We start from the raw sequence: 72089 nt of genomic DNA on the forward strand, positions 1-72089 counted from the left end.
TCGTCCTCGACCTCGACTTAGTTCAATAACAAGAAGGGTGCTTGGCAAGAGCAGATAAGTAGATCCCGGCAAGGGAAAGATAAGGCGAGTGAAGTTTGGCAAGAGTAGATGTCCGAACTCGGCAATCATTCAGGGAGTCTGGGGTTAACTAACAAGATAAGGGAGCGATAAGGTAACCAGGAGAGAAGAAAACATCGCTCTACCATAATTGGGAATTACAAGGGCGTCAAGCAGGGAATTTCGCCAGATATGTTGTTTTGATCAGCTTCAAATGGCTCTAATGGAAGGCATAAGTGAGAAATTTACAGTCGTGATCTAATTTGAGAGCATTGAAATCTCCTAACACCATCAGTGTCGTTAACGACAAACATTTGTAATCGAATTTCACTTCGGTTAATCATTAGCAGCTTAAAACATTCCGGTTGTCAATTTTTAAGCATTTAAGGTGTTTTCAGAGTCTTTTGCTTTATGTTTTGCATCTAGTCTCTCGCACCTCGCATAGCCAGAGGCCCGGCACCTGCCCGGCTCACATTTCGGACACATATCCCCCGATGCTGGATACTTTCAAATACGGATAGCCTTGGAAGATCAGCTGAAAACCACTTTTATCACGCCATGGGGTTGTAAAGCATACAGGGTTATGCCCTTTGGTCTCACAAATGCACCTACCACATTCCAAAGATATGTCACATATGTTTTTCAACCGTTCTTTGGAACATCCATAAGAGTGTTCCTTGATGATTTTTGTATATTTAGCTCCCGCATTTCACACTTAGAAAAGGTAAATGAAGGTGTGGCGAGGTTGCAAAGCCTAGGCGGGCAATTAAATGTGGATAAATGCCACATTGGGGAGAGTAAAGTCATTCTACTAGGCCATCAAATTTCATCAAAAGGTATCAATGCCGACCCAAGTAAGGTGTCTGCACTCATAGCCCTACCTTCACCAGCAACCGCGTATCAACTGGTCTCTTTTCTACAAAAAAGTGAGGTGCTTGAGTAGATTCATACATCTACTATCACAACTTGTTCTACCACTTCAACAACTCACTCAAAAATCAACTTTCACTTGGGACGAGGAAAGCTAACATCACTACAACAAGGTAAAGGAGGTCTTAGCCACCCTGCCAACTATCTCACCACCTAAGTGGGATGAAAAATTCTATGTCACCTCAAGTGTGGGTGATGACTCATTGGGGGCTATGCTACTCCAAAAGGATACGGCGACATCTTTCATGAGGCCAATCTACTTCTCTAGTCGAATGATGACAGCAGAGCAGAGAAAGGTTTCACCCATGTGGAACACTTAGTCCTAGTCCTTAGGTTTGAAACTACAAAGTTTAGGTCATATTTGTTGCCTAAGCAATTTGTGATTCTAACCACGGATGAGATATTTTCCTATGTCGTACAACACATGGATGTGTCTTCTAGGATTACTAAATGGCTAGTTCATCTACAAGAATTTGACTACATAGTACATGTGAAAAGCACGACAAGGGGAAGCTTGGGGGGACTCATGACCTACCAAGTCTTTGAAAGGAAGGAGAAGCAATCTAAAGGGGAAGAAGTTTGATTACCTCCAGTACCCCTGATGGTAGAAGGAGCACACTCTCTCTACTTTGATGGATCCTACAAGCGAGCGTCCGACAAAGCAGCTGCATGCATAGTGGTCTTTGATGACAAAGGGGCAAAGGTATTTTCGTTGGGCCAATTGTTAGATTCACATTCTAACAATGAAGCTGAGTATGCAGCACTAACCAAGGGTCTACAATGGTGCGTCTCGCAAGGTGTACAACGCGTTAATGTATTTGGGGATGCTCTACTTCTGGTAAGGCAAGTAAATGGAGTATGGACATGCAAGAATCCTAGCTTGAGGACTCACTTAAGCGGTGTAAAAACCTTGTTGGGTAAGTTTGAAGAAGTTCAAATACACCATATCCCAAGGGCTCAAAACCATGAAGTAGATGCCCTAGCAAGTGAAAGACTGCAGGAAGTGGTGGTTGGGGCTATAAAGCTAAAGCTCCCTCTATTTCAAGATAGTGACACCTTACCTGACATCATGCATTTTTTGGAAATAGGGGAATGCCCATCAAATTTAACAAAGGGACAGAAGCAATGGCTGACGCGGAAGGCCACAAGGTATCGGCTCATCAATGACAGTTTTTATTGTAAGGGTAAGGACCAAATACTCAGGAAGGTCCCTCTCTCTCATGAAATCACGGGAGTAATTGCTAGTTGTCACGACGGGGTTTGTGGTGGTCACTTTTCCCTAGACATAACAAGTAGGAAAATCTTGCAGGCGGGCTTCATATGGCCTAGCCTCAACCGTAAGGTACCCCACTGGTGCAAAACGTGTAAGTTATGTCAAAAGGTTGGCACTAGGTCACTTATGCCTAAACCATAGACACATATTCTCTCATATGGACCATTTGAAAAGTGGGGTATCGATGCCATAGGACCATTACCATTAGGTGAAATTTGAACTCACAAAGGGGCCCTTTAAGGAGTTTGCCTTTACCTCTCTCTACCAAAACGGGTGCATGGATATTTTTTTCCAAAAAAACTCCAAAGTTGGCGGAGGTTTGATAGTTAGAATGTCCTCTTCAAGCTCTATCTACTGATATATAGCATGCCATGAGATTCCTCATATTTTAGAAAAATTCTTTTTTTGATTTACCTATGATGTGACAACTCTGTCAAAATCTAAGTGAATCCAAAACATAATCTTCTAAAATATGAGGAATCTCATGGCGTGCTATATATCAGTAGATAGAGCTTGAAGATGACATTCTAACTGTCAAAACTCCACCAACTTTGGAGTTTGTTTGTAAAAATTTATCCATGCGCCTGTTTTGGTAGAGAGAGGTAAAGTCAAACTCGTTAAAGGGCCCCTTTGTGAGTCCAAATTTCACCTAATGCTAGAGCCAACTTAGGAAAATTCTACATCATCATGGGGGTCGACTATATGACCAGATGGGTAGAAGCTACAGCCACTACAAGAATCACAGCGGTAGAGGTAGCTAAGTTTATCTATGAGCACATATGTTGTAGGTTTGGCACACCATTAGAGATCATCTCTGATAGAGGGCCAGGTTTCAGAGCAGACTTGGTAGGAGAATTAATGCAAAAACTGGGCATTACAAGGAGGCACTCTTCACCATATTACCCTCAATGTAATGGCCTAGTTTAAAAGGTGAATGGAATGGTTTCTAAAATTATTACCAAGCAGGTAAAAAATCATCCTGGAGACTGGGATAAGTACCTACTACCATCTTTGTGGGCCTACAGAACCTCATTCCATACATCCTTGGGATTCACACCATATCAACTGGTATTTGGTAAGGAAGCAATCTTGCCCATTGAAGTGCAACTACAAAGTCTCAGAGTAATCTCAAGCCAACTTCAATGGCCCAACATGCATTTGAGTGATCACATCATCGACTTGGAGAGACTACAGATGGACAGAGAAGAAGCAATTAATTATTATGCGGCACAAGCAGAGCATAGACGGCTTAGCTTTAACCAGCATCTTCGGCAAAAAGAAATGAAGAAAGGAATGTTGGTGCTCCGCTACGATAATCGCTTTGACACGCGCAAAGATAAGAAACTCCTACTCCGATGGAAAGCCCCTTTCATCATTAGGAAAAAGTATGCCAATGGAAGCTACGAGCTTATGGAAGCTGATGGAAAACTTCATAAAACCAAGGTAAATGGTTGGTGGCTCAAACCTTATTTTCTTCAATTTGAGCAGGCTCCACCTATCGACATTCTAGATGAGGATACACCATCAACTGCCACCTCCGACGACAATGATCAAACAGATGAGCTAGAGACATGAATGCCTCTAGCCAAAAGGGGAGAACTAATGATAGCCGATTTTCAAAAAAAAAAATAATTTATTTTTTCCTCTGCCGGAGCTTTGGCAAACACTGTAGGAAGACTCGGCAATGCTCGGGTCCACCTCACGGCCCTAGCTCGTCCATACTCTCTGTTTCACCTCACCCCACCCTCTCTCTCTCCATCTTGTTTTACACCCCTAGCCGGCCGCCAGTTTCATAATATCCCCTCTCTCTCTCTCTCTCTCTCTCTCTCTCTCTCTCTCTCTCTCTCTCTCTCTCTCTCTCTCTCTCTCTCTCTCTCTCTTTCAAATAGTCTCCCCTCTCTCCCTTTGCTCATCCACACCCTAACCACGACGGGCTGCCCTAATATATTCCTTTCCCTCTCTCGTCCACACTCCCTTCGGCCTTATACCCCCCTCCTCTATTTCTTCCCCAACCCTGGCGGACCATCTCTCCCCCCCCCCCCCCCCTAACTTCACCTAGCCCTAGCTCTAGCTCTCTCTCACCCTCTCTTAGGAGCATACCCGCAGACCTTTAAAAAACTCTCTCTCTCTCTCTCTCTCTCTCTCTCTCTGTCTCTCTCTCTCTCTCTCTATCCTCTACACACCCACCCCCTATCATCTCACCTCCCCCTCACAATCTCACAGCCCCTCTCACTCCTTTTTTCTCTATGGTGGAAACCCGCTTTAGCTCTCTCTCTCTCTCTCTCTCTCTCTCTCTCTCTCTCTCTCTCTCTCTCTCTCTCTCTCTCTCTCTCTCTCTCTCTCTCTCTCTCTCTCTCTCTCTCTCTCTCTCTCTCTCTCTCTCTCTCTCTCTATACCTCCCCCTTTTTTTTTCGTTGATTGAGCATCTCCCGTCCCTATTTTGCGCCCGTTGTCGACACCGTCTGCTCGCCATCCCCGGACCTAGCCCGTGCGGGCGCTTGAAGCCACACACGAACCTCCTATCCTCTCACCCCCCCCCCCAACCAGCTCACTGTTCACACCCTCTCTCCCTCGCGCTCGCGCGCGCAGCAGGCCACGCACACTCGCGCTCTCTCCCTTCGCAGCCTGTGCAGGTGTCGCAGCACCACACGCTCAAAACCAGCACCACATACACACACACACACACACACACACACACACTCACACCCAATACATACACACACACACACATGCTGCACATAGATCCTTTCCTCCGCCTCTGCGTCGCTGCAGGTCCGAGAAACAACAAAAAAATATAAATATTTACATATATTTACGCCCCCCGCTCCCATGCCACCACTCGCGTACATACATACACATATATTTACGCCCCCCGTTCCCATGCCACCACTCGCGTACACACATACATATATGTATACACATACACATATTTACGCCCCCGGTTCCCATGCCACCACTCGCGTACACACATACACATATGTATACACATACACATATATACACATATACACATATATACACACACACACACTTATATAGACATAAATAAAAACACCTACTCACCCACACTCACCCATACATACACACGCACGCGTATACGCACACAACACAAGAACAACATAAAAAAGAAATCCCGAACGACATCAATACCATTGACAAAAGGAGGCACCCAGATCGCGCGTCACCAACACCAAAACAAGCAAAGGCGCCAAAGGCATGCCTCAGCCAACAGCAAAAGGGGGTAACTCAAACTGCATCTCGGCTTCTCACAACAAAAACAGACTTCAGCAGCACTAAAACCTCACACCGACCACCCGAATCATTGACAAAACCCGCATCATGTGAAATCTCTTCCGCAAGTCAGTGTGCCTTGTTACGAGCTTTTCACATATCTCTCTCATGCAAATACTAATGATTTGTGATGAGGCATTTCTCTACATATGAACAATTGTCACACCACCATTTCGTGTTGACTACCTAGAGAGCATTTCACGTTTTCTACTCTAGGTCATGTATGTTTGCGTCTACCGCATTTATGCTAGGTGGTGCCCCTTCCTACCCATAGGATCACTCCTATCTCGAGATGATGATTTGGGATGTTTAGGCTATGTGTGGTGTAGAGCACACCCCATATGGCATGTCATTTCCGTCCATCAGTGTCAACAAAGGCTAAAATTACCTAGCATTGGCAATAGTCTATCCCTAAGGACTTTTAGCACTAACCTTTGGTGGATTTAAAGAATCTTAAAGTAACGTCCTTTAAAGCTCTATTAAGTGTATGTTTCTCTTTGGTAGACCTCTCTCCATTTGGACCCATAATGTGTGGCCCATATTTCTTATGTAAAAAGATGAATCTTGGTGTGTGTGTGTGTGTGTGTGTGTGTGTGTGTGTGTGTGTGTATTCTCTGTCTCACCCCCTACAAGAAGGTCTTGCCCCTTGCAAGTGGGGGATCCACTTGGCCACTTGCACCCACTAGGTGTCAACAAAGGCTAAAATTACCTAGCATTGGCAATAGTCTAGCCCTAAGGACTTTTAGCACTAACCTTTGGTGGAATTAATGACTCTTAAAGTAATGTCCTTTAAATCTCTATTAAGACTTGTATGTTTCTCTTTGGTAGACCTCTCTCCATTTGGACCCTTATTGAGTACCTCCGCATATTAAATGATCAATTTAGTATGAGAAAATCATTTGGGAGAGGTAGATATTAGATTTTATGACATTACCTCTCTCTTGAAATCATAGTCTTCCTTTAGGTAGACAAGGTAAAGCCTAGTTAGTAGTCCATGGTTTCCTAGGAGTAAAGGATCCCTTTTTACCCACCATAATTTTAGAATGGATGACTAAACCATTTGGTTCTTGAGGAATTCAATTGCCGTAAGCATGTCTTCTCTTTTTTCCATGTTTGACTTCCAAAGTAGAGTGACAAGATCTACTTGGTGTTTTGGAGACATCGTCGCCACAAACATGATTTTAAGCATGCCTACTTCTTAAATTTGAGCACAATAAAAGAAAGAGATAAGTATTATAAGATAAAAACATTGTTTATTTAAAAGGGCATTTACATTTTCTTACTCTATTGTAGCATTGTAATCGTTGATAAGCTTCATATTATCCTTAATCTATGTTCCTTGCATCCATCTATCATCTTCAAAAGGATAATTCTTGAATTTAATAAGATATGGTTGGATAATATTACTATGTCTTAACACCTTGTCTTCATGTTGAAGGAAGAATTCGGGTTGGAGTAACTCTTCTTAATCCTCGATATCAAGAGGGCCCTCAATTAGCGGTTCTCTTGGTGGCTCTCCTTTGTAAGGCTTAAGTAGGCTCACATGAAAATCATTGTGTATGAGAAGTGATTGGGAAACTTTAATTGATAGTCCATCTTGTTGATTGTGTTTGTAGTTTCAAAATCCCATAGTTTCCCTTAGACAAGCCTTGTGGAACTTGCGCAAGACACAATTATTTTCCTTAAAGGCTAAGGCTCTTTTGTGCTTGTTAGCATCAGCCTTTTGTCTTTGTTGTGAGATGTATATAGCCTCTTTAATCTTTCATAATGTTTTTGTAAATCTTGGCTATACTCATCGACAACAAAGATGTTTCCATGTACATTAGAGACTTTTAGATCTTCCCTCTAAGACCTGAAAGGTTCCTTTCCTGTAGAAGTATGTACAATGCTATTGTGCATACTCTAGAAGGGGTAAGTAGTTCTCCCATTGTGATCCTTGATCTACTTTTGTAACATATATTTTTATTATATCTAGAGTTGTAAGGTTAGCTTTCACCTTGTATCTAGATTCTCAAAGAGACCCTTCCAATAATTACTGGTCATTCTAGGATTTCTATTCGACACAATGGATATTGGCAAGCCATGGTACTTGAAAATTTGAGATATGAAGAGGGTTGCCATTTGATGTGCCTTAATAGTCCTTTTGACATGTATAAAGTGTGCATGTTTGCTAAACCTGTCGACTATTGTCCATATTCCTGCATTCCCATGGATGGAATTGGAAAATCCATGGATATGCTCTCCCATGGTGAATAAAAAATTGGAAATGGCTGGAGTAATGCAGGTTACTTCCCTCTACTGTAATTTGTCTTTTGGCATACGACGCATTTTGAAACATAGTCTTGTATGTCTACTTTCATGATAGGCCAATAGACTTTTGGCTCTACTCCTCAAAGAGTAAGTTGAACCCCTCTATGCCCCATATCACAAGGAGCATGGGATTCACACATTACTTTCTCACAGACTAGTGTTAAATAACAATTCCTCAACGCCACATTACTCTCTCTTGTTTTCGAACTATGGCTACTTCTCTCTCACGAGTACAATCATATTTTTCTAATAAGTTAACGGAATTACTAACGGGATAAAAATGTGTATTTCCATATGATTTTCCACCAAGAATTCCACCGCCATATACTCTGGAAGTGGTTATAGGAAGCAAGTTTGTATGTTAACCACACTACATAATGATTTCTTTTGAGTTGCTAAGGTGGAACATGATCTTGTTGATTATCTAAATTTTTCACCATGGGCCTCTCCCATCTTGTTTAGTGAAGAAAAATTACGCTAGTATATGCATACACATAGATTATAGTGGAGTGAATGTGACTATTCTTAAGAATAAGTACCCACTCTATAAAGTGTGGATTAGTCATGATGTATGTATTTATCATCATGTACATTGATAAGCATGAGTCAAGTGGAAAGACAAACCTGAAGAAATTTTCATTTGGGAAAATATTACTACTCTTAAGAAGAGATTTCCCACTTTTGTTTTTGAGGACAAAAATGTTTCTCCAAGGGGGAATCAATGTTAGGTCAAGAGCTAATCTAAAGGAAACTTGAGGGTGCCTATATAAAGGACAGTTGTTAGGCAGAGAGTTAATGTTCATGCTCCCTCTCGTCTCAAAGATCATGTGATAGATACAAGGTGGGAGAAACATGAAACGGTTGAGAAACTAGTGAAAGGAGTCAAGAGGAATCTACACTTTGAAGGATTATCCTATGATGGGATTTGGGAGGATAAGAGTGACAATAATTCATGTTAATGGCATGCTTATTGACACTTAAACACAATATAATTACACCATGGAATTGGAGTAGAGTATAGACACAAAATGCTTATTTGATTGCTTAGAAAATGACTACAAGAAGGATGGTTATATAGAGGTAGTCAAGGCTCAGTTTGCATTATTTATGACATCACATACATGCCCAAATAATCCCAAGCCACTTGCAAAAATTGTGGGTGAAGTTTGAAGGCACTTTAAGAGCCTCTTAAATATCTCTAGCTGTACGCACATGACCTAGAAACTCCCCCCATCAATCCATGTATCCCTAGGGCATCATTTCCAATTCTATCACATACTTTTTGCTCCCTAGACTGCCTAGTAGAAAAGAGGTACATCATATGGATGAAAATAATCATGCTCCTAAGGAGAGGTTCACCAAGATGGTCATGATCATATGATGAAGCCCATTTCCAACATCTTGTTTGAGTGTAAACTGCTATTTTACAAGTGCCCATACTTTCTTGAATATGGACATACTTGGAGGAGATACTAGGCAATTTGAAGCACCATGTTATATGATTTGAGATCCAAAACCAAGATTCCATGCATGCGCATATAATCCTATGGATTTTTAAGGCTGACATAGACCATGCATCTAATGACATAACATTGTATGTCATTAAATCATAGTAGAATGAAGCATACTTTTCAGAGGACATGGAATACCTTGTGTGGCAAAGAAAATCCACAGATGTAGGACACTTGTAGATTTGCTAAAAGGCATTCATCTGGCGAATATGCATTTCCATTTAGCATGCAAACACATCTAGAATTGGTACTCGACCCGTGCTCATTGAGCTGGTTGTACTATTGTCTTGTCTATACGAGTATCACAACATGGATCTATATCATCCAACCGTTTTGTTGCTTTAGAAATCACACATGAAAATATCTAGTGGGTGAGTAACTCATCTATATCTATTTGCCTTAAAGTTTGTGGTGAACAATAGGTATATTCAACTTCTTAGCTGGGGTTGCATCCAAGCTTGTCCCATGTTGCATGGACAAGATAAAACTTTGTGTGGTTGCAACATCAATAATGTCCAAGAAAGTATCATCAACAAAGACCACATTGAATTGCTTGAATATTCTATTGATCTTGAGATGTAAAGCCATCAAATACATTGACTCTTCTCCACCTTTCCTTAGGTATAGATCGGTCTTACTTAGCCAAACTATTTTGATGGACCCAATTGACTTATATTGTGTAGGGCCACAACAACTAGTGAAATACACATTTTTAAATTAGAATAAATGTTTCAAGTTTCTCACGGAAAAATCAAAGGGAAAACATGCTACCTTGCATGATGCTTCGAGCAATGCAGCCATTGAAAAACATCAGGTTGTACACTTCACAAAATACCATTGTGTGAATAAAACTGAGGCTTTCTTCTCTGACTTGATGCTATAAAACCTAATAGTAAAAAAAAAATCCAAGATAATGTCTATACACAATTCAACCACGTCATACTTTGTAGTGTGAGTTATGGAAATTTATTACCAATGAGGATGACAACAAGATGTACATTATTGAGTACACACACAAGAACATGCTTCTGATCAAACATGCAAGTCACATCATGAACTTGGTCTGATAGATACTAGCACTAAATTTTAAGGGTATGCATGTTGTTCAACATCGAGAAAGGAAGATTGTAGACTCTACTCAGGGAGTTCACCGTTCACTACCCCCTATAAAACGTGCATCCGTGGGGTATTATAAAACCCCCTCTTTTAACATGTATGAATGAATAAAATGACCCCTTATTTTATTTTTTTTCCAAAATTGAATATAAAAACCCCTTATTTTAATGTATCTCTATTAAATAGTCTAAATTTTTTACATTTTAAATCCCCTCCTTTCAAACTCACCCCCTGATAAATTCTATAAATTTCTTAGAAGTCTTTTGTGATCAAGAATGCCATTCTCATTGAATATCAACATAAGGTATTAGACATGGTATTCACCAAAAAAATGACCTACACATCATCACTAGGTCCTAGGGAGTGGAAAAACCTTTTCAATAAAATACTGCATAATGAGCTATATAAATGACAACAAAAAAATAATTCTCTTTGCATTGCCCATAGTAGCTACAAAAAGAATAAGCATATTCATCATATCCAATCATCAACACTAGCCAGAATCTCCAATAATCAAATAATTTCATCTATTGGATGAGTATCTCATCTAATGGATGAAAGATTCATTGGAGTCATGTGATTTGATATTTTCATAATTCATGATATATTAATGCTCACAAGCACAATATTTGACATTATTGTAAGACAGATACATTAGGGAAATTTTGGACTCTCAAATGGGCCCTATAAGGACTTTGACTTTCTCCCTCTTGTCTAAAATGGACACATGGTAAAAATTTTACAAATGAAATCAAAACTTGTTGGAACTTTTGGATTTCAAATGTACTCATCAATATCTATCCATTGATATATAGCATGCAATCAAATTCCTTATATTCTAGAAGATTCCATTTTTTGATGTGACAACTACGTCTTATAAATGGAATCTCTCCCCACGTTTCAGCTTCAGTGGGGAGGCCATGGCATCTACAAATCAACTCCAAATTTGTCAAAATTTGGGAATTTAGAGCCTTCTTTCTAGGATCTTTTCAATGATAAGTTGGTTGATAGGGTTTTGACAAAGCGTTTATATAATTCACCAGGTTGCCCACTTTGGACAAGAAAGGAAAAGTCAAACCTCCTTAAAGGGCCCCTTTAAGAGTTCAAATTTTGTGCTCAATCGTGGGGACCTTTCATAGCTACCCACAATTTGCAAACATCTCTTGAAAAACATTTTTAGACATGTAGTACCATTTAGTTTTCACACATCAAGCATGCACGGGTCCACAACATGCAATTTTCAGTCCATCATGCAGCTTATCCAACAGTCCTTGAATTTCTCCATGTCATACAATAAAGACAACCCACAATGTTTGAGATCCAAATCACCCTTTCTAAATGCCTCGTTGACAAAGAGGCTATTATAAAATATTGATAGCATAATAACAATAATTTATACGCATAAAGAGATGTGCACAAATTTAAAAACCTCATCTTGCAAAAGCTTTTCCCAAACACTGCAATATTGCCTATCATGCTTAAAACAACAACCAATCTTGTAATATCGGTTGAGTGATGTCTACTTCAATGAGAGAGACAAGATAAAAAATGGGGCAAAGTGCATGATCACAACACATATTAACCTCACAAGAGGTGCAACAAATAGACACACTTGTAGAGTGGAAATCATATCACATGATAATAATGGATAGGTTGTATCCATTGTAGAGGATAGGTTGCATGCACGTAAATCCCTGAATGAATTCTAGTACCACAAGATCACATTTTGGATGGCATTGGTGTATGCAATAACATGCGTACGCCACAAGGTGCACCTATTGTAGAAAAAATTGTGCTCAACATTTAGACATCATTCATGCCAGAGCTAGCTTATGAAATGATTTTCCAAATAACCAAAAGAAAAAAATTGGGATTATTATAACTACCTATACCTGAAATATTCATTCCCATGATTGATCCATCGTCTAAATGCTGACTCTATTTGTCTCTCTCCTCTTTGTAAAACAAGAATCACATAGTCATTTCTTGTCACCTAAAAGGTGGGATGTGAGAGATTGTATTTTTCCTTCTTGGACTTCATTTTCTTTGAAGAGGACTCAATATCACTTAAAGAAATTCTTTCAAATCGAATTGAATCAAATACTAGATTTCAAAGTATGCTAAAGAGGTCTCTTGTGTAGATCTTTTAGAATTAGGGGACACTTGATGCATGTTTAGCATTGATTAACATTCAAAAGTATGTTAAATAGATTTCCATAGCTTGAGTCCAAGAGTTTTCTTATAATATTTGATAAAATAAGAGAAAATTAAGCAATAATGGAGGAAACCCTATAAGAATTTATGTGTGTGGAGCTGGATAACCATGACTTCTTCCCATGTGAGAAGATAGGCTCCAACAGTTTGGCCATATCCCAAACCATAGCTTTAAAGATCATTAAAAAAGAGGGCAAAAAGATCAGATCAATTAATGCCTACAACTTTGCTGTTGAATCTGTCTTTTCCCTTCCAAAAGTCTTGCAGGTGGTCCCCTCTTGACTCCATGTGCATGCCTTGTGTCCACAAGTGAATTATGCTTCAATTTGATGACATTTTTTTGACTTCAACTCAATAATGCATAAGATTCTTCTCCCTTTTACTATTGACTTTCACTCCACGTGTAGTGACCATCGGGTAGAATCAGCATCCAATGAAAATTTATTTTTCATAGGGTTTGTTCAAACCTCTCCTTATTTCCAAGTTCCAAATGTGTCAAAATGATAGCTATGTACAAAATAAATACATAGAATTTCTGTGGTTTTCATGCATCAAGTCCTTTCTCCTACATGAAGCCTTGCCATCAAGTGCATACCAAGAGAGAGGTGGAGTAAAATTTGAAAAGCGGCCCTCAATTGCAAATGGTAAAGGTTACAATTATTTATGAGAATGTGCCTCTATATAGGCTTATACAAATAGACACCTTGCAATCAAGTGCATACCAAGAGAGAGATGGAGCAAAATTCGAAAAGTGGCCCTCAATTGCAAATGATAAAGGTTACAATTATTTAGGAGAATGTGCCTCTATATAAGCTTATACAAATAGATAGTCTTTTGACACAAAAGCACAAGACGTGGCTACCCATGTACAAATACAAGTGGTTTCTCTTACACAAATGTTGTAAGAGGTTCTTCACATGGCTTGACACATGAGGTTTAAAGGGTTGTTCACACAAAAGATGAAACAAAACATCGCATTTCGACAAGCTCAGGACTCTTCACCATTGCAATTGCTGACTATTTGTCACACTGTAGAATGAATAGAGGAGTGGCACATGGAATGGATAATTCTTCTAGGATATGGTGAAGCCATAATGCTTCACAAGAGGTAAGGGATGCTTCTATATACTCTGCCTTGGTAGATGATAGAGCAAGAGAGGTCTGGCACTTGGTTTACCAAGATATAGCACCACCTGCAAGAAGATAAACATGTCAAAAAATTCTATGTATATTTGGGTCTTTCTCGGCCCAGTCGGCATCAACAAAACCTTGGATTTGTAGTGGTGATGAGTGATGCTGATGATAGTAGGTGAGAGAGTAATGGCAATGTGATGTAAGTAGCCATTAGGAAAAGTTTGCACTCAAATTTGGGCCTTGTAAGAAATGCCATGTTAGCATAGAGAGAGATAATAGAAAATTCATTTAAACCCTTTTTCATACATGTTTTATAAAATCCGGATATCTTATTCATCCAAGGTACGTTTATTAAAAAACCCAAAAAGTATTCCAGTCATGATAACACTTCACTGTGCGCGGCGGCTACTAAATTCAATGACAAATATCTCAATCTTTTGCATTTTTGAAAACTAAGCTCTGTTTCCTTGCCTCCTTCTTCCCCCCCATTCCCTCCCGTGTTCTCTCACGTGTGCACGATATTCAAATTGCCATTATTCTATCGCCCCCACTTCCTTCTGCACACAGTTTTGATTAGTCATGTCGGACTCGACACTTGTAGCTTTTCCACAAAAAACTTCTACGAGCAATAGGAGAGATGTGTATCACATGCACATAGACCTCTCATTAGAGTATGAACCCCTCTACAAGAAAAACAAATAGCAGACGCTTTCTGAAGCTTGAAAGGACAACTTAAGTTCACAGGGCATGAAAAATGTGGACCTTTGGCTAGACGATAGAATGTATCCAAAGCATCCCATCACAAACTCCACTCCATCTTTTACGGATATTACATCCTTAGTGAACTATGTCGGAGATGGCCACCATGGCTTGTATGGATACACTAAGTAGTTGACTGCAAGAAATGACATTCTGCCAATAAGAGAGAGATATTGTGTATAGTAAGAATGTCCGCTTACACCAGAAAGTCATGCAATGTGCTCAACAAGTCCATGACAGAATACTTTTCATTAGCAGGGTCAATTATACTCTCATCCTGTTGTAGATTTTGAGCAACTATAGCACGGTAGTAGTCCTCTCTCAAGTCAAACAATTCTATGATGTCATTAAGCATTACATAATGATGATCACCGATGGGGATGGTAGGGAGCACATTTATTGGCAAAGATCCCTTTGGCAACTGAACACCTTCTGAAACACACAAAGCACCACTTGGTGGTTGCACCAACTCATCAACAGTGAGAGTATGAACCCAGCATAGTATTCTACAACTCGACACTTTTGATTATGTACGGGACATCTGATGTCATTCCTATGAGACTACAGTGGCAACTTGAGGCTTCTCGTGTAGAAAATATATTTCTTTAAACGATCAAAGCTGATATCCTTCATATGAACATGTCGACAACCCTCAAACTCAAATGTGTCACTGATCGCCTGTTGCTCATATGTTTGATGAAACTTTTCAAGCAAATGTGATGCACAAGACAAATTCTTGCAATGAGAAGACAAGGTTGAAAATAGGCTTGAATTCCTGCTCCCGCTCTGCTACTAAAGCCCAATTCGATATAGAAAATGGTACAGCTTGTCTTTGGGTGCCTCGCTAGAGCAAGGAGGATCCTCCTCTATCTTGATCTGAAAGGGATCCATTTGTGGATAGAGGTAACAAAACTTGGGTTGTTGTCTAGGGTAAAGGTAGGAAGGAGCTGGCTAGCACTAGGGAGTACGAAGGGGGGACTAACGGTCCTTCTATATATAGACACCTTAGGAACTCAACCAGGTCATTACAACCACCCTTGTGATTGTATTAGTAATGGTGCAATGAATGCGACACAAAGACTGAGGCAAGATCAACCATCCCTATGACACGTGTCCTGGTTGGGTGAGGACCATAGCTATATAAATCACCTTGCTTGCACACTCCAGAACTCGCTCACATCTACACAACACATGTATGGAGGACAAGAAGAGAGGAACGGTGAAGCTTTCCCAAAAGATGATGGTGGAAATGAAGGAAGTTGAGAAAATGCCAACTGAGGCAAAAGCTCTTTCAAAGCAACTGAAGAAGAAAAACAAAAAAGAATAGAAGGAAAAGGCATATCTCCCTAGCTATTCCTAAGTTATCCTTCCAAGAGTAGTTTGCCAGATTAGTAAGAGCACGAATTTGGATTTTTTGTGGGCCAGAAGTGTGATGAGTTGCCTCCACGAGGATGCCAAGGACTTTCTGATTGAGCTCTTCCAAGAGAGCTATGTCCTCACAGCTCATGCTCACATAGTGACAATGATGCCTTGGGATATCAATTCTCTTATATTGTTACGCTTCAAGTACGACAAGACACTTGAACTAGTCCATTTATCTGTTAAGAGAATGGAAAACATTTTGACAATCCCTCTAGTCACCAAAGTTAAGGTGTACGATGTAAGCACCACATGACACACATATGCTACATGTTTGAATGTGAAGCAGACCCAAGAGCTACTTGTGGAAGAGCATTCAGCCGAGTCAAATGAACGGGAGATGTTAGTAGCAATTGACCAAGCTAGCACTAAGAACCTAGGTTTCCTTGACCCAACTTTCAACGTAGCACTTTTTGTATGGGGCCAAAATTTGTATTTTTGTTTCGGTCCTCACGAGATAGCTGTTTTTCGAAATAGTGAGAGGGAGCTTACGAACCAAAGTATAAATTTCGATCTGTGGTATGTTATATTATTTTTACAAAGGTATTTATTTGATTTTGGATTATCAGAGATCCTCATCAATTAATTTTCTCAATTCGCAGCATGTTGGTCTCCAACCTTGGAGGAGACGCCAAGAAGGATATACTTCCTTGTGCAGCCCAATGCAAGGCAGTTCTTATTGTGGGAAGCAACTCATTTTAATGTCTTCATTTGGAGCTCAGCCATGGAACATGATCTTGTAAAGTGTTTCCGTGAATGCTTTCCAGGACTCGTAGCAGGGTTCATTGCACAGACTTCCTGTGATGTGCTTCATAATCACAAAATCAAGGGCAAAAAACCCATTTTTTTCAAGCACCTCAATGATTTCTGGAACAAGTGTAACAGTCAGTTTGGTCCACACAATACTCTATTGGTTGATGACAGTTTGTACAAGTGTATATTCAATTGTTATGGCAATTGTGGCATTGTGCCAGCGTTTGGCTCGCCTAACGATACAACTCACAGGCCATTCCTTACACATAAGCTTGCCCCATGCATGGCTGTACAAGAACCTGAAGGCAGGGGATAGAATGCAGATTGTTACCGGAGGAGGAGATGTGTTTGGAACCTGGGACAGTGAAGAGGACTTGATTGTTAAGGATCTTATAGAGTTGCATGGACAGAGAAGCCTAGAGTGCTGCCATCGTGTTAGATGGAGCAGAATTGAAAAGAAGACCTCTGAGGAGATTTTGCGGGAGGGTTCACATAGTTTTCAAATAAGCCCATCAAGATAAACACATACCCATTTGGGTTTTCTTGGATTTCCACATCACCACTTATCGGATTTTTTGTAATCACATTAATTGTGATTATGTGAATGTGATAATAAACATTGTGATCACAAGAAATTTGAAGTGATTGCATGAATATTAAATCCTTGTCAATTAGAATTTCTCCCTTTATCAAGGCTCACCTACATAAGTCTTGGTCTGGTTTCATAGGAGGCAGGTCCATAATTGATAACATCCTCACTAAAATTCTTGGTAGAGATGATTTTTACAAAATAAATCAAAAAGTAGTTATGTTGCAACTTGACTTTGCTAAAGCTTTTGATTCTATGCTATGGGATTTTGTTGTTAAAACTCTCAAAAAAGTAGCCTTTGGAAATAAAACTACATCATGTGTTTTGCTACTAGCGTCATGGACTTTGTCTAGGATTTTGATTAATGGTAGTCTGTCTGATGGAGTGCAAATTTGTAGGTCAGCGAGGCAAGGGTGTCCCTTGAGACCAGTGTTGTTCTTTGTTGCTACACATCCTTTGTTTTTCTTTATTGTCCCCAAGTGAATGGGGGGGATTCAAAAGGAATTTAGATTGGGAAAGAGCATGTGGTTGACTTGGGCTTTGCTCATGATACCTTGATCTTTCTTCAATCTAATAATGCAGACATTGGAAAATGTATGAACTATATGAGTGTATACTCACTTACTTCATGACTAGAGATAAATCAGGGCAAGTCAAAATTAATAGATGTATTTTCTGAGAAATTTGAGGACCTCATATGGAGGGGTAGAAGAATCTACAGAGGCACTCTTTTTAGGCATTTGGGTTATCCATTAGGGGTGGATGTCACCTCTAGGCAGGTGAGTGAGTGGGTGGAAGAGAGGGTCTACCCCACAATGGCCTCATGAATGGCCATTCCATGTCAGGGTCACGATTTTGCAGGCCAATCTCGTACCTTATCTACTTTATTTCTTTTCATTGCCTGACTATTCTGACACTGTACTGAATTGGCTTAGATCTAGATACCTGAAATTTTTATGGGGATCAACCCACAAGGCTTGGATTTCTTGGAAACATGTTGTTATGCATATTCATCGTGGTGGTTTTGGAATCCTACATCTGGAATCTCACATGTTCTTTCGAGGGCTACACTTTTGAAACATAAGTTGGTCTCTGATAAATGCTGGTCTAAATTGCTATGATTCTTAATTGATAAAGCTATTGTATACTTCATGGTATTTGGAATATGTCATCGTGGGATAAATTTTTCTCTACTACTCCAAAATTTGTGTGGAAACACTGGTAATATGCCAATGCAATCTTGGAAATATGTATGTTCTAAACTGGTATGGGTTGGAAGGGTTAGATACACTAGTAATTCTATTGGACTAGAATCATGCTTTCAGGATTTGTTTTTAAGAAACATCCGGCATTGGTGATAGGGAAAAAAATAATAATGTTTAAAAGAGGGCTTACTACCATTGTGCAAGTGGTGGATTCTAGCATCTAGGTTAAGGCTTTTTTGACAACTAGGAGAATCTTGAGGACTCTCTCTCTCTCACATGTTCTATGAGAAATAAGAGAAAATTGACTATGCTTGATTTAAAATAATAAATACACACGCATTTCTCTACAAACTCTTGGCCAAAGACATATCCATTGACTTCTCCCTTTATCAAGGCTCACCTAATGAGGCTCGGTCCGGTTTCATAGGGGGCAGGTCCATACTTGATAACATCCTCACTGACATGCTTGGTATAGAGGATTTTTAGAAACAAATCAAAAAGTAGTTATGTTGTAGCTTGAGTTTGCTAAAGCTTTTGATTCTATACTGTGGGATTTTGTGGTTAAAATTCTCAAAAAACTAGCCTTTGGAAATAAAACTGCATCATCTATTCTTCTGCTAGGGCAAGGGGCTTCTTATAGGATCACAAATACGTAAACACGTTAATAACTTTTAGCGATCACATTTCAAAATATGTGATCTCAGTAAATATTCACATGAATCCCCTTTCTCCTATAGAAATCTTCCAATTTGTTATGCCCTTTGGAGTTTTCCATTTCTTGGCCCGGGCATAGTTTAGGGTTCACATAGTTTATGAATAAGCCCGTCAAGAAAAACACATACCCAATTGGTTTTTTATGGATTTCCATGTCACCACTTATCGGATTATTTGTGATCACAATAATTGTAATTATGTGAGTGTGCTAATAAACATTGTGATCACAAGAAATTTTGAGTAATCACGTGAATATTAAATTTCTCATGGAAGTCTGTTTGACGCAGTTTAAATTTGTAGGTGAGTGAGGCAGGGGTGTCCCTTCACACGACTGCTGTTTGTTGTTGCTACATATCCTTTGTTTTTCTTTATTGTTGCCCAAGTAACTGGGGGGAATTTCAAAGGAATGTAGATTATGGAAGAGCACGTAGTTGACTTGGGCTTTGTCGATGATACCTTGAGCTTTCTTCGAGCTAATAATGCCACCATTGGGAAATGTATGAACTATCTGAGTGTATACTCACTTACTGCAGGACTAGAGATATATCAAGGCAAGTCAAATTTAATAGATGTATCTTCTAAGAAATTTGAGGTCCTCATATGGAGGGGAAGAAGAATCTGCAGAGGCACTTTTTTCAAGCATTTGGGTTACCCATTAGAGGTGGATGTCACCTCTCGACAGGTGACTGGGTGGGTGGAAGAGAGGGTCTACCCCACAATGGCCTCATGGGACTCTGATGAATGTCCATTCCATGTCAAGGTCAAGCTTTTGCAAGCCCATCTTGTACCTTTTCTGCTTTATATCTTGTCGTTGCTTGACTGGTCTAACACTGCATTGAATTGGCTTAAATCTAGGTACCTAAATTTTAATGGGGATCAAGCCAAAAGGCTTGGATTTCTTGGGAACATGTTGTTATGCAATCTCACATGTTGGCTCGAGGGATACAGTTTTAAAACATAAGCTGGCCTCTGATAAATTCTGGTTTAAACTGCTATGATTCTTAATTCATATATCTATTTATACTTTCATGGTATTTGGAATATGTTACCTTGGGATAAGTTTTTCTCTACTTCTGCAAAAGTTGTGTGGAAACACTTGGTAATATGCCTATGCAATCATGGAAATATGTATGTTCTAAACTGGTAAGGGCTGGAAGGGTTAGATACACTAGTAATTCTATTGGATTGGAATCATGCTTTCAAGCTTTGTTTTAAGAAACATCTGCCATTGCTGATAGGGGAAAAAGAAATAATAATATTTAAAAGAGGTCTTACTGCCATTGTGCAAGTGGTGGACTCTAACATCTAGGTTGTGGCTTTTTCGACAGCTAGGAGAATCTTGAGGAACGGTGATGGATTCAGAGTCCAATGGTCTTTGTTGTTTGTTATTGTATTCAATCTCCACATACCATGCAATCATAACTCATCTCAAAGATTTACGGACTCCCAAACACTTCGGCCAATTTGTGGACATCCTCAACAAAGATATTTTATTAGTTACCTTTCCTAGAACGCCAAATCCATGAGAGATGCAACAAGATACGGGAATTGAATCACTCTGATCAATGGTGGTTACACAGAATCCAGATTATTTAGAATTCCCACTATGCATACATGCATAAAACTTTGCAGAGTATTAACAGGCGCCATGCCTATTGGGGAGTTGCTAACTACTAAGAATGTAGCACAAGGGAAATTTATCAGATGTAATAAATAGAATCCATGAAGCACTTATTTATGGATTGTATGCAAGTCAATAAATAGTGGTATCTCTCCAATGGTAGATTATGATGGCAGATCAAACTTTCGAGTTAGTACACGATCCTTTTTGGGTTGATGCATTTTGAAGATGAGGGTTTACTGCATCTATGCTTGTTTTCACTCAAACCGTGGATGCTTACCTAATTTGGGAAGCTATGAATGCTTCTAGACTCTCTCTCTCTCTCTCTCTCTCTCTCTCTCTCTCTCTCTCTCTCTCTATGAGAAATAAGAGAAAATTGACTAAAGCTTGATTTAAAATAATAAACACACATGCATTTCTTTTTTTAAAGTTTGCCAATGCCATGAAATTGGACCATTTTATAGATAGCCATATAAGTAATTAATCATCATAGACACAATCCTTTTTAAAAAATTTGCGAATGTGCCTTGTATTCTGTTTATTTCAGTGTGAGATGATTGTCGATGTCAATCTGCGTATGTCTTGTTATGCTCTATAGATGTTCTATAGCAACGCTCACCAAGCAAGACTACTTAATCAGTTAAGGGCTACGACTCGCATGACCGAAACTAATAAAGCATACAATTTGAACCCCAATGGACCATTTGGACCACACAATTTTGTGTGGCTCAACTGAGTATCTTTATTTTTGAAAAGCCCTATAGCGACAGGATATACGATAACTTACATGATAATAGTGGCTAATATATATCCACACCTATTACCACGTATATTGTTGTTTGTGATGATTACCGTGCCCTTTGCCGCAGCTATTATCGCTCACATAATTTTTTATTTTTCTATTTTCCTTTGTTAATGCGCAACAATGCAACGATTTTGGATTTGAAGGGGGCGGGGAGGGGGGGGGGGGGGGGGGGGGGGGGGGGGGGGGGGTGGGTTAAATGACTTGGGGATAGAGGCTCAAGCTCTTTTAAACAGCATGTAAATATGTAAGAAAAGAAAAATGCAGAGAGAGAGAGAGAGAGAGAGAGAGAGAGAGAGAGAAAACATATATGTAATCAATAAAAGAAGACATCGCATGACCGGTAAAAAAAGATATCCCGTCAAAAACGCAGTGGTTTGCCAGCCTGACTCACAGGCTAATACCGCAGTAAGGGCCTGCCGGACGACGTTGCACGCGGGTGCCATTCAGGCCGGTCAGGTGCTGCCGGCTTGATTGCGGGCTGGGTCGTGATTGCTGGCAGTTGTTCCTGAACAGGAGGGGTATCCCACATATCAGGGATCACCACGTTGGCGGCCGACGAAAAGTCTTGGACGTTAAGCTGCCCGGCAGAGTCAAGTTGGCCGGACCCACTTAAGGCCGTTGGCTTTGATCGCCTGCTTGCCTGCATTGTCCAACTTCACTGCCCATAACGCTACTAGCACTAGTACAGCAACATGAAGCAAGCTACCGACCGTCATCTCTACTCTTCTTCTCAAACGGCGCCGTTCGCAGTTCGGTTTCTTGGGAGTGTACGATTGGCAGGTTCAGCGTCCCGTGTTTTAGAAAGCGTTTTTTCCCGGTCGGCCAATTTCCTCCCGAGTATTGCCCAAAGATCTATCAGAATTTCCAATTGTTTTTTGTGATCTTCATCGGTTTTCCCCACAAATTCAAAACAATTCAGAGACTTTTGAGAATTTCAAAAGCGTATGTTGACATTCTTTCACAATAAAAAGTGACATAAAAAGAAAGCTTGCACTAGAATGGCAATTTCAAACGTTCAAAGTCAACATTAACGATTGTTTACGGCTTGGCCGTACTGAATTAGCAAGGCTAATTAACTTCAGTATGTGACTTTCTTTCTTAGGTACATCTTCTCTCTCGCTAGCACATCATGTTACGCCATGGATTTAGATATTGGCATGCAACATACGTATGATTTTCAAAATTGTGGACTAGTTTTGCCTTCTACTACCCCATGGCTGGCTATTCTCACGATCTCGCGATAAATAGGTACAATTGTTGAGTCGGGATAAACCCGAGTAGTTTGCTGTGGAACAAGATGTGGAGGATACAGCACAAAGCCAGTAGGTGCAAAGAACATTTAACATCATTCGTAACAAGTTCAAAAAGTGTGTAACAAGATTCCTTTAGAGAAAAGAAAAATAATTCGATCCTTTTTTACAAAGAGAGCACAGAAGAGTCCTAATTCCTCATTTGCCTCGCTCTTCCCTTTGTCTCCTCTAGAAATTAATTCCTCCCTTCTGCTCTGTACTTCAGTGAGGTTTAATGCGTGATCGACACGCCTAGCCTCTTGCGATGGCTCCTCCTCTTGATCTCAGCCCTCTCCACGGGTCCTTGTATGTCAAATCCGGCCTCTCTTGCTTAGTAGTCTCTGAATCTAAAAGAGCGCAAGCCTTCAATTTGTTTTGATTATTGTTGTGTTGGGACCCCTTTTTCCCTTTAAATTGAAAAATTAAATAAGCCTATTTTTTAAAAACAAATGTCATAATAATCAATATCTAATTCTCCTAAATGATTTTCTCATATTAAACTGATCATTTAATGTGGGGAAGTGCCAAGGAGAAAAAGCTAGAATATTGGTTAAGCTAGCAGACCAGGCCACAGTAGGGATCCAAAGGAGGGAAAATAGGGATCCAAAGGGGGGGCCATCTGCAAAAGAGCCATGTGAAACAATGGGCCAAAAAGACCCTAAGGTTCAGCCCATTAAGACTTCCAAAATGCTAAGGTTCCAAAAATTCAAAGGTTGTGTCCAAAGGTCAACCCTAGGGAAAATTGGATGCTTAGTGTGTGCCCTAAAAGTCTTTGCACATCCCTACATGGGAGGGGGCGAGCCCCAAAGGTAGGAGATGAGAGAGAAAGCCACACACACACACACAGGCTCCCTTTACACAAAGGGAATGAGGGACACATGTCAGCTCCCTAGGCCAGATGCCCACAAGGTGTGCCCAATTCCTATTGGAAGACCCTTGAAGTGGACCAATGAGAATTAAGCTAGAGTAAATCTAGTTTAATTAATTTAAAAACATTTAATAAAAGAAACCAATGAGAATTAAGTCTCCTAGAAGTCTATTGGGCAGTCTCCCAAGGGGTCCAATGAGCATTCAGGAGCCCCATGGCTTGCCTGATTCCTATTGGCCAGGAGGCAAAGGGGTCCAATGAGAGTTTAGTTTAATTATTTAATTACCTGAAGCTCTCACAAAAGGGGAAAGGGGGACACATGTCAGAAGGCTATCACTTATGCTGCTTAATTCCTATTGGCTTGACCTGGGGAGGTCCAATGAGGCAAAAGCCAAACCTATTTAGCAGCTAGGGCTCGCCCAAGAGAGAGGGGGGGCTGATTTTTGCTTGGCATTGACACACACACACTCACACTTGACCATGTGTGAAGGAAGAATACTCTATCTCCTCCCAAGCTTTAATGGAGAGCTCATCACCTACTCCAAGCTTGTGAGATAGAAGCCTACATCAACACTCTCTTGGCATGTGGATACAAATCCAACCAAGAGCCAAGCTTCAATGCATGCTCATCTTCTCTACCAAGCTAAGCTATGCTAATATGAGTGATTATGTGAGGAGATGTACATCTTTCTCGTAAGATACTTCTTTTTCCTCTCAATCTACTCTCATACCCTGCTAGCTCTCACCATCTTCGAAGGTGTGTGAGGTCTTGGGTCTGAGAACGGGGATAATTCAAGTTGTGTTTGATTAAGTGTTTTGCTTGGTGTATGAAGCTTCCATCTTCATTGCACTAGCTAGTCTTGAAGGAACACAAAGAATTGTATTGTACAATGTCTCTCTTGATGGGAGAAACCATAATACAAAGCCTTTTGGAGGGGGGACCGGCTCCATGCAAATCCGGTCCTCAACTGTTGTCAATAGCTTAATATCTCTCTCTTTTGAAAGTATTGTCGATGCTATCTAACTAGGTGTTATGCTTTTTGTTGCTCTCTCCACCCAAGCACTCTTGTAATTCTCATTAGGAATCTATTCTAATGAAATGCCCACTATGTTCATGCTAATTTCCGCTACACATAAGATTTTAGGCCATTAAATGTTACATTGGTATCAGAGCTCAAGGTTTCTCTTTTCTTGCTCAAGAAGGGAGGTCCTCAAGCTAGCTACAAATGGTTGGTATTATTAATTGCCTGTGAGTAAGTAGAATAGGGATTTTTCAGCTTTGCATTGCGCCTGCCTTTGTGCAGTTAACGGGGCATCACCGTCGAGAGCTATGGTCTTAATAGTGGAGTCCTACGGGGCTTGCCTATGGCTTAACCACTATTGAGCTATTAGAAGCTTGACAGGAGCCGGTGCTGTCTTGGTGTCGAAAGACCCTCTCTTCTATTCCTTGCAATTAATGGTATTCGAGCCGCGGGTACAGTAGCTTGAGTGCTTTTTCTAAAGGGTAAAGAGGAGTAGCAACTAGGGCTTGAAGTGCCAAAGTACACCTAAAAAGTTTACACCTAAAAGTTGTTAGAATGGCTGACAATAGTAAAGAGAGTGAAATTAATGTTGATAACTTTGATTTTGCTCATGAGCAAGCTACTAATGATGCTTCAATGCTTGTTAACTATCTTGTTTCTAGGCTTCAACAAGCCATGGGCAATCCATCTCTCCAAAGTGAAGTGCAACGGCAGCTCCGTGCTCACGGGATTCTCCAAGCTCATCACCATGACGAGAGAACACCTAGGAAGCCTCCTTGTGAGACTACCAAAAGAGGTCTCTCTCCGATTCGGGAAGAAGAAGAGAATCCATATGAAGGGCTCAAGAACTTACTTCTTGATGATGCATCTCCTTCCCAAAGGAGAACTCAAGAGCCTCCACCGAAGGAACGAGAAAGAAGCGAGTCTCCCGCCACCTCGGCGGAGATGGCTCCACGAAGACGGCGGGCTAAACGCTCTCCATCACCACCAAAGCGGAGAAGACCATCACACTCTTCTCCACGCCATAATTCAAAGAGGGATGATAAAAAGCAAGAGAAGAAAAAGGCGAGAAAGAGGACACCCTCTTCTCCATCTTCTTCATCCTCTTCCTCTTATGAAAGCTATGTGAAGACGACAAAGATCAAGACAAGAAAAAGGCGAGAAAGAGGTCACCCTCTTCTCCACCTTCTTCAAATTCTTCATCTTCTGAAGAAAGTGATGGTGCAACTTTTGAACCATCAAAAAGAAGAGGCCATAGGAAATCCTATGCCGCATGGAAGAGGTCGTCCAAGCTGAAGAAATTCAAAGAGGGAGGGAAGAGCATCTCTTTCCTTACCTATGATGGCACCTTCGGTGCTACAGACAAAGTTTTGGCCTTTATCCAACAATTCGATGCGGCGTTTGGAGATGAGGGCTTCACGGAGTCCTCTAAGCTACGCCATGTAGCTATGCACTTTCAAAAGTCCGCCAGACAATGGTGGTCTAGCCTACGAGCCAACGGTGAAGCTCCACGAACATGGAAGGCTTTAAGAGCTTCCATTATGAAGCAGTTTTTGGCCACCGATGCCAAAGACAAAGTACTCACCGAATGGCGAAGCTTAAAGCTCTCTCCCAATGAATCCATCCACAAATATGTAGACAAGTTTTGGGACCTACAACTCAAAGCCACTGTCTTCAAAAAGTTGGATTTTGGAGAGCAAAAGCAACAATTTTGTGCGGGCTTAACCGAAGAAATGGCGGAGTATGTCAACTCCCAAAGGCCACGTACCATATCGGCGGTAATACACCATACTATGGTGGCCTCGCGAATCAATTTCCAAACGGGGGGTAAAAGAAATAATAAGCCCCCGGAAAACAAGGGTTCCAATGAGCCTAAGGGGAAGGACAATGTCCAAAAGTCTCCTAAGGGCAATTCCAACAAAGCTAAAGAGAAGGGAGTTTACAAAGGAAAGAATAAACTCTCTCCTGAAGAGCTTGAGCGTTATCGTAAAGATAACCGGTGTTTCAAGTGCGGCGAACAAGGGCATGCGTACCGCGCTTGTCCCCAAAAGAACAACCGCCAAGATCCTCCTAGAGCTTCTTTGGTTGAAATCCAAGAGGAGGAGATTCATCAAACTCACCACAAAGGATCTCCTCTATGCCATGCTTGGGGAAAGGTAAGAGAACATGATGCTTTTATTCTCTTTGACCCTGGTTCTACTCACAATTTCATATCTATGGAGTTAGCCACCAAGCTAGGCATACAATCCTACGAGATGGGAGATATCCTACCCGCAGACAGTGCCTTCAAGGGGCAAGAAGCTTCAGTCACTCCCTTAATCGGGAAATTGAGGCTTCATGTCCAAGGCTATGTGGACAAAGAGGACTTCTTTATCTCTCCTCTCAAGCATGAGGATGTAATCCTAGGGGCACCATGGTTTGACCGCCTGGCTGCCCATGTTAAATTTCCTGAAAGGAGAATCTCCTTTAAGTTCAGGGAAAAGGACATGTATATAGATGCTAAGGAGATGGGTAACACCATCCCCATTGTACATACACCAGCTTTCAACAAGTCAATAAAGAGCTCTATTTCCGTGTACATGATTTTTGTTAAAGATTCTCAAAATGAACCTAATGCTTTAGCAAAAGAAAATAAAAGCAACCAAAAGGAATTAGAGTTATCCAATTTTCTCAAGGGGTTTCAAGATGTCTTTATTGACGACATCCCTTGTGAGCTACCTCCTAAACGAGGTAATGACGACCATGCAATTGAACTTCTTCCAGGAAGTTCACCGCCTAACAAACCTCCTTATAGAGTTTCTCAAGCTCAACAAGAGGAGATTATGCGGCAAGTGCATGAGTTAGTTGAGAAGGGCATGGTTAGGCCTAGCTCATCTCCATTTTGCTCACCTGTGCTATTAGTGCAAAAGAAAGACGGCACATATCGTATGTGTGTCGACTATAGAGCACTAAATAGGATCACTATCAAGAATAGGTTTCCCGTTCCACGGGTAGAAGACCTATTTGATAAGCTACAAGGATCGACCTACTTCAGTAGGATTGACCTAAAAAGTGGCTATCATCAAATAAGGATAGTTGATCAAGACATTGTAAAGACCGCATTTCGTACTACATTTGGTCTTTACGAATACATTGTCATGCCTTTTGGCTTGACTAATGCACCAGCCACATTCAACCGCTTGATGGAGAAGCTGTTCAGGCCTCATCAAACCTTCACTGGAGTGTTCTTTGATGATATTATCATCTACTCTAATTCATTGGAGGAACACAAGCAACACCTCCAGGTAATATTTCAAGTTTTAAGAGAGAATAAACTTTATGTTAATCGAAAGAAAAGTGAATTTTTCTTGCAAGAGATTCAATATTTAGGTCACATTATCTCTCAAGATGGAATCGAAATGGATCCATCTAAGTTAGAGGTAATAAAAGGATGGCCTAAACCAAGGAATCTTCATGAACTAAGAAGCTTTATAGGTATGTGTGCATACTATAGACGCTTCATAGAAAAGTTCTCACAAATTGCGGGACCATTACATGACCTAACAAAGAAAAATGTTAGGTATACGTGGTCTGCTAAGGAGAACAATGCTTTCGAAAAGCTTAAAGAAAAGCTTATCTCTCAACCTGTGCTTACACTACCGAATCTCTCAAAACCATTTGAGGTCCAATGTGATGCTTGTGGTGATTGCCTTGGGGCTGTTTTGCTCCAAGAAGGGCACGCCATAGGCTATGAGAGTCGAAGGCTCGACCCTGTTGAGCAAGCTCTAGGCATATACGAAAAAGAACTCCTTGCAGTTCTACATGCCTTAGACTCATGGAAGCACTATTTATTGGGGACTCCTTTCATTCTGCGAACGGATCACCAAAGTCTTAAGTACTTCATGACGCAGACCAAGCTCTCCGACAAACAAATGAGGTGGGCAAATTTCCTTTCGCAATTTCATTTTCATATTGCTCACATTGCTGGCAAGCATAATCAAGTAGCCGATGCACTCTCAAGACGACCGAGAGTGAATGCGGTTTCCATAGCAACTCACAATGATCTATCTTCAATGATAGATGAGTATGCTATTGATCCCGATTTTAGAGATGTGATTTCAGCCCTTGCATTAGGGAAGAAAGAAGAACCATTTACTTTACAAGATGGTTATCTTCTCTATGGCAATAGACTATGCGTTACTAACTCACTACGTGAGAAAGTAATGTATGAATCTCATGCTCCCCCATATGCGGGGCATAGAGGGATTCAGTCTACCCTAAAGGGAATTGAAACATATTTCTATTGGCCTACCATGAGAGTGAACATACACGAGTATGTTTCCAAATGTGTGGTATGTCAAAAGACAAAATTTGATAGAGGGAAGCAACTTGGATTGCTTCAACCCTTGCCAATCCCTAATTCACCTTGGGAGAGCATATCCATGGATTTTATCTTTGGATTGCCTAAGTCTATCCATGGGAATATGGGAATATGGACAATAGTAGACAGGTTCAGTAAACAAGCTCATTTTATACCTGTCAAAAAGACTATCAAAGCCCATCAAATGGCAACCCTCTTCATTTCACAAATTTTCAAGTACCATGGCTTGCCAATGTCCATAGTGTCGGATAGAGATCCTAGAATGACCAGTAATTTCTGGAAGGGTCTCTTTGAGAATTTAGGAACAAGGCTAAACTTCTCTTCGGCCTATCATCCACAAACTGATGGCCAAAGTGAAATAGCTAACCTAACCATTCTTGATCTACTAAAAGCCTATGTAACGGAAGTAGATCAAAGATCCCAATGGGAGAAGTACTTACCTTTAGTAGAGTATGCTTACAATAACACTGTACATACTTCCACAGGAAAAGCACCTTTCGAGGTAATTGAGGGAAGATCAAAAAGTCCCTTGCTACTTAAGGTACATGGGAAGATCTTCGCTGCAGATGAGTATAGCCGAGACCTACAAGAATCTTTCCAAAAGATTAAGGATGCTATCTCTATCTCACAGCAAAGGCAAAAGGCTGCTGCTGACAAGCACAGAAGAGCCCAAGCCTTTAAAGAAAACGATTGGGTCTTGTTAAAGTTTCCCAAGGCTCGATTAAGGCACACGACGGGCAAGAATCCTACGGGCCACCAAAAGTACTATGCTAAACTAGCAAAAAGGTACTATGGTCCCTTCCAGATTCTTAGGCCAATCAATGAGATGGCCTATCAACTTAAGTTTCCCAATCATTGGCTCATACACAATGCTTTTCATGTGAGCCTCTTAAAGCCTTACAAAGGAGAGCCACCTCAAGAACCAACTATTGAAGACCCACCGGAGATCGAGGACCACGAGGAGGTGCTGCAGCCCGAGTCCATTCTCCGACATGAAGACAAGGTATTAAGAGGCGGTAAGACTATCCGACGATATCTTATTAATTTTAAGAATTATCCTTTTGAAGATGCTAGATGGATGCAAGGCATACAATTAAAGGATAACCTAAACCTTGTCAATGCTTACAATGCTTCCCAAGAGTAAGCAAATGTACAAAATGTTAAAAATGAACAAAAATTTTTGTCTTATAAGACTCTCTTTTTCTTTATTTGTGCACAAAAATGAAGTAGTATGCATGCTTAGATCAAGTTTGCGGAGACGACGTCTCCCAAACACCAAGTAGAGCTTGTCACTCTACTATGGAAGACTGATAGGACTAATGTGCAGACATGCTTGCGGCAGCCTCAGGCTCTCAAGCGCCAAATGGACTAGTCATCCATTATGGAATGATGTCGTAGGGTAACATAGGGATCCTCTACCCGCTAAGAAAAGGACTCATGCATATGCTTTATCTTCTCTACACCATAGTCGAGGACGACTATGATTTCAAGAGAGAGGTAATGTCATAATAATCAATATGTAATTCTCCTAAATGATTTTCTCATATTAAACTGATCATTTAATGTGGGGAAGTGCCAAGGAGAAAAAGCTAGAATATTGGTTAAGCTAGCAGACCAGGCCACAGTAGGGATCCAAAGGAGGGAAAATAGGGATCCAAAGGGGGGGCCATCTGCAAAAGAGCCATGTGAAACAATGGGCCAAAAAGACCCTAAGGTTCAGCCCATTAAGACTTCCAAAATGCTAAGGTTCCAAAAATTCAAAGGTTGTGTCCAAAGGTCAACCCTAGGGAAAATTGGATGCTTAGTGTGTGCCCTAAAAGTCTTTGCACATCCCTACATGGGAGGGGGCGAGCCCCAAAGGTAGGAGATGAGAGAGAAAGCCACACACACACACACAGGCTCCCTTTACACAAAGGGAATGAGGGACACATGTCAGCTCCCTAGGCCAGATGCCCACAAGGTGTGCCCAATTCCTATTGGAAGACCCTTGAAGTGGACCAATGAGAATTAAGCTAGAGTAAATCTACTTTAATTAATTTAAAAACATTTAATAAAAGAAACCAATGAGAATTAAGTCTCCTAGAAGACTATTGGGCAGTCTCCCAAGGGGTCCAATGAGCATTCAGGAGCCCCATGGCTTGCCTGATTCCTATTGGCCAGGAGGCAAAGGGGTCCAATGAGAGTTTAGTTTAATTATTTAATTACCTGAAGCTCTCACAGAAGGGGAAAGGGGGACACATGTCAGAAGGCTATCACTTATGCTGCTTAATTCCTATTGGCTTGACCTGGGGAGGTCCAATGAGGCAAAAGCCAGACCTATTTAGTAGCTAGGGCTCGCCCAAGAGAGAGGGGGGGCTGATTTTTGCTTGGCATTGACACACACACACTCACACTTGACCATGTGTGAAGGAAGAATACTCTATCTCCTCCCAAGCTTTAATGGAGAGCTCATCACCTACTCCAAGCTTGTGAGATAGAAGCCTACATCAACACTCTCTTGGCATGTGGATGCAAATCCAACCAAGAGCCAAGCTTCAATGCATGCTCATCTTCTCTACCAAGCTAATTACTAAGCTAAGCTATGCTAATATGAGTGATTATGTGAGGAGATGTACATCTTTCTCGTAAGATACTTCTTTTTCCTCTCAATCTACTCTCATACCCTGCTAGCTCTCACCATCTTCGAAGGTGTGTGAGGTCTTGGGTCTGAGAACGGGGATAATTCAAGTTGTGTTTGATTAAGTGTTTTGCTTGGTGTATGAAGCTTCCATCTTCATTGCACTAGCTAGTCTTGAAGGAACACAAAGAATTGTATTGTACAATGTCTCTCTTGATGGGAGAAACCATAATACAAAGCCTTTTGGAGGGGGGACCGGCTCCATGCAAATCCGGTCCTCAACTGTTGTCAATAGCTTAATATCTCTCTCTTTTGAAAGTATTGTCGATGCTATCTAACTAGGTGTTATGCTTTTTGTTGCTCTCTCCACCCAAGCACTCTTGTAATTCTCATTAGGAATCTATTCTAATGAAATGCCCACTATGTTCATGCTAATTTCCGCTACACATAAGATTTTAGGCCATTAAATGTTACAACAAAGCTCAAATTAAAACACGCTCTTATATGCTGCTCCTAAGCTCTCCACCACTCCTCCTCTCATTGCTACAAACCAACACTTCAGCCCTCTCTTTGGGCTCATCAACTAGTTGTTGAATCCAAACAAATCGGATAGTCTTGACACACATGTAAATAAGAGAGAAATATATTCCAATAGATTGACAATATTCCGTTTTAGAAACTACACCCCAAGTGTCACCACTAAAACCTATGCGAAGAGATCTGCGTGCCACTTCGTTTCATACTAGTAACATGTCCCATTTGTGTTTGACCACCAACTACAAAGCATAATATTCAATTAGTGCCTACAATAAACACCATATCCATACCACTCAGATGGCTAGCCTGCCTAAGAAATTTGTAAAATGGTGATAGGAAGAAAGGGCCTTCCATTAATTAGGACTAGTCTAGAACATGCAAACTTGTTTCCCGAGCATGAATTTTATGCAAGTGACCACCCTCATTGGAGACCCCATTTTCTCTATCATACCATGCATTAAGTCCTCATTCACCGCATCAATAGATCAGAGGCTAAAAACAAACTATAAGAGCATAAATGACGTAACTTGTTTTGACTTTCACCCATGATCAATTGATGTTTCTAGTTTGCTTATTTCAAAGATCTTCTTACTACATGACAGATGATGCGTTGAAAGTTTTTCAATTCCTCTTGTATTTAGGCTTTCCACATAAATGATTTTTACAGTCACTCATACAAACTAGTCTTGCTTGGTGGGCCTTTGCCATATATAATCAGATAGATGGAGCACAGCCGCTGGTTACTTTGTTGGTTGTGATTGTTGTCGCCTTGAGTTTTATTGTGGTGACAAAAAAAATGAGTAGAACGAATTGATAGGCACCAATAATAGCTCACGTTGGGACTTGATGAGCATTGGGAAGAAGCAAGTTGTGTCCCATAATGTTCCATATACAATAAAGGGCTACTAAAGAGGGTAATTGAATCCAGCAAAAGGGTTGTAACTTAGCCTAGTTTGGTAGTTGTTTGCAGATTTCACCATTCAACCTAGTAATATCGACCGTTTAGCCTTTAAACTATGGAACCATCTTTGAGACACCCATCTTATTCTCAATCAAGCGCATTCAATTTTCCTTTATTTCAATATATATGTTGAATTGCCAAGCTGTGTGAAAAGAAATGCATTTCTATTTAATATATAGAGACGATGATCGAAATTGAGCCTGCACTCATGAGGAAAACATATGGCTGAACTAAACTTAAGGAAGCTTTGACAAACTCAAAAATACAGAAAGCATAAACAGAGTATAAAAATTGAACTACATTATCGAGCTGATAATCATGTACAAATGCCATCCAATCGTGGAAGCGAGAGGACAATGTTCAATTCAAGCTACAAAAAGCAATGTGAATAGTTAAACAAATCTTCTGGAAATGAAACGTCACAGACTGAAAGTGCAAAGTATACAGTGCACGTCACGCAGAGGTGCCATACAAAAGTATGGTGGAGAGCTGGTACTGTGGTCTCTCCAAAAATTATAAGAAACGGAAGCCATGCCCTGCCCCGTAGCATTTATGTGTTGCGCCTAGCAAACGCATAGTCATGGGGTGTTGGATATAGATAACGAACCTTGTAGTGCTGTCGAGATGGAGTCGTGCTTGTACAATTGAAATGTCCAGTGTTGTGAATATATGTCCTCCCTCATAGATGCAAAACACGCATTAAGACAAGTACAGGAGATGTGGCATACTGATTAAGCTTAAAGAGAAGCAAATCTAATTTTATATTTTATGTCGAAGGTTCACTACATAAAGAGTTATGAGTGCTTTTCGATAGATTTTCCCTTGTTAAAATTGCATTATCTCTCTGCTCGACCGTCAACTCTTTCTCTTGTCTTATGTTTTAGCCAGTTTCTTATTTGTAGTGCGCCCTCTCCTCGTAGACCAAGCAAGGCTTCTCAATTATGCAACTCGTCGGTCATGCATTAGGATGTTATCACACGTAGGGTTTGTCCTCAAGAAGTCTAGGAGTCTTTCCAACCGCCAAGCAAAAAACCTTAACCTTGAAAGAGGGACACAGTAAACAAACAAGTAAGAAAACTATTATAAAGTGCAAATTTTGAACTTTGCAAGAGAAGACTCTCACCCCAAAATGACCATCAACTAGAAGGATGTTCACGGAACTCTAGTCCAAAGAGTTTGAGCTCTCGGCATCCCACTCCAATATAAATTATTAAATAAAGCAATTGCAGACTTTCCTACAAAAGAGAGCGGGCCGTTCCTAAATTGCAAGCCATGGAGCTACTCCTCTAAAGAGGATATAGCCCAATTTTCATGACACAATCAATTAATACATTAAATCCCTCAAAGAAGCGAGGAAGTTGATTAAGGCAATATACCCTGGGGCTCAACATTCCGGGAGGGCTGGAGCACAAAGTAGCCTATATAATCTTTGCCTCCCTCTAGGAGGGTAGAGGTTTCTAGGATCCGCAATCCACATCATACGCAAGGGGAGGTCAAAATTTGTTGAGGGAAATTTCCGCTGCGAACTCCAGAGTCCACACCCGTAACGATGATACGATTCTCGACAGCAACATGGCAGCGGATTTGACACCATCTGTCCATAGGACGAGTGCCTCGATAAGGTTCCCAGAGGTGATGTGGAGTTGGTGATCCCTGGCTGACATCCAGTTTGCACTCCCACACTCCCAGACCTTCAGCCCTCCGGCCGTAGTTGTCCGCCAGATCCAAACACCCCACCAGTAGAATTCGGCCCTTGCATTTGACAACACTCTCAAGTGCCAGGTTCAGCTTGCCAGGGCACCTTGGTACTGAAGACTTCACAGTGCTCTATATGCATCTCTCTGCGTTATATGTGTACATTGCACCCTTTTGCTTATCCAACACAAAAAGGTCATCATCCAGTGACCATAGGCCTTGGAGACCCATGGATGGTAGATGAACTTGGTGGCAGGGTTATAGGCGACAAAGGAATGTCTATCGGTGCACTCAACCGCAATTAGGCCAGCAACGCTGCCCATGAGGTGTTGCGCCATAGCCGCACATGGAGGAAGGTGACTCAACCTCCACCCGATCCTGCCCCTGTTGTTGACATTTTTGCGGGCAGGGGGGAAAGGCAAAGTGCAGGTCACGGTATATGGCCAGTATATGGGGGCATAACGCCTAAGCACCGCGATCCAAGTCTCGCGCCCAATGCCCAAGGGGCCTGGCCCTGGCGGAATAAATCACGCCACGACTTACACACTGTCTGGAGTTCCAGTTGCTTTAGAAGTGGCAAGGGTGCCAGAACCCTTAGCAGCACATCGTGCGGTAGGTGCCTCCACACACTCATGTCCAGCCGACACCCTGATCTAGCAGGGGAGCGGGCGCAGTACCACAAAATTGTCTCTTTCCTCCTCCTCTCCTTCTCCTGCTCTTCTACTTTTGGATCCGCTTCCCCATTACTACTAGTTCTACTGCAATGTGCCATTGCACCACGCTCGTTGTATGCAAAGCGAGAGCTTGCCTTGCGTTCTTGTCATGTCCTGCTCCAGACCATGCTCGAGCACTGCTTCTCGCTGCTGTAGATAGCGCAATTGATGAGAAGCTTTTCATGGCGCTGTTTTTTTAGAAGCTTTTCATGGTGCTCGGTATTGCAGAGTCGCTCATTTTTTAGAGACGCTGAGAGAGATGGAGAGTTCGAGACCGAGACGACCTCTCTCTCTCTCTCTCTCTCTCTCTCTCTCTCTCCCCTTCCTCTTCTTCTTCTTCTTCTTCTCGTAGAAAGATGCTGCTAAGCCAGTAAACGGAATGTAGAAATGGATCTAGCTGTTATAATGAGCAAAAGCCATAATTATGAGAGCTTGGTTTAGAGAGATGAACAAAGGACCCGCCACCGCCGTCGTAGAAGTAGGTGTCTAGGTCGAGGGAGGCAGGGTGGGCGCCATGGAAGTATCCTTGTAGGTGACGGCGGTGGGATTGCTGATGGAAGAGAGACTGATATGGCTGTAGGAGATTACGAAGTTGCGACTGTCAAGGCCACAATACCCTACGTCACTTGTTGAGCTCGGTGATGATGACCTGTTCATCCTACGTCACTTGATACAGGCTGCCGATCAGCTCAAAGCCTCACTTCACCACACAGTGCATGACCGTGTCATGCACATACAGACGCTGAGAGAGCGACCAACAATGCCTTCCCCCGCTTCGCCGTTAAAGGTGAGGCACTCCATTCCCTGCACCAGATTCATCGTTGTAGGAGTTTCAAAAACTTCGTGCCTTTCAAGGCAAAGCTTGCCTTCGATGCCGCTACGGCCATCGTCTACGAGAGAGCAACAAACGCAGCAGGAGCAAGACAGACGTTCTTTCACACACTCTCTCTTCTCTCTCTCTCTCTCTCTCAAAGAGTGGCCAGAGACAAACCTCCAGAATTTCCAATTGCTTCTGCGTCTCGCTTCCAATTGCGCACAGTAGTACGTGCACAACGCTTTTTTTTAAAATAGCTGCTATAGAGCTTTTCACTCGTCGATGGTTTTTGTTATTTTAAGGTATTGTGCAAGTGCCACGTGGTGGCTTGTGGGCTCAAGGAGGGGGAAAAGAACCTTTGGCTCACCAAGTAAAGAGTTTCCTGACACATCCTTCGAAGATACTTGCTTGGACCCAAATCTTGTCATGGTTATGGTTCTTAAATCTTGTTATGGTAATGGTTATGGAAACACTGTCAATCTGTACTCACTGTACTACCCAACCTTCAGCCAATATATCCGTGCAGTGCGATTTCTTTTGCACTCTTGCTTTTCAATAGAGGGGATTGCTTTTTTATGTTGCAATACATGCCACAGCAGTTGTTGGTCCTCTCTATTCCAACTAGTGTTGAGCGGCTCAAAACTACTTGTTGAGCTCCTTAGTGCCACACACCCAACCAACACATCTGTATTCTCCTTTGTCTACAAGCCATCACTATGGTCATGTTGATACTCCTACGAGCAACACATGTCATCTACCGTGAGTTGTGTCATATAAGTTAAGTGTTGCTAGCAAGAGCTTGTTGCTATCTGTCATTTTTATTCATTCACAATAAAAAATGACATCTACCATGATTTGTGTCATATAAGTTAAGTGTTGCTAGCAAGAGCTTGTTGCTATCTACTAGTTCACAATTTTTAGAGGTCCGACGGACTTTCAAATATCAAGAAAGCTTGCACTAGAATGGCAATTTCAAAAGTTTTAAGTCAACATTAACAATTGTTTACCGCTTGGCCGTACTGAATTACCAAGGCTAATTAACTTCAAAGGTGACTTTCTTTGTTACGTACATCTTCTCTCTCGCTAGCACAACATGTCACGCCATGGATTTAGATATGGGCATGCAACATACGAATTTTTTCAAAACACACCCTTTTTCCCTTTAAATTGAAAAATTAAATAAGCTTGTTTTTTAAAAACAAAGCTCAAATTAACACACGCTCTTATATGCTGCTCCTAAGCTCTCCACCACTCCTCTCACTGCTACAAAAGCCACTCGGTGCCCGCCAAACAAACCAACACTTCAGCCCTCTCTTCGGGCTCATCAACTAGTTGGTGAATCCAAACAAATCCGATAGTCTCGACACACATGTAAGTAAGAGAGATATATATTCCAACAGACTGACAATATTCTGTTTTAGAAACTACACCCCAAGTGTCACCACTAAAACCTATGCCAAGAGATTGCCTGCCACTTCATTTCATACTAGTAACATGTCCCATTTGTGTTTGGCCACCAACTACACAGCATAATATTCAATTAGTGCCTACAATAAACACCATATCCATACCACTCAGATGGCTAGCCTGCCTAAGAAATTTGAAAAATGGTGATAGGAAGAAAGGGCCTTCCATTAATTAGGACTAGTCTAGAACATGCAAACTTGTTTCCGAGCATGAATTTTATGCAGGTGACCACCCTCATTGGAGACCCCATTTTCTCTATCATACCATGCATCAAGTCCTCATTGACCGCATCAATAGAAAGGCTAAACACAAACTATAAGAGCATAAATGATGTAACTTGTTTTGACTTTCACCCATGATCAATTGATGTTTCTAGTTTGCTTATTTCAAAGATCTTCTTACTACATGACAGATGATGCGTTGAAAGTTTTTCAATTCCACTTGTATTTAGGCTTTCCACATAAATGCTTTTTGCAGTCAATCATACAAAAGAGTTTCCTGACACATCCTTGGATAAAGATACTTGCTTGGACCCAAATCTTGTCATGGTTATGGTTATGGTTATGGTTCTTAAATCTTGTCATGGTAATGCTTATGGATACAATGTCAATTTGTACTCATTGTACTACCCAACCTTCAGCCAATATATCCGTGCAGTGCGATTTCTTTTGCACTCTTGCTTTTCAGTAGAGGGGATTGCTTTTTTATGTTGCAATACATGCAACACTAGTTGCTAGTCCTCTCTATTCCAACTAGTGTTGAGCGGCTCAAAACTACCTGTTGAGCTCCTTAGTGCCACACACCCAACCAACACATCTGTATTCTCCTTTGTCTACAAACCATCATTATGGTCATGTTGATACTCCTACGATCAACACATGTCATCTACCATGAGTTGTGTCATATAAGTTAAGTGTTGCTAGCAAGAGCTTGTTGCTATCTACAAGTTGTCATTTTTATTCATTCACAATAAAAGATGACATCTACCATGATTTGTGTCATAGTAGTTAAGTGTTGCTAGCAAGAGCTTGTTGCTATCTACCAGTTGACAATTTTTAGAGGTCCGATGGACTTTCAAATATCAAGAAATCTTGCACTAGAATGGCAATTTCAAAAGTTCAAAGTCAACATTAACAATTGTTTACCACTTGGCCGTACTGAATTACCAAGGCTAATTAACTTCAAAGGTGACTTTCTTTGTTACATACATCTTCTCTCTCGCTAGCACAACATGTCACGCCATGGATTTAGATATGGGCATGCAACATACGAATTTTTTCAAAATTTTCGACCGGTTTTGCCTTCTACTACCCGACGGTTGGCTATTCTCACGGTGTCGGGATAAATACGTACGATTAGTGAGCCAGGATAAACCCGAGTTGCTTGCTCTGCAAGAAGATGTGGAGGATACAACACAAACCCAATAGGTGCAAAGAACATTTAACATCATTTGTAAGAAGTTCAAAAAGTGTGTAACAAGATTCCTTCAGAGAAAAGTAAAATAATTCGATCCTTTTTTATAAAGAGAGCACAAAAGAGTCGATCCTAATTCCTCTATTGCCTCGCTCTTCCCTTTGTCTCCTCCAGAAATCAATTCCTCCCTTCTGCTCTGCTTTACTTTAGTGAGATTTAATGCGTGACTGACACGCCTAGCCTCTTGCAATTGCTCCTCCTCTTGATCTCCACCCTCTGCACTGGTCCTTGTTTAGTCTCTGAATCTAAAAGAGCGCAAGCCTAGAACTTTTTTTTATTGTTGCTGTGTTGGACCCCCTTTTTCCCTTTAAATTGAAAAATTAAATAAGCCTGTTTTTAAAAAACAAAGCTCAAATTAAAACACGCTCGTATTTGCTGCTCCTAAGCTCTCCACCTCTCCTCCTCTCACTGCTACAAAAGCCACTCCGTGCCCGCCGAACAAACCAACACTTCAACCCTTTCTTTGGGCTCATCAACTAGGGTGAATCCAAACAAATCCAATAGTCTCCACACACATGTAAGTAAGAGAGAAATATATTCCAACAGATTGATCGTATTCCGTTTTAGAAACTACACCCCAAGTGTCACCACTAAAACCTATGCCAAGAGATTGCTTGCCACTTCGTTTCATACTAGTAACATGTCTGAGTTGTGTTTGACCACCAACTACAAAGCATAATAATCAATTAGTGCCTACAATAAACGCCATATCCATACCACTCACATGGCTAGATTGCGTGAGAAATTTGGAAAATGGTGATAGGAAGAAAGGGCCTTCCATTAATTAGGACTAGTCTAGAACATGCAAACTTGTTTCCAAGCATGAATTTTATGCAACTGGCCACCCACATTGGAGACCCCATTTTCTCTATCATATCATGCATTAAGTCCTCCTTGACCGCATCAATAGAAAGGGTACAACAAATTGTAAGAGCATAAATGACGTAGCCTACTACTAGTCCTAGCTTCGTCGTCCTCCGACACTCTAGTTCTTTTTGGAACTTGCTCGTGTCCTTTTAGGTGCCAATTTCTTATCTGTGGATAATCAGCTAGAGTTTTTTCTCTCTAGAAAGTTTTGAGTAGAGTTCTCTCTAGGTGAGACCGTGAGAAGAAAATGGTTAGGATTCCAAGTCTGAGTGAAATTGTGAAGCAAGGGTTCCTATTTATAGGTTTTTACGCACTCACATGCTGGAAATGGTAGTACCTTGCATCCCAAGGCATTCCTTTAGCTCCCCTAGCACCCCTTGCTGATTTTCTTGTCCCCGGCAGGTCAATGATGGCCCCTCCCAGCACCTGCCAACGTTAAAAATCAAATTTGCTATATTTTGATCTATTTTTTGCTTAATTGGTAAATATCTATAAAATATCTAGGAGGCCTTTAGTAAAGTCTATGCTTAAATGATTAGTGCAACCATTCAATTTTTCTTAATAATGTAATTTACATTGAATCTTTTGGAAGGGCTAGCTGGGTCAATTTTTGTCTAAGTTTACTTCTGAAAATTTCTAGCCCAGGGTTTGATGTGCTTAAGATTCCAAAAATACCATTTTCTATTGCTTTTGAGATAGAGTTTCTCCTAAAGCTTTGAGTTGATTCTTGACAGCTAGTGGAGACCTTACACACTCACACATATGTGCATTACAAATCAAGCCTCCCTCTCAAGGGAAAGCAATGGATAAGCCTACACCAACAACTGTTGACCATGGAATGAAAATCCAAAGAAGAGACAAGCTTCAAGCATGCGTGTCATTTTCTCCATCTTCACTACTATGCTAATGTATGCTCTAAGAGTGATGATATTTGAGGAGAATACTTCTTCCTTTTCTATTGCATCTTCTTTCTCTTCATTTTCCTCAGACCTTGCCAGGTCTCTCAACCATTGAAGTTGTTTGAGGTCTTGGGGTTGAAGCCGACGATGAGTTCTTGTTTATAGCAAGTAAGTTAATTGTTGTTTTTGGCATAATATTGGTGCATAAAACTTTCCATCTTCATGGAATCAAGAACCTCTTACGGGACACAAAGATTTTATTGTACCAAGTCTCTCTTTAAAGGAGAATATATAATACAAAAGCATTTGAAGGGGGGACCATCCCCAAGTAGATCTAGTCCTCAACTGTTGTCAATTTCTTGATCCTTGTGGTGATTTCCTTGGAGTTGTTTTACTCCAAGAAGGGCATGCCATAGCATACAGAGTTGAAGACTCAACTCTCATGAGCATGTACTGAGCATATATGAAAAGGAACTCTAGCTGTTCCACATGCCCTAGAATCATGGAAGCACTATCTTCTAGGGACTTCATTCGTCCTACAAAGGGATCACCAAATCCTAAAGTAATTCATGATGCAAACCAAGCTCTTCAACAAACAAATAAGGTGGATTTTTTTTTTGCAATTTAATTTTCACATTGATCACAATCAAGTGGCCAATCCACTCTCATGCCACCCAAGAGAAAATGCAGTATCTATGATAGATGAATATGCTACTAATCCCAATTTCAAAGATATAACTTCAGCAGCTGCATTAGGGAAGAAAGAAGAATCATCACCTTGCAAGGATGGACACCCAAGTGTCCTGAGACACTAAAGTGTCTTGTTTTCCTACCAAGGTTTGGCAATTTATTTGTCAACCTAGAAAGAAGCTTTCTACACCTTGCTTCTACCATAGGTTGATTATGAGGAAAAGAAAACACTTGATTTTTCTTAGTGTCAAAATACAAGCCATCTGGAGATAATTATGGTAGTTTCTTAACTCGTAAATTTTAGTAAAATTTCAAGATGCTTTGCAAAAACAACATAAAAATTCTTATATATATTTTTGAAGAGATGGGTTTTGTTATGTTTGTGAAAGCCAAGGGTTAGTACTTAGTGTTACAAAACAATGGAACGACCTTCAAAGACTAGCTTCCAAGTCACATGGAATTTATAGACATACTTTCATACTTGCGCACGTGCGGAACAAGAGAATAATTTTGGTCTTCCAAAGGTTCCATCATGAAATTGGGGCTCGTCTAGTGCAGTTTCAGAACTACAAATGACTTTATATATTGAAACCAAGAAACTATGTATTTTTTTGGCTCCCTAACTCGGCATTTGTTGCTTGAACTAGACCATGAATTTTTTATTGTGCAAATAAAATTTAAAATGTTGAGTCCTCCATAATAGCATTGAAACCAAGGTTTTAGGTGCCCTAGTTGTATGTGTACCACGTAATCTGATAAATTTAGTTGATCTACATGGAAAGTTTGATCTCTATTGAGTTTTTGAATGCTTACCTCTCAAGAATTAAATTATCAAAGATTTCTCCTGGGTAGTTTCAAATATTTGACATGATTCAGAGCCCATCTACTTGCCACCTTGAGTCCTCAATGTAAAGAGTAAGCAATGCACCACTTTGTAAAGTGGGGTTCCCTATGGCTTGTTGTAACCTAGTGACAATATAGTTCACAAGCGTAAGGGCATTATTAGTAGCACCTTCACATGTAAAATCAAAGTCATCAATATTTATTCTTCTCTCTTTATTCTTCTCTCTGTATTGAGCGTGACTATAGAAACTTTGATGATAGGTCCGCAGAATGGCGAAAATGCAACTTTTTTGTACCTAGTTTTTTTGCCCAAAAAAAAATAAGTGGGGAAAAAGCAACCATATGTTTTGGTCACCAACCCATTGAAGTTAACAGGGCATTTTATCTCAGGTCCTACAAAAATCCCCACTCTTATTTATATACAATCAACCATAAGAAATTGTTGTTTTGGGCAAAATGCACTGGTCCATCAACTTTCGAGGCTTGTAGTGACCAAGGGATGAGAAAAATTACAAGTTTCTCATTTTTTCCATATGTAGTAGTTATTGAACTATAAGCTCATGAAAGGATTTTTCAAAATGAGTGGATCTACTATGGTTTTCGAAATTTTTCCCAAAACCCTGAAAAGGACACTTTTATGTCCTGTTAGGTTACCATTCTAGTGTAGCAAGAAAAGGGAAACCAATGGCTCTGATACAAAGGTAACGGAATCAGGATAATAACATGGATTGTTGCAAAACTAAAGTGATAGTAGTATTGAGCATTTTATTAAGAGAATTCCTAATGAAGATAGATAGATAGATAGATAGAGAGAGAGAGAGAGAGAGAGAGAGAGAGAGAGAGAGAGAGAGAGAGAGAGAGAGAGAGAGAGAGAGAGAGAGAGAGAGAGAGAGAGAGAGAGAGAGAGAGAGAGAGAGAGAGCTTGATTATAGATAGCAACACAAACATTACACCTAGCTATCTTGGTATGAATAACACTTCTAAAACAGAGATATATAGATACATTGACAACATTTGAGGATCGAATTTACTTGGAGCAGCTCCCCCCTCCAAAGGGCTTTTGTATTATATGTTTTCCCATAAAGAGAGACTTGGTACCATACAATATTTGTGTTTCTTAATACCTACTTCATGCCATGGATATGGAAACATTTATGCACCAATATTATGCCCAAAACAACAACTAACTTACTTGCAATAAACAAAAACTTATCCTCGGCCTCAATCCCAAGACCTCAAACACCTTCAAAGGTGGAGATAGTTGGAAAGGAGTGAGGGAAGTGAAGAGGAAGAATATTTCACATATGAAAAGAAGTATTCTCATCACATGTCATCACTCTTAGAGCATATCTTAGCATAATAATGAAGATGCAGAAGATGATTAGCATGCTTGAAGCTTGTCTCTTGCTTGGATTTGCATTACATGGTCAAGAGTTGTTGCTATAAGCTTGTCCATTGCTCCATCTTGAGAAGGAGGCTTGATTTGCATTGCACATAATTGTGTGTGTGTGTGTGTGTGTGTGTGTTTGGGGGTGAAGGGGGGGGGGGGGGGGGGGGGAGAGAGAGAGAGAGAGAGAGAGAGAGCTTAAAGCTCATTGGCTCATGGCTAGTGCTAGCCAATGAGAGGCATAGTTCATTTCAAGAAAGGGGTGTAGCATCGTGACAAGTGTCGGTATTTCCCCCTTTGAGAGGGAAATTAATTCATTAACTAATTGACACTAAATTCTTATTGTCTTTCAAGGTCAACTGGACAATAGAAATTAAGCTTGCACATGGTCTGCTCAATTCCTTATTGACCCCTTGGTAGACTATGGAAAAGGAATAAAAGAGATCCCATTTCTTATTGGTTCTTATTGTGGTCTATCAAGTAAGGTTTAGGCTTGTTTTTACTAAGTTGAATTCTCATTGGTCCTCCATATTGGCCATCAAGTAGAGTTTAAGTTGGGTTGCAGGCAACATGGCTAGGAGCTTAATGTGTGGCCCATATTTGTTATGTGAAAAGATGAATCTTGGTGAGAGTGTGTGTGTGTGTGCGTGTATATTCTGTCTCACCCCCTACAAGAAGGTCTTGCCCCTTGCAAGTGGGGGATCCACTTGGCCACTTAAACCCACTAGGTGTCAACAAAGGTTAAAATTACCTAGCATTGGCAATAGTCTATCCCTAAGGACGGTTAGCACTAACCTTTGGTGTGTTTAAAGAATCTTAAAGTAACGTCCTTTAAAGCTCTATTAAGTGTATGTTTCTCTTTGGTAGATCTCTCTCCATTTGGACCCTTAATGTGTGGCCCATATTTGTTATGTGAAAAGATGAATCTTGGTGAGTGTGTGTGTGTGTGTGTGTGTGTGTATTGTGTCTCACCCCCTACAAGAAGGTCTTGCCCCTTGCAAGTGGGGGATCCACTTGGCCACTTGCACCCACTAGGTGTCAACAAAGGCTAAAATTACCTAGCATTGGCAATAGTCTAGCCCTAAGGACGTTTAGCACTAACCTTTGGTGGAATTAATGTATCTTAAAATAACATCCTTTAAATCTCTATTGAGTGTATGTTTCTCTTTGGTAGACCTCTCTCCATTTGGACCCTTATTGAGATAACCTTATCTCTCCTCTTGGTCCCCTATTGAGAATATATCTAAGCGCGCATATCAATACTCTAACTCTTGTTCCTTTTTATCTTCCCATATTAAATGACCAGTTTAGTATGAGAAAATCATTTGGGATAGGTAGATATTAGATTTTATGACATTACCTCTCTCTTGAAATCATAGTCTTCCTTGAGGTAGACAAGGTCTAGAGCCTAGTTATTAGTCCATGGTTTCCTAGGGGTAAAGGATCCCTTTTTACCCACCGTCATTTTAGAATGGGTGACTAAACCATTTGGTGCTTGAGAAATTCAATTGCCGCAAGCATGTCTTCTCGTTTGTCCATGTCTGACTTCCAAAGTTGAGTGCCAAGATCTACTTGGTGTTTTGGAGACATCGTCGCCAGAAACATGATTCTAAGCATGCATACTTCTTAAATTTGAGCACAATAAAAGAAAGAGATAAGTATTATAAGATAAAAACAATGTTTATTTAAAAGGGCATTTACATTTTCTTACTCTATTGTAGCATTGTAAGCGTTGATAAGCTTCATATTATCCTTAAGCTATGTTCCTTGAATCCATCTAGCATCTTCAAAAGATAATTCTTGAATTTAAAAGATATGGTTGGATAATATTACTATGTCTTAGCACCTTGTCTTCATGTTGAAGGAAGGATTCGGGTTGGAATAACTCTTCTTAATCCTTGATCTCATGAGGGTCCTCAGTTAACGGTTCTCTTGGTGGCTCTCCTTTGCAAGGCTTAAGTAGGCTCACATGAAAAGCATTGTGTATGAGCTAGTGATTGAGAAACTTTAATTGATAGCCCATCTTGTTGATTGTCTTTGGAATTTCAAAATCCCATAGTTTTCCTTAGACAAGCCTTGTGGAACTTGTGCAAGACCCAATTATTTTCCTTAAAGGCTAAGGCTCTTTTGTGCTTGTTAGCGTCAGCCTTTTGTCTTTGTTGTGAGATGAATATAGCCTCTTTAATCTTTCATAAATATTTTTGTAAATCTTGGCTATACTCATCGACAACAAATATCTTTCCATGTACATTAGAGACGTTTAGATCTTCCCTCTAAGACCACGAAAGGTTCCTTTCTTGTAGAAGTATGTACAATGCTATTGTGCATACTCTAGAAGGGGTAAGTACTTCTCCCATTGTGATCCTTGATCTACTTTTGTAACATATATTTTTATTATATCTAGAATTGTAAGGATAGCTTTCACGTTGTATCTAGATTCTCAAAGAGACCCTTCCAAAAATTACTGGTCATTCTAGGATCTCTATTCGACACAATGGATGTTGGAAAGCCATGGTACTTGAAAATTTGAGATATGAAGAGGGTTGCCATTTGATGTGCCTTAATAGTCCTTTTGACATGTATAAAGTGTGCATGTTTGCTAAACCTGTCGACTATTGTCCATACTCCTGGATTCCCATGGATGGAATTGGAAAATCCATGGATATGCTCTCCCATGGTGAATAAAAATTTGGAAATGACTGGAGTAATTCAGGTTGTTTCCCTCTACCATAATTTGTCTTTTGGCATACAACGCATTTTGAAACATACTCTTGTATGTCTACATTCATGATAGGCCAATAGAATTTTGTCTCTACTCCTCAAAGAGTAGGTTGAACCCCTCTATGCCCCATATCACAAGGAGCATGGGATTCACACATTACTTTCTCACGGACTAGTGTTAAATAACAATTCCTCAACGCCACATTACTCTCTCTTGTTTTCCAACTATGGCTACTTCTCTCTCACGAGTACAATCATATTTTTCTAATAAGTTAACATAATTATTAACGGGATAAAAATATGTATTTCCATATGATTTTCCACCAAGGATTCCACCGGCATATACTCTAGAAGTGGTTATAGGAAGCAAGTTCGTAAGTTAACCACCCTACTGAATGATTTATTTTGAGTTGCTACGGTATCTAAATTTTTCACCATGGGCCTCTCCCATCTTGTTTAGTAAATAAAAATTACGCTAGTATATGCATACACGTAGATTACAGTGGAGTGAATGTGATTATTCTTAAGAATAAGTACCCACTCTATTAAGTGTGGATTAGTCATGATGTATGTATTTCTCATCATGTACATTGATAAGCATTAGTCAAGTGGAAAGACAAACCTGAAGAAGTTTTCACTTGGGAAAATATTACTACTCTTAAGAAGAGATTTCCCACTTTTGTTTTTGAGGAGAAAAATGCATCTCCAAGGGGGAATTAATGTTAGGACAAGGGCCAATCTAAAGGAAACTTGAGGGTGCCTATATAAAGGACATTTGTTAGGCAGAGAGTTAATGTTCATGCTCCCTCTCGTCTCAAAGATCATGTGATAGATACAAGGTGGGAGAAACTTGAAACGGTTGAGAAACTAGTGAAAGGAGTCAAGAGGAATCTACACTTTGAAGGATTATCCCATGATGGGATTTGGGAGGATAAGAATGACAATAATTCATGTTAATGGCATACTTATTGACACTTAAACACAATATAATTACACCATGGAATTGGAGTAGAGTATAGACACAAAATGCTTATTTGATTTCTTAGAAAATGACTACAAGAAGGATGGTTATATAGAGGTAGTCAAGGCATCTCAGTTTGCGTTATTTATGACATCACATACAGGCCCAAATAATCCCAAGCCACTTTCAAAACTCATGGGTGAACTTTGAAGGCACTTTAAGAGGCTCTTAAATACCTCTAGTTGTACGCACATGACCTAGAAACTCCCCCCATCAGGCCATGTATCCCTAGGGCATCATTTTCAATTCTATCACATACTTTTTGCTCCCTAGACTGCCTAGTAGAAAAGAGGTACACCATATGGATGAAAATAATCATGCTCCTAAGGAGAGGTTCACAAAGATGGTCACGATCATATGATGAAGCCCTTCCAACATCTTGTTTGAGAGTAAACCGCTATTTTACAAGTGTCCATACTTTCTTGAATATGGACATACTTGGAGGAGATACTAGGAAATTTGGAGCACCATGTTATATGATTTGAGATCCAAAACCAAGTTCCATGCATGCGCATATAATCCTATGGATTTTTAAGGATGACATAGACCATGCAACTAATGACATAACATTGTACGTCCTCAAATCATAGTAGAATGAACCACACTTTTCAGAGGACATGCAATACCTTGTGTGGCAAAGAAAATCCACAGATGCAGGACGCTTGTAGATTTGCTAAAAGGCATTCATCTTGCAAATATGCATTTCCATTTAGCATGCAAACACATCTAGAATTGGTACTCGACCCGTGCTCATTGAGGTGGTTGTACTACTGTCTTGTCTATACAAGCATCACAACATAGCTCTATATCATCCAACCGTTTTGTTTCTTTAGAAAGAACACATGAATATCTAGTGGGTGAGTAACTCATCTATATCTATTTGCCTTAAAGTATGTGGTGAACAATAGGTATATTCAACTTCTTAGTTAGGGTTGCATACAAGCTTGTCCCATGTTGCATGGACAAGATAAAACTTTGTGTGATTGCAACATCAATAGTGTCCAAGAAAGTATCATCAACAAAGGCAACATTAAATTGCTTGAATATTCTAGTGATCTTGAGATGTGAAGCCATCTAATACATTGATTCTTCTCCACCTTTCCTTAGGTAGAGATCGGTCTTACTTAGCCAAACTATTTTGATGGACCCAATTGACTTATATTGTGTAGCGCCACAACAACTAGTGAAATGCACATTTTGAAATTATCATAAATGGTTCAAGTTTCTCATGGAAAAATCAAAGGGAAAACATGCTACCTTGCATGATGCTTCAAAAAATGCGGCCATTGAAAAACATTAGATTGTGCACTTCACAAAATACCATTGTATGAATCAAACTCAGGCTTTCTTCTTTGACTTGATGCTATAAAACCTAATATTAAAAACAAAATCCAAGATAATGTCTGTACACAATTCAGCCACATCATACTTTGTAGTGTGAGTTATGAAAATTGATTACCAATGAGGATGACAACAAGATGTACATTATTGAGTACACACACAAGAACATGCTTTTGATCAAACATACATATCACATCATGAACTTGGTCCGATACATGCTAGCACTAAATTTGAAGGGTATGCATGCTGTTCGACATCGAGAAAGGAAGATAGTAAACTCTACTCAAGGGGTTCACCGTTCAGTACCCCCTATAAAACGTGCATCAACATGGATGATGAATAATTAAAATGACTCCTTATTTTATTTTTTTACCAAAATTGAATATAAAAACCCCTTATTTTAATGTATCTCTATTAAATAGTCTAAATTTTTTACATTTTAAATCCCCTCCTTTCAAACTCACCCCCTGATAAATTCTATAAATTTCTTAGAAGTCTTTTGTGATCAAGAATGCCATCCTCACTACATATCAACATAAGGTATTAGACATGGTATTCACCAAAAAAATGACCTACACATCATCACTAGTGTCCTAGGGAGTGGAAAAAACTTTTTAATAAAATATTCATAATGAGCTATATAAATGAAAACAAAACAATCATTCTCTTTGCATTGCCTAAAGTAGCTGCAAAAAGAATAAGCATATTCATCACATCTAATCATCAACACTAGCGAGAATCTCAAATAATCAAATAATTTCATCTATTGGATGAATATCTCATCTAATAGATGAGAGATTCATTGGAGTCATGTGATTTGATATTTTCATAATTCATGATATATTAATGCTCACAAGCACAATATTTGACATTCACTACAAGAGGTACTTAATAGTAGCAACGCTCCGAGTGCGACCCTCAAATGTGAAAAACCACGGCGTCGCTATGGGCATCGCTAAAGTACAAGTAACTTAGTGACGCTCATAGCGACGCCGTCAGGGGTAAAAAAAATAACAAAGAGCGTCCGAAAACTCAGATCTCAGATCTGGGTTTTCGGTGCGCGCTCAAGCAAGCAAGGTAACGCGCTCTCCCTCTCCTTCTCTTTCTTCTCCACACACACGAGGAGACGAAGGAGAGCCAGGTATGCTCCTTCCCTCTCCTCACTCTCATGTTCCCTTCCCCTTTTTCTCTCTCCCTCTCTCTCTCTCTCACACACACACAAACACACACACACATTGTGTTTTTGTGTGTGTGTGAGAGAGAGAGAACACAAGCATAAACAAAAAACGCACACACATATTCATAAACAAAGAATGCACACACACATTGAGAGAGGAAAAGAGAGAGAGAGCATGCATAAACCAAAAACGCACACACACATGCATAAACAAAGAATGCACACACACATTGAGAGAGGAAAAGAGAGAGAGAGAGCATGCCTAAACCAAAAACGCACACACACATGCATAAACAAAGAATGCACACACAGATTGAGAGAGGAAAAGAGAGAGAGAGAGAGAGAGAGAGAGAGAGAGAGAGAAGAAGAAGAAGAAGAAGAAGAAGAAGAAGAAGAGAGTCTTAACATCGTAGGAAACTATCCCAAGAGACCTTAAAGATCCTAGTCGACAGGAGTTGAACTCAAGACCTGTTATTCATGAGGAAAATGGCATAACCAATCTATCACACTTCGGTGATAGAAAAGTTATACCATTTTTCTCCTTTTTTTATTGGCATGCACACACACACACACACACACACACACCTGAGAAGAAGAGAGTTTAATTTAACGCCGTAGGAAACTAATTAAAAAGACCTAAAGATTTAGCCAAGGAGGAGTTGAACTCAAGACCTGTTATTCAAGAGGGAAATGGAATAACCAATCTACTACACTTGGGTGATAGAAAGGTTATACCATTTTTCTCTTTTTATTGGCACACACACACCCACACACACACACACAAGAAGAAGAGAGTTTTAACATCATAGGAAACTATCCCAAAAGACGTTAAAGATTAGGTTAGATGTAGACTTACGTTAAATTAGATTTAGGTTTATTCAAGTTAAACTAGATTAGATTTAGGTTAATTTTTAGTTAGATTTACGTTTGATTAGATTTAGGTTTATTTACGTTAGATTTAAATTAGGTTTATTTTATTTATGAGAGAGGTAAGGGGAGAAAACAAAGAGAGCAAGAGATTATGTTAAAATTTAAATTAGATTACATTTAGATTTTTTTTTATGTTGAGTTTAAGATTAGGTTAGATTTAGATTTACTTAGATTAGATTTAGGTTTATTTAGGTTAGATTAGATTAGATTTAGGTTTCTTTTGGGTTAGATTTACGTTAGATTAGATTTAGTCCACTACATGCAATATTATGTAGATGTGGGTGTGTAGATATCTTGTACCCATAAATATAGGCATTGACCAATAAAGACGAGATTATAACCCAGTGGTTCTGATCTCCATGCACCTCTAGACCGAGGTGTGCGGGGATTGGACATGACTAGAGAATTTGAGGTAGTTTACAGTGTGAACAAAGAGAGAGAGAGAGAGAGAGAGAGAGAGAGAGAGAGAGAGAGAGAGAGAGAGAGAGAGAGAGAGAGAGAGAGAGAGAGAGAGAGAGACGAACAATGCCAATAGAAGATTAAATTTGTTGTCCAGGTTATAAGATTTTTACCCTCATTATGAATAGTGACGAGGATGTGGGGCCGTCCAATCGAAACACCTATCTCTCAACCAGGATCTTATGTCCTTGTAATCATTGCAAGCATGCTGTGCGGCGGACCAGACGCGTTTCTTTGCAGCACATTCACGAATTTGGCGAGTTCGATCCATCCATTATAGATCGAGTTGTTGCCAATTATAGATCGTCGGACTCTGACACTGGCCAACATGCAGCAATCTTGCAACCCAATAGACGTGTTCGTAGGTGCTTTGATCAAGCAGCATATGTGAGGCCACAAGATGTAGCCTCTGACATCTCAGGGGATGATTATGTAGACCACATTCCCAACAAGGCAATGTTTGAACGCGAGATTTGATGAAATGATCGAGATGATCATGGATTCAGAAAGCTTATCTATGATGATATGAAAAGTGAAGCCGATACGCCATTGTATAATGGAGCACGTGTGTCTAGATTGAAAGAGCTCCTGGTTCTTCTCAACATGCAGACAAAGTTTGGATGGAGTGACACTAGCGTCACATCGCTTTTCAGGTGATCTATTACAATTAGTTTACTTTAATAAAACTCTAGATGTATAAGATCTGATAGATTCTTACACAATTGTACCGTATTTTTATGTTGTGTAGATTGCTCAATGAGCACATACTACCAGATGATAATGTGATGCCAGATTCCTGAGAGGAATCAAGAAAGATTTTGCGAAACTTGGGGATGGATTACAATTCGATCCACGCTTGTCCTAATGACTGCATTCTTTTCAGAGGGGAATACATAGACATGGAGAAGTGTCCGAAATGTGATTCTGAGAGATATCGAGTAGATCTCCACGGAAAATTTTTTTTGCAAAAGGTTTTGTGACATTTTCCTCTGCCTCCTCACATCAAGAATTTCTTCGAATGTAAGTTCATGGCCGCCCTAGCATCATGGCATGAGGAGAATAAATCTTCGGATGGTGTGCTACAGATTCCTGCAGATTGTGCAACCTGGAAACATATAGATGGAACATGGTCGGATTTTGCCAGGGAAGCTCAAAATTTGTGCTTAGGCCTGGCTATGGATGGCGTAAATCCATTTGGTCAAAGATCAACATCTTATAGTGTATGGCCCGTTGTCATCGCCAACTACAACATTCCCCCATGGTTGACTACAAAGAAGGGGCACCTATGGCTAAGCTTGATTGTTCCACGGCGATATAAAGTGAAGAATATGGATGTGTATCTTCATCCACTATTGCAAGAGCTACAACAATTGTGGATTGGCATAAAAGTGGTGGATATGAGCCGACACACAGGTCAACGGAATGCTTTGATCAGAGGTATTCTAATGTGGACCATGCATGACTATCCTGGACTAACAGAATGCTCAGGTGATCTATTTACACTCCTCACTCAAACACTGTAAATCTTGGTTTTTCTCAAGCTGATCTATTATCATGTGTATACATGTAGGGATTCAAACAAGCGGATACAAAGTATGTGTCACATGTGGACCTAGACTGAATGCACTAGGGAGCCCTCATTGAAGAAGCAAATCTACGAAGGTCATCAAGCATATCTTCCAAAGAAACATGTGTTACGCGATGGCTTTTTGGGAAGAGAGCCACCGAGGATGTCTGCACAAGCATGGTTAGAGCAGAAGGAGATGTGTGATGACGGATTGCCCCCAGGGATGAAGAGACTATCTCTATGGTATGAGCTACCATACTGGCCCCGACTCATGATCAATCACTTGCTCGATCCAATGCACATATTCAAGAATGTGGGTAATCTATTATGGGACCATCTGACCGGCAAGAAAGATACTTTGGGAGCCAAAGTTGACCTTAGAAATGTGGATCGTATGGAGAAATATTGGCCGCAAATAGCGTCTGATGGATCGATAAAACTCCCTAAATCACCATGGATTTTCACAGGAGCCCAAGAACGCAAAGTAAAAGAGACCATTCGATCTTTGCAGACCCCCGCTAGCGTAATGCAATCGCTCCGAACGTGAGAAGGAAAGCTTACCGGTTTGAAGTCACACGACTGGCATAAAATGTGTCAGGTATGTTCATAGTGGAATATATCATAGTGGGAATTGTGTAACAAATGCGTGTATGGACTTTAATATCATTGATGCACGTGTTTTGCAGTTTATTTTACCAGTTGCCATTGAGGGATGTTTGTCTCTTGACGTCCGTAACACAATCTACAAACTTGCAAAGTTGGTGCAATGGATCTCACAAAAGCAGATCAACATAGAATCCATACCATTCGCCAAACTAAACGCTGTGGAGGTTGTGTGCATGTTTGAGAAACATTTTCCTACTACCATGCTAACCATTCAGGTGCATATTCTTGTTCACATAGTTGATGAGGTGGAAATAGCTCGCACAATACATTCAAGATGGATGTTCTTTTTAGAACATTTCATGAAAATGCTCAAGGGATATGTGTGTCAGAAGGCACGTCCAGAGGGTAGCATCGCAAAAGGTTGGTTGGTATCAGAGTCCCTAGTGTACATTGGAGAGTGGCTAGATGGATTTGATAAAGCCCGGGACACGCTATGGAGAACCATAGATGATGAGCGCATATCTAGGATTGTCATGTGCAATCTCAGTGTTGAGAAGAAGATGACGGAAGATCTAGAGGCTAAAATCAATCGATTTTGCATGCTCCACAATCCAGTGATGCAAAAGTGGATTTCACAATATGAGGATGCAAAGCAAGAGCGACAAAGGGCACGCAACGAGTGGAGACGAGGAGGACGACCACCGATGCACTATCTGATGGGTTTGGAGAGCCTACCAACATTCCTGAGCTTAAGATGGTTGCACAACCAATTGAAAAGCACACAAAAGTGTGGTGAAGAAGTGACTGAGGAAGAGTGGGAGTACTCTCGGAGTTGTGCGACCAAGGTAAGTTTTCAATGTACGACTAGTGACTTTCTAGCTGTTTGAACGGCCACTCATAATCTTTGTTGGTTGTAGTATAAGTAATACACAACAGCATGGTGTAAAGGTTGACATTTTAGGGTGGAACGGATCGACAAAAAGTGTTTTACTCAAGATTGTGGAATCGTGGCAAAATTTGAACAGTCTAGTCGACGACGCTCCTTGTTGGACGGATACGCCGCGAGAACAGCATAGCGAGAACTCACCTAGCATATAATGTCAACTGAGGACAAAGCTCAACCCGCAGGCGCGTGGAAGCAAGCAAAGGGTGTCAACCTCTACTCGACCGACTAATGACTACTTCCTACAGAGATATCAAATCTACATGCCATCGATTCTGTGAATGTGAGAGTCTTCTATGATGTTACCACAAGACAAAAGCTAATTAGACGTTCTCGAAACATTATGAAACTTGAGGGATATCCTATCAACACCAATAGGCCACTCTCCCTAAGGTCCGTGACCAAAAAAACCTACCCAATACCCTCCGTGCAAAAAACGCGTAGGATGTCTGGCCGGTTTTTGCAGGTCGACGTTTCCGAAAACTAAAGTGCCTAATGTGTAGCTCTACTCGCTGTGATCGCGTGGATATACTGAAATGAAAAAACGGACAACAGTTACTCATCCAAAACTCCAAAAGTAGCTCGCAGGTGAATCTGCCAAAACACAGACGAACGTGCGTGATGTAAGCATCAACACGTAGATCTCCTCATGGGAAACACACTACTGCTCTCCGTTTGCGATTTTGACCACCGTAGCTCCTGTAGCACACACACACACACACACTCTCTCACTCTCTCGCAGTCTCCCAACGACATAGAAGATCAGATTTATTAGAAGTCTATTACAAAGCTTTAGGTTTTGGCTTATATACTAAGCCTTAGAAAACCTAATGTCCGACCAAAATGACCTGATTTGTCCCTAGGCTTCTATAGAGCTTAATTACAACACTGTGAGCTGGCTTTGATCATCCAACAAGCATCTATGGCCAAAATACAAGTGCCGACTTAAAATATGAAGTTCCCGTAAACATTACAAAAGTGGCCGTAATGGCTCAAAATAATAATAACGGGATATTCGATGATGTCCATGAGCTTGTATCTTCACATTACAGCATCCATATTCGTCTTCATCACTTCATCAACATCTTTATTTGGAATCTTTAGAGAATCTTTGAGGGATCTTTATGGAATCTTTGTGGAAGCATTGTTGAAAGGTTGACCTTTCAACAGTCCTCTGATGCAGATCCTGTGGTGGCGGAACTCACTTCCTTCGGCACGCTATAAAAGATTTTGAGGATCGATTATAGAGGACGTTTTGTCGACTTGTTCGACGTGCAATGGTTCAAGATAATCATGGAGGGTTGCAACGCTACTGTTAGAAGAGGAGAGTCTGGTTTTCTTGAGGTGGATTCAACTAAGAAATGGACTGACCTAAGAGACACTTTCATACTACCCGAGCATTGTGAACAAGTAAGTATGTAAATACTTAACATCCCATTTTAGAATTTATGTGTCTGGTTTTCTTGAGGTGGATTCAACTAAGAAATGGACTGACCTAAGAGACACTTTCATACTACCCGAGCATTGTGAACAAGTAAGTATGTAAATACTTAACATCCCATTTTAGAATTTATGTGCTTGGAAGCTCTCATGTAAGTTATGTGGCTCTGGCAGGTAATACTTCATCCTACAAAGTCTGCATAAAACTGGTGGTACGTCATAGACGTAGCCCCTCGTAGTGCACGGACGTATGACTGCTACCATGTGCCAATCACAGCGACATCAATGGAGGAGATCGGAGAAGATGCTCAGTCAGAAGCCGTTGAGGTGGTGCCAGACGAACATCAAGCTACTACTCTTTATGGGGTGCATGCAGAGGATCTACAAAATGAAACAGAGGACATCTGTTTAAACGGAGAGCTCTATATAGATATAGGAAGTTATGTTGAGCTATGCGAGGATGAGAGAGAGATCTCTTAAAGCCATAAATATTGTATTTGAACAATTTTGCTCCGTTTTGTAAAAACTCTGGCTCTCTAAGTACCTTCCATGTTGTATAAAGATCTTTTGATTTTGCGCTCACATCCTAGGCAATCCATGGCCACATGCAGCTCCACCACCTGGTTTTTCGACTGCAAGATTTGATTGTGTGCTCTCTCTCTCTCTCTCTCTCTCTCTATCTCTCTCTCTCTCTCTCTCTCTCTCTCTCTCTCTCTCTCTCTCTCTCTCTCTCTCTCTCTCTCTCTCTCTCTCTCTCTCTCTCTCTCTCTCTTTCGATTGATAATTCTGAGTTATCGACTTGCCACTTCCATCACTCAAGTTGAATAGAAGAAGAACACTTTCTGTTGTTGCTAGCCTTTGAACATTCCAAAGCTACAAGCACCTTCGAGCTCTTGTACGATTCTCCGTTTTGAACAATTTTGCTCCGTTTTGTAAAAACTCTGGCTCTCTAAGTACCTTCCATGTTGTATAACAATCTTTTGATTTTGCGTTCACATCCTGGGCATGGCCACATGAAGCTCCACCACCTGGTTTTTTGACACGCAAGATTTGATTGTGTGCGCTCTCTCTCTCTCTCTCTCTCTCTCTCTCTCTCTCTCTCTCTCTCTCTCTCTCTCTCTCTCTCTCTCTCTCTCTCTCTCTCTCTCTCTCTCTCTCTCTCTCTCTCTCTCTCTCTTTCGATTGAAAATTCTGAGTTATCGACTTGACTCTTCCATCACTCAAGTTGAATAGAAGAAGAACGCGTCATTTCGTCATTGTATTTAATGGTCTTTGCGTCCACTTTAGGTACGTATGCTCTAGGTATGTTCTCACAAGCAGAGATGACAAGCACCTCCTCCTCTCTCTCTCTCTCTCTCTCTCTCTATCTACTTGTCCATGTTTTCTACTCCATTCATTCAATATTAAGTTTAAATGTTCGTGTGTTTAATGCAGGTATGGATGATGAGGAGTTTCTTTCTTCTTTGTCACCCCATCAGAGACAATGGTACATGGAGCGCCATCGCTCTGGCGCACCATCGCGCGTTCCCACTGCATCCGCATCCCCCTCTGTTTCCGAGCATTCAGCGCACTCCGAAGCTTTGGTGTTGACGAGATGATCTTTACACTTGTCTACGTGCCGTCGCTCTAGTGGTGGCGGTGGCGGTTGTTATGGAGATGCCGCCACCGATGCTTCGACACCGCCTCGTGTTCGACGAGGCTCTTTACCCTCCCCTTCTTTGCCCGTCCCAACACCAGCCACGGCATCGCCATCGACACCAGGTTTTGCACGGCTGACTACCGTTCCCGTAGCTACACACCACTAGCTACTCCTCGAGGAGTCACTCCGGTGGACACTCCTCGCTTCGAGGCTCAGACTCTAGTGGAGACAACTGACGTCCGTACCCCCGTTGACATGCCGCTAGAGACCCCTGTCGGGACACCCAGGTTCACCGTTAGTGGCGAGAGGGCTTACCCTACTCTGTTGACTTCAGCGGCAGCATCATCTTGGATGATGAAGGCAAGAAGGTGATTTCGCACATGATGGTCTTTGCTCTCAGGTATTTAGACACTACATACTAAACACCTGGAGTGAAGTACCGAATGATTTAAAAGACAGAGTCATCAGCATGCTTCATGACAAGTTTCCCGCTCCAACACGGGATGACCGCTTCAATTAAGACGTGATGAAGGTTTGAATGCGCGAATACTGCAAGCACAAGCCTTCCGAAGTGCAAAAAGCAATCAAGCATGGGTGGAACAGACCAGATTGGTTGGCCAAAGAAGATTGGAAATATGGAAAGAAAGATGCATGCGAGAATCCTGGCAAGTGGAAGCAACTAAAGGAGGCAGCCAGAGTGCAAGTAGAGGCAGGGAGCTCGCACCACTTGGGGAGCGGCGGGTGGGTATCATTTGAGGCTGATTTTGTAAGTGTTTTCGCATTGCTCTCTATGTTTGATAGTTTAGGGTTGATGGGTTTTTAAATTCTAACATAATGGATTCTTTGTATGTTTTGATAGTGGTCGTTTACAGGACGTGATCCCACACCGTATGAGCGTGAGTACGCAGGCAGGAAGGGCTTAAACGCCCTTATGGACATTCTGAGTTCTTGTGGCGGCATGGTTAGTATATATTAGGGTTTATTATTTTCTATTTGTTGTATTGTTTTATAAACTTCGCTATATGTTTATACTTACAAAAAGCTATCTTATTGTTTTTTTTTTTGTAGAATCCGACAGATACGCCGCTTGGACACAATGAGACGTTTGATTAGACGATGTCAGTTTAGCCATAGCTAGATAGAATTAGCTTCTTTTTGTCATAGCTTATGTATCATGAGACTACTTTTATACGTCTTTTTGAAAACCATGTATATTTTTGAAATAATGACAATTGTTTGTAACTATTACATTTGCAAAGTTTAACAATCAAGTGATTTTGCCTGGGTGAAAGCATGAATAGGTGGAAAGCTATATATGTGATATAATTAAATAGCATAGCATGACATTGGGGGTGTGGTCACTGGTGCCATATTTGAGACGTCCAAATTTATATTCTAAAAAATGTTACACTAAAAAATTCAGCCTTCACACACCCACTTTGTTTCATGAGTAGTTGGTAGTTTCAAACACCGTGCCCCCCCCCCCCCCCCCCCCAAACCCCCTGCCTCTCTCTCTATCTCTCTCGCGTGCGTGCTCAAGGTCTATTGTGCTTAGAGCTTCTACTGTGCAAGCTTGGCTACTTCAAGGATGATTGCAGTAACTGCCCTCTTCTCTTTGAGGTATGTCTCTCCCATTGAACATGTGCATTCTCTACTGCTTGAGCACGCGCGCCCCACCTGGGATCATTTAGCTACATTAAGCTGCATTTGGAGCTGCATGAGTGCCACACCTTGTTCATTTACAACAAGAGGCGAGAAAAACCTAATGCTGTTGTTGTTGGCTGCATGAGAGGACATAGACTCCCGAGGTAATTTGCCAGTCCACAAGCTGCATGCAATCTTGAGGCAAATCCCATAGCACATCACCTTGAATTCCCTGCTTACAAGAGCATGCCCATGAAGTTCTTGTTTCTTTTTAGTAGGGATGATAAGCAAGGGCACACCACGTCTCATGAGTTCATTGGATGATGTGCATGTATATCACTTGAGACTGCATCATGGCACCTTCGTCAAAGCATCCTATTCAAGCAAGTAGCAGTGTAGTTAGGAACATCGAACCACCTTTGCATACAAAGTTTTGTCGTCTTGCCGAGGAATTTCATATGGAGCGTGGATTTCCATTGGAGGGAGCTGATCCACGTAGCTTGTCAGGAAACAATGACATCTCTGAGGAGGAATGGGAAGCCGTCTTTATATGGCCAAAGCCGGTTCCGGGTAGCCAGAAGAAAGTGAAGGCATACCATGCTCGGTCGGAGTTCTTACAAAATCTTGTGTGGAGACACTAGGATGTCTACCAGGAGGGTCCCTTCATGTATGAAGTAGGGACTCAATTTGCAAAGGCCTTTGCATTGGAAAACTGCAGTGAATCTGGCAAACATCAAATTTATTGGGCTATCTTTGCAGAGAGGGCAATGAGAGCCTCAGAAGAAAGACACAACTTGCAAAACAAGATCAAGAGGTGGGAAGAGCATATGAGTGGTAGAGGTAGAGGTTCCAAAACCACTACTGCCTCTACCAGATCATCATTGAAAACAGAAGGTACGTCTATACCATTGTCAAGCGTGCCTACAGGAGGATGCCTGGTACAATTGGCAGAGGAGGATAGCAAGGCACTTGCAGAAATGAAGAATATTACAGAGGGCAGATTGCAAGACTATAAGTCAAGACTTGAGGGTGCAAAGAAGCAGGTAGAGGATCAAGTCAGAGAATTGCATAGGGCTGAGGGTGCTCAAAGCTCAAACACTTTGGCCATAAAGTTGCAAACGGAGATTGATTGCGTGCAAGACCCTGTAGCTCGACAACGCCTTATTGATTTGATTGGACAGTTCTCGAGTACTACTAGAGAGAACATTGCTGAATTAGAAGCCAATGTGGCTAAAGCAAAGGTGAATACCCTCCTACATGTGCTTCACTTTGTTTTGGAGTATGTGGCTCACTTCCATGTGGTTATGTGGTTAGAGTGTTATGGATTGTATGGTTATGTACTGTATGAGCATATTCTATTTTTTCTATGTGCTATATAGCACAAAATATGTGCTATATGGTCACAACATAGCCATCATCTTCATGGAGTGGGTGGTTATATGCTATGTGCTTTATAGTTCAATCTAGGTGCAGCATGTTCACAATAGTACCCTCATCTATTTGGAATGTGTGTGATTCTATGCTATGTGCTTTGTGTGGTTATCTGCTATGTGATACATAGCACAATGGACATGTGTAATATGTGCTATATAGCATACCTGTATGCTATATGCTCACAGTATAGCCCTGAAGTGTGTGTTAAATATTGATATGTGCTACATAGCACAATCTTTTTATGTGCTATGTGCTAAATAGCACATTCTGTGTGTTATATGTTCACAATATAGCCCTAGACCGTGTGGAATAGTGAATTGTGCTATATAGCACAATCTCTATTTTTGCTATGTGCTACATAGCACAATATTTGTGCTATATGCTATGTGCTATGTCTCATATAGCCCACTGCATATCATATACCCAACAAGCTTATGCTATATAGCATATAGAGAAAATGTTTGGGCTATATCTAGTATTTTAAAAAGTCTCTCTGCTATGATCTACAGTTCACACTCTATGTAGCACTTATAGCACATTATACTTGGACTCTGCTATGTGCTATATAGCACAGTGCATATCATATACCACATCAAGCTTGTGTTTATAGCATATAGAGTAAGTGTCTATCTTATATGTGGTATTGCAAATTAGGGATAATATTCACGCTACATATTCTTTTCAGCAATCTGCTTTTGTTGGGTTATTGAGACTTAAATTAGATGTGTTGTCTTCTTTGTTTCACAGGCACTACTTGCAGAAGTAGAGACCAACATAACACAGGAATCAGAGCACTTTAACTTTTGTGTTACCATGGAGAGGACTTCACATAACATGGGAGCCACTTTGATGAAGCCTTTTCCTCCTGTGGATTTTAAGTAGAGCATTAGCGAGGTGGCACTTAATGGGTTCTACCATTGTGTAGGATGTGGATTCCTGTTCGATGCGAGAAGCTTGGATGTATTCTCCCTGCCTTGAACCCATGTGTACCATATGCTATGCTTTGCGCATGTATGTAGGGACTATGGCTATTGTGTTGCACTAGATTGCAACATGTCTATTCCCCCTAGAGCTAAGCATATGATTGGTCTGAAGGTGAAGAGTGAGATGAAAGAATCAAGTGCAGGTAGTCACTGTGTCAATTATTTACTACTACTATTGCAGGCCCACTTTCCATTGGTAGTTTAAACTCTTGCATTTAATGAAATCATTTGCAGGTACAGACATTGCAGCAGAGACCTATATACAAGAATCATTGAGGACAAAAACAGAGAGAGTCTCTACGCAGGCCACTGGTAGGTACCAAAATCAGTATTTATGTGTGTATTTTGGGATACTCCAAGTGAGACTTTGTAAATAGCTTGCTTTGTAGAACAATCATCGCATGCTTTCTCCAACAAGATGATGCATTCCACAAGGAAGAATGGCCTGATTACCTCAGGGATGCAGCCAGGCCTTGAAGCGGAGTCTACCCGAGGGATGCAGCCAGCCCTTGAAGCGGAGTCTGCCGTAGGGGATGCAGTACGTGGAGTAGTTGAAGACATCTTGATGGCAAAGTCTTCTGCAGTCAAATCACCTAGGCAACAACTAACTCCAAGAAGGCTGTTGCATTCTCCATTGAGTGCCAAAGCATTACCAAGTGTGGACGCTAGAGATGAAGCATCTGATGAGGTAGTTGCAGATGCGGTGAAAGCAACACCCCCTCCAACGGGGAAGAAGCCAACACCAAAGCGCAAGAAATTGACTCCCAAGAACTTAGGTGGAAGTCCCACAATGGATATACCTCTTGATTCATTTAGGAAGAGAAAGAAACCAAATGCAAAGCAATGAGTGTGTTTTTTTTGTAACTTCATGCAATTAGAAGATGTCTTTAGAAGGCATGTGCAATCCATTGCACCCCTATTGTATCCATGCTCATTGATGAATCAAGTGTTGGAATTTGTTAGTGACATGTCTCTTAAGTCTTTGCATTGAGTAGTTGCAAACTATTTGATTTATTTTCTGTACATGTTTAGTGATATGTTTCTACTTTCTCTTGTCGTAGATAATCAAGAAGCTGAAAAAAGAGGAACTTGCATGAGACGCACTCTCTCTTCAGGGTTTCTAGATGAGGGGTCTGTAGGTTCACTGGCTCAGTCTTATTGTGTGAAGAATCCAAGAAGGGATGCTACATCTTCCAGGGGGGTTACAGGCAAAAAAAAAAGTGTCTTTTGATACAGTTGAGGGGTCTGTAGGTTCACTGGCTCAGTCTTATCCTATGAAGAATCCAAGAGGGGGTGCTACAGCTTCCAGGGGGGTTACAGGCAAAACAAAAAGAGTCTTTTGATACAGTTGATCCCTGAACACCTACTATACTGCTGAATTTGTTCCAAATGTGCCTAATGCAGTTGATGTGCAGGTTGTGCATGATGATGTGCATACAGATGTTGACCTTGCTAAACTTAAAAAGGGTACATTACCCACCCCCACCACAGTTGAATCTGGCACAGATGCCATTGATGATGCTATGGTAGTTGATGCGTGCACAAATGCCATTGTTGATGCTACGCTAGTTGATGCCTGCACAAATGACATTGTGGATGCTATGGAAGCTGATGCTCGCACAGATTCTGCTGCTGATGGCAATGTTAATGATGGTGGAACAAAAAGTATTGTTCATGCTGTCATAGATGCCCTTCTAGATGCAGTTGTGACTATGGGTACAGATGCTACTGTTGAATCTGGCACAGATGCCATTGATGATGCTACCACAGTTGATGCCTGCACAGATGCCATTGTTGATGCTACGGTAGTTGATGCCTGGACAAATGACATTGTGGATGCTATGGAAGTTGATGCTAGCATAGATGCTGCTTCTGATAGCAATGTTAATGATAGGGGAACAGAAAGTATTGTTCATGTTTTCATAGATGCCCTTCTTGATGCAGTTGTGCCTATGGGTACATATGCCGCTGTTCAATATAGCACATATGCCATTGATGATGCTACCACAGTTGATGCCTGCACAGATGCCATTGTTGATGCTACGGTAGTTGATGCCTACACAAATGACATTGTGGATTCTATGGAAGTTGATGCTATCACAGATGCTGCTGTTGATGGGAATGTTAATGATGGTGGAACAGAAAGTATTGTTCATGTTGTCATAGATGCCCTTCTTGATGCAGTTGTGCCTATGGGTACAGATGCCACTGTTGAGGATACCAAAGGCATGGGTGAGGAGGTCCTCATTGAGAGAGAAGCTGAAACACGTGAGGCAGTGGGTGCAAGTGATGTCACAGCCCAAGCCAAGGTGGTCTGTCCAAGTGATGCAGATGATGACATTGTTGATGCAGAGAAGGCAAAGGGTACAGATTCCGCTGTTGAAGATATGGGAGGCTTGGGTGAGGAGGACCTCACTAAGAGAGTACCTGGAATAGGCTCAGTAGTGGGTAACGGTGATGTCGCGGCTTCTACCGACACAGCTAAGGCATACCACAGAGCAGTTCAATCGGGAGAGGCAATGGGAGAAGTTCTCGTGGCTGCTATGGACATGAAAGAGGCAAATACACATAATACAAATGAGGCATGTATAGAGCAAAACAATGAGGCATGGAAAGGCACAGAGGTGCCCACTGACAGAGCAGCTCAATTGGGAGAGGCAATGGGAGAACATTTCATGGTTGCTGTGGACACGAAAGAGGCAGTTGCACATGATACAACTGAGTCTTGTACAGATCCCACTGCTAGGAATACCAAAGGTAAAAGTCCAGAGGTCCCTATGGGTCGAGCGGCTGTTATAGATACAAATGAGGCAGGTACAAAGAATGATGATAAAGAGGCCAAAAATGGACATGAATATGAGAGGCAAGAGAGGCCGTGCCTTGTGGTAATGACAGTACAGATTGTTTCACTGCCTCCTGCATCTTTTGAGGACAAGAAGAGAAGGGAAAATTTATGCATCATACTGGATGTGAATGGGTTTCTCATAAGGAGGTATAAGGTCTCCTTCTACAAAGGAATAGCGAGAAGCAGTACTCTTGATTGGGCAAGATCAAGGTATCAGCAGGTAGTCACTAGGCCAAATGCTACAGGAAAGATTCAATTTGAATATGTGGTCAGGCCCAATGCATCAATCTTTTTGCATGCATTGCTGCAAAGAGCACAAGTTGCACTATGGACCTACATGACCCAGGACAATCTAGCACTCGCTTTGAGTGCATGCTTTCCTAGGCTGAACAAGCAGTATTTCCTCGATATTATCGGTCAAGAGGGGTGTAGAGAGGCGAGCTTCAATCTAAATGAAGTTACTGGGATCCCTCCATGTAGAGATAACACAAAGCCCATATTTTTCAAGTATTTGAAAGACTTTTGGAAGCACCATCCTAAGTTCAACTCTGATAATACACTGGTGGTGGATGACACACTCTACAAGTGTCTGCTCAACCCTCCCAGGACTTGGGTCTGTCTTGCTTCATTTGAACCAGTAGATATTTGTCAGTTCCCAATTTACCTGGTTAGCACATTATTCCCTTGGTTAGTCAAGTGGACAGTCTCACCCAGCCCTTATGCTTATGCAAAGATGAACCAGCTTGAAAATCCTTCGGACATAGTGTCTGCTCGTGTCATCAACCACTATAGAAGTCAACGAGAAGTATGTAGGGAAGGTTGATTGTGGTTATGGAATCATGTATACAGTATTTTGTGCACTAAATGTACTTGCAATTACTATACAAAAAACTGTCCTGTTCAAATTTCTCTAAACTTAATGATTGAATAATGTAATTTTATTTTGGTGATATGATGTAATTTTATTTTTTTGATATGATGTTGTCATACTCTGATAGAGTCCTGCTACATGGCACACATAATAGCATAGACAGGACCATCGGGCTATTATTACACATAGTTATTCTATATAGCACTCATACTGCAAGAAATACTATGACATAATAGCATAGATAGGGAGATTGGCCTCTTATTACACACACTTACGCTATATGGCACACATAGTGCTCTCCATATGTAATATAGATCTTTCACATACCACACATCATATCATAGACAAGAACATTATGCTATGTGATACACACACTTTTACTGTATAGCACACATGTTGCTATCTTACTACAATAGAGTCCTTTTATAGCATAGACAGGGACATTGGGCTATTATTACACACACTTGTACAATATAGCACACATAATAGCCTAGGTAGAGACAATGGACTATCTTGACACATTAATTGGCTACATATCACATATAGTAGCATGTACACAACTCCATAACACCCAATGGGTAGCTATTCTTAAGAGTGAGATGATTGTAAGAATGAGACATGTTTACCTGATATTCATCAAGAAAGTGAATGGGATGCTCTTGATAATGTTTTCTTCCCAATCATTTCTGAAAAATATCTTGGCTAACTTTTTTCAAGGTGCAACATGTTCACAATAGTAACCTCATTATCTAAAATGTGTGTGATTCTATGCTATGTGCTATGTGTGGTTGTGTGCTATGTGATACATAGCACAATGGACATGTGTAAGGAGGTACTGGATGGTGAAGGCTATATAGAACATAATATAAGCCTGTTAAATAGGTATCATGCTGCTTCATAGGGCATGGCATTGTAAATGGTTTCATGTAGTTCCGGAGATAAATAATATTTCTTTGAGGTAGCAGCTACCAAAGGCATGTCAAACTTGATTGCCCGAACAAGGTGAGAGTACAGGTTAGTAACTCCCCTATCATCAAGTAGAGTGTAGTGATTTGGGTCCCCCTCTTGCTGTTGATAATAACACCCTGTGACAACATAAGTGTTTTTATCACATTTGTTTTTCCACTTATCTCTTAAGATGCAATATGTCATCCATTTTCTCTTTGTACATCTCAAAAGAAAGAACTCTACACCTTCTGCATTGCCAGCGTCTACATTGATTGCAAAGTTATCACCTTCAATGAGATACTCACTCAGCATATCCTGGGATCCCTCAAACAATGCAGCTTCATCTTCTGGTACCTTAGAGAGTGGTTTCAATGCCTTATGTGTCCACTTTCATGCATATGATTTGCTGGAACGAGTCCTCCAATGGCCCTTCATGCAAGCATCACAAAAACAAGAAAGCCGCCTGGTCCTTAATTGAGTAGGATCATGAAGAAAAAATCCTGAAATGCAATGGAGTGATCGAGATCCTGGTACTCTCTAACAACCCCATAGATTAGACCTATCCACTTCTGTCTCTTTTACTAGCCAAAATTTCTTGTTTATAGTAGGACCTGCTTAAGTGGATTGTGCATAAGAGCTACATGCAGCACTGGACATTGTTCTCATAAAAAATGCAACCACGACTTGATGCATGTTTAGCATTGATTAATATTCAAAAGTATGTTAAATAGATTTCCATAGCTTGAGTCCAAGAGTTTTCTTATAATATTTGATAAAATAAGAGAAAATCAAGCAATAATGGAGAGAACCCTATAAGAATTTATGTGTGTGGAGCTGGATAACCATGACTTCTTCCCAAGTGAGAAGATAAGATCCACCATTTCGGACATATATCCCAAACCATAGCTTTAAAAATCATTAAAAAAGGGTGAAAAGATAAGCTCAATGCCTACAACTTTGCTGTTGAAAACTTTTTCCAATTCAAAATGAAGAAAATAGAGAAAAATCCCACAAAAAATACTCTTTCCCTTCCAAAGGTCTTGCAGGTGGTCCCCTCTTGACTCCATGTGCAAGCCTTGTGTCCACAAGTGAATTATGCTTCAATTTGATAACATTTGTTTGACTTCAACTCAATAATGCATAAGATTCTTCTCCCGTTTACTATTGACTTTCACTCCATATGTAGTGACCATCGGGTAGAATCAACATCCAATGAAAATTTCTTTTTCATAGGGTTTGTTCCTACCTCTCCTTATTTCCAAGTTCCAAATGTGTCAAAACACTAGCTATGTACAAAATAAATACATAGATTTTTTGTGGTTTTCATGCATCAAGTCCTTTCTCCTGCATGAAGCCTTGCCATCAAGTGCATACCAAGAGAGAGGTGGAACAAAATTTGAAAAGCGGCTCTCAATTGCAATGGTAAATTTTACAATTATTTATGAGAATGTGCCTCTATATAGGCTCATACAAATAGGCACCTTGCCATCAAGTGCATACCAAGAGAGAGGTGGAGAAAAATTTGAAAAGCGGCCCTCAATTGCAAATGATAAAGGTTACAATTATTTAGGAGAATGTGCCTCTAAATAGGCTTATACAAATAGACAGCCTTTTGACACAAAAGCAGAAGATGTGGCTACCCATGCACAAATACAAGTGGTTTCTCTTTACCCAAAGGTTGTAAGAGGTTCTTCACATGGCGTGACACATGAGGTTTAAGAGGTTGTTCACACAAGAGATGAAACAAAACATCACATTCCAACAAGCTCAGGACTCTTCACCATTGCAATTGCTGACTATTTGTCACAATGTAGAATGACTGGAGGAGTGGCAAATGGAATGGATAATTCTTCTAGAATATGGCGAATCCATAATGCTTTACGAGCAGCGAGGGATGCTGCTATATACTCTGCCTTGGTAGATGATAGAGCAAGAGAGGTCTGGCACTTGGTTTGCTAAGATATAGCACCACTTGCAAGAAGATAAACATGTCAAAAAATGCTATGCACATTTGGGTCTTTCTCGGCCTACTCGGCATCAAAAAATCCTTGGAGTTGTAGTGGTGATGAGTGATGTTGATGATAGTAGGTGAGAGATTAATGGCAATGTGATGTAAGTAGCCATTAGAAAAAGTTTGGACTCAAATTTGGGCCTTGTAAGAAATGCCATGTCAGCATAGAGAGAGATAATAGAAAATTTATTTAAACCCTTTTTCATACATGTTTTATAAAATCCAGATATCTTATTCATGCAAGGTACATTTATTAAAAAACCCAAAATGTATTCCAGTCATGATAACACTTCACTGTGCGCGGTGGCTACTAATTTAATGTCAAATATCTCAATCTTCTACATTTTTGAAAACTAAGCTATGTTTCCTTGCCTCCTTCTTCCCCCCATTCCCTCCTGTGTTCTCTCACGTGCGCATGATATTCAAATTGCCATTATTCTATCGCCCCCACTTCCTTCTGCACACAGTTTTGGTCAGTCATGTCGGACTTGACACTTGTAGCTTTTCCACAGAAAACTTCTATGAGCAATAGGAGATATGTGTATCACATGCACATAGAGCTCTCATTAGAGTATGAACCCCTATACAAGAAAAACAAACAGCAGACACGTTCTGAAGCTGTGAAGGACAACTTAAGTTCACAGGGCATGGAAAATGTGGACCTTTGGGTGGACGATAGAATGTATCCAAAGCATCCCATCACAAAATCCATCCACCTTTTAAGGATATTACATCCTTAGTGAACTATGTCGGAGATGGACACCATGGCTTGTATGGATACACTAAGTAGTTGACTGCAAGAAATGACATTCTGCATTAAGAGAGAGATATTATGTATAGTAAGAATGTCCGCTTACACCAGAAAGTCATGCAATGTGCTCAACAAGTCCATGACAGAATAATTTTCATTGGCAGGGTCAATTATACTATCATCCTCTTGTAGATTTTGAGCAACTATAGCATGGCAATAGTCCTCTCTCAAGTCAAACAATTCTATGATTTCATTAAGCATTACATAATGATGATCAGTCATGCAATGTGCTCAACAAGTCCATGACAGAATAATTTTCATTGGCAGGGTCAATTATACTATCATCCTCTTGTAGATTTTGAGCAACTATAACATGGCAATAGTCCTCTCTCAAGTCAAACAATTCTATGATGTCATTAAGCATTACATAATGATGATCACCGATGGGGATGGTAGGGAGCACATTTGTTGGCAAATCTCCCTTTGGCAACTGAACACATTCTAAAATACACAAAGCAGCACTTGGTGGTTGCATCAACTCGTCACCAATGAGACTGAATGGTGATTTCTCTCGGCCTCCTCTACTGTGTCCCAGAGATCGTCCAAGTTAACATTCAAAAAAAGTATGAACCCATCATAGTAATCTACAACTCGACGCTTTTGATTATGTACAAGACTTATGATGTCATTCCTGCGAGACTGTAGTGCCAACTTGAGGCTTCTCGTGTAGAAAATAATTTCTTCAAACGATCAAAGCTAATATCCTTCATATGAACATATCGACAACCCTCAAACTCAAATGTGTCGCTGATCGCTTGTTGCTCGTATGTTTGATGAAATTCTGCAAGGAAATGTGATGCACAAGACAAAAAATCTTGCAATGAGAAGACATGGTTTAAAATAGGCTTGAATTCCTGTTCCCGCTATAGAAGCCCAATTATATAGCAAAAATGGTACATCTTGTCTTTGGGTGCCTCATTAGAGCAAGGAGGCTCCTCCTCTATCTTGATCTAAAAGGGATCCATTTGTGGATAGAGGTAAGAAAGCTTGGGTTGTTGTCTAGGGTAAAGGTAGGAAGGAACTGGCTAACACTAGGGAGTACGAAGGGGGGATTGACGGGCCTTCTATATATAGACACCTTAAGAACTCAACCAGGTCATTACAGCTACCCTTATGATTGCATTAGTAATGGTGCAATGAATACAACGCAAAGACCGAGGCAATTTCAACCATCCTTATGACACATGTCTTGGTTGGGTGAGGACCATAGCTATATAAAGCACCTTGCTTGCACACTCCAGAACTCACTCACATCTACACAACACATGTATGGAGGACAAGAAGAGAGGAAAGGTGAAGCTTTCCCAAAAGATGATGGCGAAATGAAGGAAGTCAAGAAAACGCTAGCTGAGGTAAAATCTCTTTGAAAGCAGCTGAAGAAGAAAAACAAAAAAGAATAGAAGACAAAGGCTGAGGAAACCAGCACTGCAAAAACCAAGGACAAGAAACTACCAACGATAAAGGAGAAAGAATAATAATTGTAATGGACGAACAAGATGTGTAATGGAGTCCTTGAAGATAATGCAAATGCCTTCATATCTTGTTCCTTTGTCTCTACCTCTTTGATTATTTTTTTGGTTATTGATTATGAAGGAAGAAATTTTATCAAAATGTGTCACACCACAATGCAAATGGGAGGTTTATGTCACACAACGGTTGATATGCTTGCACTCTGCATCGAGAGAAGAATATCATGCTACAACGTGGTAGAGAGATCTCTTCACAATATGGGTGGTCCCTATCGCGTTGTGACGCGACATCCAAATGCCGCGCCACAACACGATAGGAGGACACATCCACAATATGGGTGGTCCCTATCACATTGTGACGCAACATCCAAATGTCTCTCCACAACGCGATAAGGAGGCGCATCCATGATATGGGTGGTCCCTATCACATTGTGACGCAACATCCAAATGTCATGCCACAACACAATATGGAGGTGTGTCCACGATATGGGTGGTCCCTATCGTGTTGTGGTTCGACATCCAAATATCACACCACTACACGATAGGGAGTATCTCCACAATATTGGTATCGTGCCACAACACGATAAGGAGGTTTGACTGCGGAACACTCCTCCTTCTTGCATTGTGCCGCAACATTTTTCCTTGTCGTGACACAATGCGAGGAGGGGGTTTGGTTGATTAAGGGCCATCCCATATCGCATTGTGTCACAAAAACCACATAGTCAAAATTTTGCCCTTAAGGACGTGCAATATGGCACGTGTTCTTCATGTAGTGATGCACTCTTCCCAATGACGATGAGCAACTCAATTAATTGTGGCTGCCGCCACATGCATATCCCACGTTTAGTAATGATGATGATGTCCTTGGCGGTTATATAACATTTCTATTTCCATATACCTCACTTTTGTTTGACCTCTGTCCTCACCTCTCAAAGTTAGCTTTTGCGACCTAACCTTCTCATTGCTCAATCTTCTTCTTATTATTCCCAACAACACTTTCCTACGCAAGCACTTGTTTCTATGGCT

At 40.8% G+C, this 72089-nt stretch overlaps 1 protein-coding gene and 1 pseudogene across 1 annotated transcript; one reads left to right on the forward strand and one right to left on the reverse strand.

Moving 5' to 3' along the window:
• Nucleotides 1–34208: 34208 nt before the first annotated feature.
• LOC147419143 (uncharacterized) lies at nt 34209–36769 on the reverse strand (annotated as a pseudogene).
• A 21129-nt stretch (nt 36770–57898) lies between these two features.
• Nucleotides 57899–59160, forward strand: LOC147419144 (uncharacterized). The gene is made up of 4 exons (XM_086505782.1): nt 57899–57993; nt 58651–58813; nt 58907–59008; nt 59116–59160. The coding sequence occupies exons 1-4, from the start codon at nt 57899–57901 to the stop codon at nt 59158–59160; spliced, it is 405 nt and encodes a 134-aa protein (XP_086361908.1).
• Nucleotides 59161–72089: the final 12929 nt, after the last annotated feature.

This window comes from Adiantum capillus-veneris, chromosome 29 (genome assembly GCF_014529385.1).
Source record: "Adiantum capillus-veneris isolate H3 chromosome 29, ASM1452938v2, whole genome shotgun sequence".
NCBI lineage: Eukaryota > Viridiplantae > Streptophyta > Polypodiopsida > Polypodiales > Pteridaceae > Adiantum > Adiantum capillus-veneris.

Excerpts from the sequence above, each read along its gene's own strand:
- LOC147419144 (XM_086505782.1), top strand. The coding sequence starts at position 57,899 with ATGGAGCGCCATCGCTCTGGCGCACCATCGCGCGTTCCCACTGCATCC. Across the intron at positions 57,994-58,650 it reads GCGCACTCCGAAGCTTTGGT|ACCAGATTGGTTGGCCAAAG; the intron begins GTTGACGAGATG and ends TGGGTGGAACAG. Across the intron at positions 59,009-59,115 it reads TGAGTTCTTGTGGCGGCATG|AATCCGACAGATACGCCGCT; the intron begins GTTAGTATATAT and ends TTTTTTTTGTAG.